The following is a 52,562-nucleotide window of genomic DNA, read 5'->3' on the forward strand; positions in this document are numbered from 1 at the left end:
GCCCTAGCCGCACATGGGGTGCAGCCTCCTGGCCCAACCAGCCTTCTTCCCACGAGCCGACTTGGAGCCCGCGGGCGGCTGAGCCCTGGGCCGACCTCGGCCTGCGTCCCGGCTCCCGCGCGCCCCTTCCTGCTCTTGCTTCCCGCCCTCTCCTCCTGGGTTTTCGTCTCGGGAGGGCGCCCCTCCAGCCTCGGCCGCCGCTCCCCTCCGCTCGGGTTTTGCGGGTCCCCGACGGGGCGGGAGCTGATGCCGCCTGCTCGACCCAGGGCCCTGCAGGCCTTGCGGGCCCGCTTGGTCCAGGGGCTTCCTGGACGCCCGGTCGGCGGACTCGGACTCCGCTCTTCGCGTCCTCCGACGCCTCCTCCGAGCCTGTGTCCTAACCCCCCTCCGACGCCTCTTCGACTACCAGTTCCCGCGGGCCGCCTGCAGCGCCAAGACCTCCCCCAGGTGGCCTTTGGAGAATTTCAACCTCCCGCCGTCCCAGGCCTTTTCCTTTTCTTCCTCCGTCACCTCAGCCACGTCCTAGGTCGCCCGGAGCGCCGCGAGCGCCGGGAGTACACCCCTATCTTCCTCCTCACCCCCCAGGTCCCCAGCGCCCCCCGGCGAGCCTTCTTGCCCTTGGAGGGGGTCTGGGGCTCAGTCTTGGCGGAGACGCATTCATTCCCCGCCGTTTCAGGCCTTCCTCAGGACCACGGTGGCCACTTGGCAGCCTGCCTCTTCCCCCTTCATACGATTCGGAGGTGTCCTCAGCCGTGACGGACAAGACCTGGGGCAGGGCCTCTCGTCTTCCTTGTCCTTCAAACCATTTTCAACATCTCCCTGTGGGAGTTTTGATGTCTGATGAAATCCCATGGGCCACGATGGCTAGAGCTTGGGGTCCTCCACATGACCAGGCCGTCTCATTTCTAGGACTCACCTCTGGGAGAGTCACTGCCCTTGAGCGTCTCATCAGGTGTGTCCCTCTCGACAAGAGGCCACCAGGTCAGGATGCCACTCCTGGCTCCTCTGATGGTTAAGCTCATCAAATCAAAGGGCTCTTTCTCTGTCACCTCCTTGGTTTTGACCAAAAGAGTCACATGGTCAAGAACTCCATGGGGACTCTCTGCTTGATTCACATCTCTGCAGGCCTTCCTTGCAGCTGTCTGGAGTGTCCTGTGCAGCACACTGCCCTTGTCATTTATCCCCGCTCAAGTCCTCCTCTTCCATCTCTGCCATCCTGATGCCCAGGCTCTGATGGAAGAAGGGTCCTTCAAATCACTTTTTTCAGAGGTACATGGCTGCCCTCCTCAGCCCCTCTTTTGGCCTCTGGCTCTATTTCTGTGACCCTCCCCCTACTCCCCATGCTAGCCTTGCTATCTGCACCAGAAAGGGGGACCCGGCTCCTCTAATTAGGAGGGGTGTCCCCCGGGGCCCTGGCCACTGTGGCCTGTGGGGCCTTCCAATCAGCAGCTATCGTTTCATCTGCCTCAGGACTCACATGTCCTCTGCACGATCCTTGTACGGATCCTCCAGACGCCGTCCTTGTCCGGGATCTCCTTGGGAATGGTGGCATGATTAATGTCCTCCACAAACTCTACCAGGGCGCCCTTGGCCTTCTTGTCCCTCGCAGGTCTCAGTTTCTGGGCAGGAAGACCGGCTACAGGACAGCTTTGATAGCTGCCTACTCCAGGTCCTCTGGGGAGCCCCTGCACTAGTTGGGGCCTCATGGATGACGAACCACAACTCTCCCTCCTGCTCCAGCCAGGTGTGACCCACGCAACCCCTCCCAATCCTGCCAGTTTCTTCGGTCAGCATCAGAGCTGGCAGCAGGCTTTGGCTCCCAGGGCACTGGCACCCCTCCCTCTCCCATTGGCTACCTCCGGTTCCATGGCAACCGCTTTTAGGCTGTTGCCAGCGTCTGAGCATTTGTTTTGAGAAACCCAGTGAAAATGGGAAGATGCATTTTGTTGGTTCACTGGATGGGCCTCACACTGAGAACTCCATTCCCCTCACTCGGGGACCGAGTCTGGGGGGACCTGGCCTTAATGGGGTGGGGGTGATCAGTCTTCACTCGGGATAATCTGGGTCTGGAGTGAGTTTAATGGTGAGGGCCAGGAGGCGGGGTGTGGACTGAAGCCAATGCTGGGGTGGGGATGCAAGTGGGAAGTCTGGGTCCCGGCAGGACGAAGGGCCCTGAAGGTGGCCGGGTGAGACGGAGGCTGAATTGGGGTCTAGCAGCGGCCCGGGCCTGGGGCAGAGGTACAGCCGCTGTCCGGGTTTTACAGCCCTCTGGGCTGGGGGGGACCTTCTCTGTAGAGTGGAGCAGGTGGGGGACGGGACTCAGAGGTCAAGTCCCGACCATGGGAGGGGCCTCAGGCCTGCCCAGATCATCAGATGATAGTGGCCCTCAGGAGGCTGCTTGAATGGTATCTCAATACTTGCCCTATTGACACCCCAAGGGCTCCCCAGTATGATCAAGGAGACTGCACCCCATGACACCTCCGACCTGCCCCTTCAATCCCTGGGGCCTGCCGTCCTTCCTCCCCTCCCCACACTATGGTGGTGTCCCAGGCCCCAGGCTCCAGGCTGGGCCCCAGGTAACGACATTCATCCCCTCCTTCCATCTGGGTAGAATATTAGAGATAAAATCAGCGATTCCTTTCAGCCCAGCTGGTGGCCGAACTGTGGGTGTGCGCAAGCATGGTCCAACATGCAAGCCCAGACTGAGAACTTTCCTGCCATTGGGTCTGCTCCAGGGGCAGCAAGACCGCCTTTCCTGCCGCCCTGTTGGCATGAGACCTGGATCCCCAGGAATGAGCGGCAAGAAGCCTCAAGAACCTACGGCAAGTGAGAGTGCCGGGTCTGAGAAATCTGGAAGACCCTTTCCTAGTCTCCTCAAGTCCTGCCCCAGTCCTTGGAGCAGAGGTAATGTCTGGCAGGGCCTGAGAGGCCCCTATGCCCCTTCCTCTTGGGACGCTTGGAGAATGCTTTAGGGAAACTGATTACACAAAACACTGGGTTTCAAGTACAGATATCAATGTGTCCTGGGTTATACTGAAAAGGGACTTCAGTGGCTCATGTCACTATAAATTCCAGGCTGAATTAGCTTCAGGTCTGTCTGGTTCCAAGGCCTCTACTTGCATTTGTTCAGCCAAAGACTCATGACCAGCTCCCATTGGATTGGCTGGGTCACGTGCCTGCCTCTGCACCAATCACAGTGACTGCAGAGGGACTGGGAGCTTTGATTGGCCAGGTTTCAGTGAGTGACGGTTAGTGATCCCCACAGGAACCTCCTGGATCTCTCCAGGTGAGGGAGCAGATGACACAAAGAGAAATGGACATGAATCACTTAGGAGATGGGGGTGGGAGGTGTTAGGGCAATGTGTGTGGACACGGGGCTGGAAAGCAGGAGATTCTGTCCCAATGGGATGAGGAGCAGTAGTGAGACTCACTGTGCCTGGATTGGGGAGGGCCTGAAAGGGAGTACGGGATCTTTTCCTTGGCTGTGGGTATTTGTTGGAGACTCTCTGGAGTCCTGATGGGGAGAAGAGCATTCACCCATTTAGGTGCTCACTGAAGTCATTCCCGCCTGCAGACTTCAATTTATTCATTCAGTGTTCCTCTAGTGTCTGTTCTGGGGCCCACCTGTGCAGGGCACTGGCAACAGTGATGACTGAGATGGGCTCTGTCTCCTGGAGCTCAGAGCCTCCGTGATCACACACGGAAGTGAGTGCTAGAAACGAGAAGGCCGGATCCTCTGGGGAGGAGGGTCGAAATACCTGGATCTGAGTCTAGATCAGGACCCATTTCCAGAAGCAGGTGACATTGACCTGAGTCTGAAGGGAGGAGGTGACCCTCTGTGAAGTAGGGAAAGGGAGACGGTGCTTTTGAAAGGGTTGGTGTACAAAAACCTGGGTGGCAGGATGGAGAACAGGAGCCCCGAAGAGCTGCTCGGAGTGAGGTGGGGACTGAGTGGGGAAAGGGGCAAGGCCAGGTCCACGGGGAATTGTGAGCTGATTATGCCAGGGATGTGACCAAGGAGCAGAGGGCTGTTGGGTCCAGAGCTGGAAGTTTCTCTGCAGTTTAGGCGCTCTGTGATGCTGGGAGAATTAAACATCTCTGAGCCGCACTTTCTTCCTTTGTGGGATACTTTGAGCTACTGCGTTGAGTTAGGCACATGGAGGATTTCGCACACGTCCTGGGGTGCAGTAGGGCTTTAAGTAGCGGATATTGGTATTAATCCTTTTCCTTCTCAGTGCTGTCCTAAATCCCTTTTTGTATGTAGAGAAGATGCTTTAGGGATTTGCTGCGTCAGGGCGCCCTCTGGTGGGCACAGGGAGACATGGCTCACAGAAGAAAATGGACCAAAGGTTTCTAATTTAAAGATCTTTCTTCCCTCTCTCCCTCCCTGCTTCCGATCTCCCTGTTGGCTTTCCTTCCCTTCACATACATTCCCCCAGGACCTTAGCTGGACACCCAGCGGGGGTCCTGGTTTAAGGCAGGCGTCCCCCTCTCACCTTGGAGTCGTCCCCAGTCTGGGAGTCTCAGGGCGCGCCGGGTGGGCGCGGGGGGCTGGGTGGGGCTCCCTGACACACGCCTATGTACCTGACCGAGTCTCCAGCCCAGGGTCCCCACACACAGCTCCGGTTGGCGGTGGCGCCCCTTCAGCCCACGGGGTCCGAGCTCCCTGCGCCCGAGGGCAGGTCCGGGTTGAACCTGGTGAGCCCGAAGGATAACCCTAGCGGGTCCCTCGGGAAGGGCTCTGTGAGTGCATGGGCAGGCGCGACCCTCCCGACTCCTACGGGGGTGTGTGTGAAAGTGCGCGAGGGGCGTCGGTCGCTGGGTCTGGGGACCCTGCACGAGGTCTCCTTGTGGATTTGATTTTGTTCACGTGCTTATAGTTGCGGATGTGGGGGTTTCTCTTCGGGGCTAAGGCGTATGTAGTTTGTCTGTGTGTTTCACTTGTGAGGACTGGGTGGGTCTCTCCATGGGTGTAGGTGGGGCGAGTCTTGGGGTATGTGCACGTTGTGTGTGTGTGAGCGCGCGTATGTGTGTCTATGTATGTGGGCTCAGTCCAAGTGTGTGTCAGTGTTAGTTTGAGTGAACGCAAGTGTGAGTGCGTGTGAGCCACTGTGGAAGCGTTTTTGTGAGTGTGTGATCGTGCGATTGTGGCACGGGCTGACATGAGCCTGGCGCCACACCTTGAATCCAGCAAACCTCCAACACCAGCCCCTTCAGTCTGGGGGGGAGGGCCGGGGAGATAGATCTAATGTCCGAACCTGAAGTCGCGAGTGTCCGGCCTGGGACCCCCTCCCTCAACACTCTCCCCGCCTCTCAGGGATGTTCCACGTCGCAGAATCGCGGGGAGGGAATAGTGGAGGCTCTGAGCAGCCGCTGAAGGGCTGACGGTGCTACGTGAGCCGGTTGGAGTGTCTGCAGGTTGTGGCTCCCACATTGATCACCAGGCGGCGCTCCAGGGTTGCTACTTGACGCACCTGCGAAGCCGCCTCCCCAGAGCTCAAGAGCATGAGCAAAATAATTTGCTCAGATTCAGCTCCAATGTAGGGGGTTGGAGTTCGACACTAACAGCAAGAACGATAACTTATTTATAGATCTCAATACCTGCGCGCTGATTGTTTAAATGCAAGAGTAGGCGCTTTTATTGTACCCATTTTACAGGTGGGAAAACAGAGAAGGTAGATGACTTGCTCAAAGTCACCCAGAGCTGGAATATGAACCCAGGCAGTCTGACTTGACTCAAGTCAGGTCCGTGTGACTCCAGAGTCCCTGGCTGGACCCGTACCTTGCTGAATCCCCAAACTCTGGAGGGTGAGGGGATGGGAAAACTGGACATGGAGGAGTGAGGGCTGGGGAAGTGGCCAGGATGAACTGGTGCAGAATGTTAGGGACCCGAGGTGCTGGCATGGGGACTCGGTATTGGGACTCGCAGTGGTCTCTGCATAAACTGCCCCCATTGTGATCATGGTCAGGTGTGGGTGATCTGGAAGCGACTAGCCGCCGATTCATAACCTCAATAGGACTTGCTGAGGGCTGTGGGGGGTGGGGGTTGCAGGGCACCAGCATGCCACAACCTCTCCTATCTTCCTGACGATGGTAAGAGAACGTGATCCCCATTTTCAGGGACATGAATGGAGGCATGGAGAAGTTAGTTACCAGCCCGAAGTAGTAAGGGACAGGTGTGTGCTGGCTATTTTTTGCTGCATAACAAACCACCCCAGGGTTTCCCAGGTGGTTCAGGTGGTAAAGAATCTGCCTGCAATGAGGGAAACCAGGTTTGATCCCTGGGTCATAAAGATTCCCTGGAAAAGGGAATGGCAACCCACTTGCCTGGAGAATCCCATAGACAGAGGAGCCTGGCAGGCTGCAGTCCGTGGGGTTGCGAAGAGTTGGACATGACTGAGCCATTAATACACGTACATACACAAACCACCCTGAACTCAGTGACATAAAACACAAAATGTTTGATTATGTTCATGGAGTCTGTAGGTCAGCATAATGAAAAGGCACAGTGGGGATGGATTATTTTCAATTTCGCAATGTCTGGTGCCTTAGCTGGGGTGACTCTAATGACTAAGGTCTGGAATCAGCTGGAAGCTTCAATCAATCATGTTTGGTGCCCCATCTTGGATGATCTGAAGACTGCGCTTACCTGGAGATGTTGACTTGAACACATACACTGGTCTCTCTATGTGAGTTGGGCTTCCTCACAGCATGGCAATTATGCTTCAAGTGGGAATGTCCTGGGAAGGAGGTCTCAAGAGCAAATATTCCAAGAGAACTGGACGAAAGCCTTATAATTGACCTTAGGAGACACAGCATCTCTTCTGTCACAACTGTTGAGGCAGTCACAAGCTTGTCCAGTGTCAGATTCAAGAAAAGGGAATGGGGACTGACCCCATTCCTAGATGAGGATCAAAGAATTTGTTGCCTTGCTTTAAAACTGTCATCAGGTGCTCGCTTTGGCAGCACATATACTAAAACTGTCATCAGTGTCTCTTCTTGGAGGAGTAGACAGGGAAAAGGTAAAATGTGATGAATGACCATGTTGCAACCCTGCTCAGCAGGTAGAATTACAGACAAGATATATAACTGGTATTGCTCTAAGACACTCACTTTACTACCAGTGCTAAGAAAGTAGGTAACATTAGGGAGTTCGGGATTGACCTGTAGACACTGCTATATTTAAATTGGATAACTGGGACTTCCCTGGCGACCCAACGGTTAAGACCCAGAGCTTCCATTGCAGGAGGCACAGGTTCAAGTCCTGGTCTGGGAACTAAGATTCCACATGCCACGCAGCATGGCAAAAATAAAATAAAATAGATAAGCACTACTGTATAACACAGGGAACTCTGCTCAATATTATGTAACAACCTAAATGGGGAAAGAATTTGAAAAAGAATATATATTAATCACTTTGCTGTATACCTGAAACTATCACATTATTAATCAACTATATTCCAAAATAAAATTAAAAATTTAAAGAAGTGAGAAACAAATGGAGATAGATACCATACAAGGAACTGTGCAAATATAGCATAAACGCCCCCAAACAGCAATGCACATTTTGCAAGAACACATGAAAATAAAAAGACAGACATGAAAACGTACAAAACGAAAAGAGTTGTTCAGGTTGATGGAGGAATGGGAGATGGGGGTGAGGATCAGATGTCATTTTAAAGACATGGAAGCAGGTGGAGTTAACAGTTCCTTGGATCTAGATGTTCTGGAAGGCATGCCACTGGCCACTGAGATCCAGGCACAAGACAGTGAAATGAATTTTGCTTTGAGGATCTGCTGTTGTGGTTTCCCTGGTAACCACTGGAGGGAGAGATTGAAGAAAGAAGAGCAGAAAGACTGGAGTGGGGACAAAGAAGCAGTGAACTTCATTCCCGTGATTCAATTATAACCTGCAGGAGAAATACCCCCAGTCACCTTTTTCTTATCTGAGGGCCCTAGGGTTCCTTGTGTTGTAATCTCCAACTCAGTGGTTCTGGAATTGCTTGGTCTCAAGATGTCTTACATTATTGAAAAATTCATCAAGGATCCCAAAGAGTTTTTGATTCTGTGGGTTCAATCTGTCTATATTCACCATTGGAAGAATGTCAACTGAGCAATTAGAAGTATTTACTTATGAACTTGTTTAAAAATAGCACTAGCAAACATACATTTTGTGTTCACCCAAATACCATATGTATAGCTGTATTTTCCAAAACAAAAACAAATTGAGAAGAGTGGCATTGTTTTTATCTTTTGGGAAGTCTCTTTCCTGTCTGACTGAACCAAAACTGGTTTCTCATACCAGGTTCTGCATTTGTGCAGCTGCAAAATCTCATGTCATGTTGCCTCTGAAAAATTCCGCTGAACACTCGTGAGAGAATGAAAGTGAAAAAGACAGATAATGTTTGAGCAGTATTATGAAAATGGTGTCAGCCCATGGATCCCCTGAAAGGTCCTTGCGGATTCCCCAGGGGTCCCACGGCCACACTTTGAGACCCTCTCCTCCGACAGTGCTGCTGTTGTAGTTCCATCGCTGACTCCTATCCGACTCTTTGAGACCCCAGGGACCGCAGCATGCCGGCCTTCCCTGTCCTCCGCCATCTCCCAGTTTGCTCAAACTCATGTCCATTGAGTTGGTGATGCTATCTAACCATCTCATCCTCAGCATCCACTAGTAGTCCTTCTTAACAAGCAGCACAGTGTTTGTCCTCAAACACAGGGCGTGGGAAGAATTTTGCAGAACATTTAATAAGCTCTCTCTCTCTTTTTTGTTTTTCAGCTTGGAGGCAGGGGCTAGGCCAGTCGTGGGTCCCATCTCTGTCCAACAGAGCATCCTAATTCCAGGACAGATATCCAGAGAGGGGCTAGGCAGGATAGATTGGGGTTCTGGCTGGTCATTGCTCTCTGATTTTCTACTTGGCTTCTGGCATCATGTTCCCGCTCAGCTCTGGCTCACTCTGATCAGGAGAGAAATGAGGGAGAATTCCATCTGCGCCCAGAAAATGGAACAAAGTTCCATTGCACCTGTCTTTCGGGAATAAATGTGGGCTTAAGTACGAAGAGAAACTGGAATTATGCAAGAAGGATGGCGGGGGCCTTAGAATAGAAGCTGCCGTAGTCAGTGGTGATGAAAAGCACTTTTAAAATGGTGCTGTGTGTTTGTATGTTACATGGAGTTAGGTTCTGAGCTGAGGTCACTGTGAACTGATTTTTTGGTATAGGTGTGAATGCCTGGAGGGATCCCCAAAAGTAGGGGAAGATGTGAATCAGTTCACAGTTCATGACTGTTCCTGGCAGCCTACACACAGGCTTCCCAAATGGGGCGCTGCATGCTTCAGGTGCCCATATCACGTTTGCAAACTGCCCTCCGGAGGTCAAACTGCTGTTAATAGAAACTCCTGAAATACACTTCAGGGACTTGCCTCTGAATCTTACTCTGTTTCTATTTTTCAGCCCTGCCCCCACCACCTGACAACCATTGGTTTGTCTGTATCTATAACTCTGTTTCTGTTTTGTTATGTTTGTTCATTTGTTTGTTTTCAGATTCCACATATAAGTAAAATAATATAGTGTTTGTTTCTCTCTGACTTATTTTGCTCAGCAAAATACCATCTAGGATCATCAGTGTTATCCCAAACGGCAAGATTTTTAACTTTTTAAAATGAGTCTTTAAATAATAAATTCCATTATATTTAGTGGAATATTACTCAACCATATATATATATATATATAAAACCCTCTTTATATATAAATACATGTGTAAATACTATATATATTATAATATACAATAAAGACGAAGGAATCTTGTTTATCCATTTTATCCATTCATCTATTAATGGGCACTTAAGTTGCTCTCATGTCTTGGCTATTAAATAACGAATAATATAAATAAATGAAAATCTATTCCTAAAATTCATTTCCCCTGTTTTTTATGTATTGAAGGTAGCCATTAGCAAACTTACATATTACACATGTGGCTTGCCTTGGGGGCTTGCATTATATTTCTTTCAGACCACACTGCTCTAGAGAGAAGAGTGATATCCATTTGGTGAAAAGGAAAAGGGAGAAGCAGGGAAAGTGAAAGCTAGGGGGCAGCTAGGAGAGTGAGTAAGCAGTTTGGCTTGTCCTAGGACCAGTTGCTATGGTAACCTTGCAATAAACTCTCTTCCTACATTAAAAACAAAACAAAAATGAAGTGTTTTGGTTTCTCTTTTAAAATTTTCCTTCTTTATTTATATATTTGTTTGACAATTAAATGTATATATTTATATTAAATGATTGCATAAAGGGTCAAGGAAGAATGAATCCCCATCGACATCTTTCAGGCAGCACCAGCTCTGGGCCAACCTCTGTTCCAAGGGCTTTCGTGGGTCATCCCGTTTAATCCCCTTAAGGATCCTATGAAAGTGAAAAGTGAAAGTGTTAGTCACTCAGTCATGTCTGACCCTTTGCCACCCCATGGAGTGTAGCCTGCCAGGTTCCTCTGTCCATGGGATTTCCCAGGCAAGAATATTGGAGTGGGTTGCCATTCCATTCTCCAGGGTGTCTTTCCAACCCAGGGATCAAACCCGGCTCTCCCAGGTTGCAGGCAGATTCTTTAACATCTGAGCCACCAGGGAAAGCAAGGATGATGAAGTGGAAGTGTGTTCGCGGTAGCTATGACACTCACCCATCCCAGCCTGTGGACCCAGTCAGGATCAAGGTCTTCTTCCGGAAGTGATGTCTGATCTCACTGCTGATCACATCCACACACGAACCATATGCAAAAGCACACAGTTAATAGTAGGGATATGGTTATGGCTGCAGAAACATCTGTAAGAACGAGGCCTCACTGAGCAAGGCCGGACCCCATCAGCGAGGGAGGATGCCAGCACCTCGCAGCCGAGGCCTGTGCCGATTCCCACTGAGTCAGGCCCGAAAACTCTGAGCGTGTCTTGCACCCTAAGGGTGAGTCCTGGTTCCACCGTGGGCGGCCAAAGACTCTTGATCCACGCTCTGTAGCCTGAACCCCACCTGTACACGGTGGAGGGGTGGAAGCGTGTACCCCTGAAGGAGATCGCGGGTCTCCCTAACTGCTGTCTCGCCCCCTGTGAATGTGGCCTTTGGGAAGGCTCATCATAGATGGTGATCCCAACCCCCAGAGTCTTCCTTTGCTTTGGCTCGTCTAGAGCTGGATCCCTTCAGACCCAGCAACTGCGACCCAGGCTGCAGCCCTGGCGTTGCCATGGTGACGCGGCCCAGCTGGGAGCAGGGGCGAGCCTGTGTGCGCAGGCGCACGGCCGAGCAGCCGCCTCCGCGCAGAACTGCAGAGACTGAGCTAAGCGCGCAAGGCCAGACGTGGCCCCGGCGCGGCTAGGGGGACGCGCCTCTCCCCGTGGCTCTAGGAGCAGACCCAACTGGCCCGGGCGCCACCGTGTCACCCCGCCTCGGTCAGGCACAAGGGGCGGAGCGGAGGGGTCGGTGGCACCCCTGGATTTGCCACGCAAACTCCCTGTGGGTGCTAGGACCCCCAGGAGGAGGGGGCCTCGGGAAGGGCCGCCGGGTCAGTCCCCCGAGAGCAGCAGGAGCCCGAACCTGGCCACATTCATCTGAACCTGAACTCCAGGCCCTGCGGCGCTGTTCCAGGGTGGCATTTGTCCAGGGCCCCGCAGCCCACGTGCGCCTCGGGTTCCCTCCTGCTCCGCGATCAGCGCCAGAGGCGGTACCGTGGCCACGGGCCTCTGGGGGGACTGGTGCAGGGGGCTGGCCCTGGACGTTCACGGGGCCTCCCAGAGGATGTGGAGCCGGCGGCCATCCAAGCGGTCCTGCAGCCGGTCTTCCTGCCCCAGGGCACGTTCGGGCTGAGAAACGCCAGGGCCATGAGGGTCGAGAAGGCCAAAGCCATCTCGAGATGGAGTTTGTGGAGAACATTAATCACAGCGCCATCCCCGGGGAGATCCGGGCAAGGACGGCGTCTAGAGGGTTCTGTGCGAGGAAAGCGCGGGGGACACGAGGGTCCTGAGGCAGCTGAGACGGTCGCTGCTGGATGAACTCCCCTCCCCCCGAGGCGGCAGTGGCCAGGGTCTCTGGGGACAGGTCCACCCCTCCCGCTTCGGAGACCCAGGCTCGGGGATCGGAGCCGACGGTCAGGGAGGCTGACCTCAATCCTGGTGCAGCCAAAGATGCTAGAACGTCCGGTCATCGAGATCGCGGAAACGGAGCCAGAGGTAGCAGGTGGACCCACCCGGCGGGCAAGAAGAGGGACAGTGGAGGGCGGCCATCCACACCCGGGAAGCGGGAGTCGAAGACTTCAGAGGAGAGCCGGGGGCTCGCGCTCCAGGAGATGGACCGGGAGGACCTAAGCGGGGATGGGGGTCATAGCATGCTGCAGGCCGCCGCGGAGGAGTTCATTAGGTAGTGGGCCTTCCAGAGCCAAGGAGATGACGGGCAAGGTCTTCCATGAGTTCTTGGCCCTGGCAACGGTGACGGCCAAAGCCCCAAAAAAAGAAGAAGGAGAAAAATTCCCCCTTCGGGCGGGGGTCGACTTATCGGCCATACTGGCAGTGGGAGACGCGTCTGATGAGGAGACTGCGGACAGCGACGCCTCCCAAAGCGAGTCCCAGGAAAACGGGGATCAAGAAAAAGAGAGGGTGGACCATCCTGAGTTTGTGGCCCTTGTGGCTCATACAGACCCCTCTGCCCAGGACGAGATGTTGAAGCTTCTCTGATGGAGTAGTTGGGTTGAAGGACAAGGAAGACAAGAGGCCCTGCTCGAGGTCTTGCCCGTCACGGCCGAGGACACCTCCGGAACCGCGTGAAGGTGCAGGAGGCAGGCTGCCGGGTGGCCGCCGTGGTCCTAAGGAAGGCCAAAACCACACTTGCTGGAATAAATGCGTCTCCCCACCAAGACTGAGCCCCAGACCCCCTCCAAGGGCAAGAAGGCTCCCCGGGGGGCGCTGGCGAGCTGCGGGGTGAGGGGGAAGATAGGGGTGTACTCCCGGCGCTCGCGGCGCTCCGGGCGACCTAGGACGTGGCTGAGGTGACGGAGGAAGAAAAGGAAAAGGCCTGGGAGGGCGGGAGGTTGAAACTCTCCAAAGGCCACCTGGGGGAGGTCTTGGCGCTGCAGGCGGCCCGCGGGAACTGGTCGAAGAGGCGTCGGAGCGGGGTTAGGACACAGGCTCGGAGGAGGCGTCGGAGGACGCGGAGAGCGGAGTCTGAGTCCGCCGACCGGGCGTCCAGGAAGCCCCTGGACCAAGCGGGCCCGCACGGCCTGCAGGGCCCTGGGTCGAGCAGGCAGCGTCAGCTCCCGCCCCTTCGGGGACCCGCAAAACCCGAGCGGAGGGGAGCGGCGGCCGAGGCTGGAGGGGCGCCCTCCCGAGACGAAAACCCAGGAGGAGAGGGCGGGAAGCAAGAGCAGGAAGGGGCGCGCGGGAGCCGGGACGCAGGCCGAGGTCGGCCCAGGGCTCAGCCGCCCGCGGGCTCCAAGTCGGCTCGTGGGAAGAAGACTGGTTGGGGCAGGAGGCTGCACCCCATGTGCGGCTAGGGCCGCCCCGAGGGCCGAGGCTGCAGCTGCCGGTGGGGCCCCAGCTCGGCGCTCCCTCCGTCCTCCCCGCCGAGGTGGCAGCTCTGGCCGAACCATGCATTCCCGGCTCAGTTGTGCGCGCCTCCCACCGCTCGCTGTCTGGTCCTTTCAGTCCCTCCTTTGCAGGTGGCGCGAGCGATCCTGATGCAAGAAGAATGTAACGTGTAATGACGCCCGCGGAGGCAGCAGCCCCAGGTGACCGGACGGTCTCAGTGCCCACCCAGCCGTCTTGGTTTTGCGTCTCCTGGCTCAGCACAGGGGCGAGTGTGTCCGCGGACACCGGGGGAGACCAGCAGGGCCGGGGCGTTCTTTCTTGTTCTCCGTGGAGCCCCGATCCCTTCCAGACTCATTCTTCTGGCCAGCGTCTGTGAGCCTCAGTTCCCTCATTCCAGTCTGATGGGGGCTGGCCTGTGTGATGGAGGTTCCAGCCGGGCAAGAGGAGTGTCAGGGTGCAGCTGAGCCAGGAGGCTGAACCTCCTGCTGGGGGAGGAGAGGATTCCTGGAAGAGAGAAGCCTGAGAGGCAGGGGGGTGTGCTCCTGGGGAAGGAGAGAAGAGGTAGGGGAGGGGAAGGGAGGGATGGGGAGCAGGGGACTAGGAGCAGGGGAGGAGGGGAAGGAGGAGAGGGAAAGTCCCTGCCCATCTGAAGTGCAGCTGGTACAAGCGCACCAGCTTCTCAGGGCCAAGGCCTCCTGCTGGTGTCCACAGGCTGAATCTGACACTTGACCTGCAGTGTTTTCAAACAATGGGACTTCTTAGCAACACTTTAGATTTAGGACAATTCACATACGGTGTGTTGGCTTTTCTCTGCAGTACCAAGCAGGGCACCTCCTACAGGACTGTGGCTCCCCCTAGATATCCCACCAGCTCTCCCCTACCCACCTCCCGTGGGGTGACAGTCCCCTGGGCGCTGGAAGGAAGGGGTGAGGAGGACGGATGCCCGGTGGAAGCGCACTCAGGAGGCAGAACATCCCGTGCAAAAGCCCCAAGCCACTGTAGAGATTGCGGTTTATTCATGTGTAACCCTTGAGGCCTCGGGAGCCAGGATTCCCTGCTGGGCATAGAGACCATGTCTCCAAACAGGCCACCTGCCTTCACAGGGTTGGCCGTCTAAATACATTCCACGTTACTGGAGTTGTGAACTCTGCCGAGGTCCCTGGGGTCGGAGCGTGCAGACATGCCAGGAGCGTGTCCCCTTCCCGGTCCTGGGACCCCTAGGAGGAAGCTGTCCCTCCCCTCGGTCGGCTCAAACGGAGTGAGGGGCGTCCTGAGATTTTCGGGAATGTCATCCGGTCCTGGAACAGCCCGGAGGGAAAAGCCAGAAACCGATAAGCCTTTCCCACTGTTAAGTTCTCCAGGGCCCGGAGCCCACGAGGCCCCGCCTTCCTTATTGAAGGCCCCGCCCACACAGCACGCTCCGCCCCGCTGAGAACTAGGCCTGCGGAGGAAGCGTCAACCCAGGGGAGCGCGGTCGTGGCCTGTTTATCCACTAGGAGGCGCTCAAAGACCAATGGCTTAAATCGTGAGCGCAGTGACCCTTCTTGGGGTCCACCGCCTTGAAGTTCCGCCTGTTTTCTCAATGCCAGGCAGCCCAAAACGGACTTTCCAGTAAAGCTGCAAAGTAAGGTCCTGAGACCAACTGCACCCACATCTGGGAACTTCTTAACAATGCATATTCTCAGGCCCACCCCAGACCTACAGACCTACTGAATGATGTCTAAGAAGTCCAGACCAGGACTGCAGCCTGTCGGGAAGACCCAGCTGGGCTTTAGCCCTATCTCCAAGAATTTCCCTTTTTCCCGCCTCTATCGAGACAGGGGCATGGTTATTTGCTGTCTGTTTCCCCCCGGGTTAGGGAGACACAGACAATACAGAGAGAAGTCCCCCAGCTCCCAGGGTGTGTAGCAACCCGATGATAAGCTCACTGTGGCAACTTGACACACTGCTCACTGCTGCTGCTGCTGCTAAGTCACTTCAGTCGTGTCCGACTCTGTGTGACCCCATAGACGGAAGCCCACAAGGCTCTGCCGTCCCTGAGATTCTCCAGGCAAGAACACTGGAGTGGGTTGCCATTTCCTTCTCCAATGTGTGAAAGTGAAAAGTGAAAGTGAAGTCGCTCAGTCGCATCCGACCCTTAGCGACCCCATGGACTTCAGCCCACCAGGCTCCTCCATCCATGGGATTTTCTAGGCAAGAGTACTGGAGTGGCTTGCCATTGCCTTCTCCGACACTGCTCACTACCACACCACAATCCAGTTCTTTGGTCTGTTCCTATTCCAGTGATTTTTTCCCAATGTATCCAGTGACCAAGCTGCCCCAGATTCTTGGGCCGCACAGCGTGCTCTAATTCACAGCTCTGATGTGAAGGGCCCCTGAACCTGCCCTTTGGACATGTTTCCCACATTATTCTTCTGGACATGGTAACCAAGAATGGATGAAGCATGTAAACTGCAGGGCCTGGACCCCAAGCCTGCAGAACCAGGGGTGTGGGAATGGCAGGAAAAGTGACTTAAACATGGGTAGGCATCACGGGCGGTGGGAGTAAAGGGAACACAAGGCTGTGACAAAATCACCCCGGAGCATTTTTCAGTTGCCAAGCTAGAGCCAAGAAATAAGTTGGTAAATATTTTTATTTGCATGTTGACCTGCGCCCTCTTTTCCAGTTCCAGGAGGCAATGAGTGAAAGTGTACAGGCAAAAGAGGGAAGAAAAAGGGGAAGAGGAAGGGATTTCTCCTTTGCCTCGCTCCCTTTTCCAGGCTGAGCACCTCGAGCTGCAAGTTAAAATCATGGAGGATGCAACTCCATTGTATGGGTGTCTTTCATTACATTCCTTGGGTTACTATAAAGAGTCTGTATTTTATAAAAATATCAATGCAAACGGAATCCCCTGGCAGTCCAGTGGTTAGGACTCGGCGCTTTCACCACTGGGGAGACCTGGGTTCAATCCCTGGTCAGGAAACTAAGATCCCACAAGCCATGTGGAAAAAAAGAAAAAGAAAAAAAAATGCATAGAAAATACAATTTTAATAAGAAAGGAGCATTCGGTAGACATGAGAGGCACTGCCAGGCCCTCACTCTACCTCCGTTTTCAATGTGGAGAGTTAGAGACATGTCATGAGTGGCCCACACTGTGGCAGGCGCTGAGGTCCTCCACGGCCCCCTGCCCTCACCTCACAGCTGGTCCTCTTGCTCTCCATGCTCTGCCTCTGCTCTGGCCTCCGCCCGCAGGACCCTGAGGCTCCTGGCCTCGCCTGCCCTGGGGACTCTCTTGGGTAGCGTGGGTAACCGGGGAGTGTGCCAGAAGGCTCTCCTGCGCTTCCGAAACCATGAAAAGCGTCCGGGGGTCTGGAACCTCACTGTCTTGACCGGTTTCCGGGTCCGAGCTCCTGCAGTGTCCCCTGTGGCCCTTCCGGCAGCTGAGGATTCAGCCTCCTGGACAGCCGGGGTCTCTACCCTCTGATTACAGGCAGCTTCTGCCCTCTGGACCGATCCAGCTTCTTCCCCATCAGGTATGGCCTCTGCTCCCTGGACAACCGGGGCCTCTGCCCTCAAATCCTCTGCAGCTTCTGCCCTCTGGTCAGCCAGGGCCTCTGCCCTCTGATTGTCTGGGGCCTCTACCTCTTGGACAGGTATGGCCTCTGCTCCCTGGACAGCCAGGGCATCTGCTCTCTGATTATCCACAGCCTCTGCCTCCTGGACAGCTATGGGACCTGCTCTCTGATTACCTACAGCCTCCCCCCTCTGATTACCTACAGCCTCCCCCCTCTGATTGTTTACAGCTTCCACCCTCTGCTCATCTGCAGCCTCTCCCCACTGAGCTCTTGATGCTGTTTCCTCCCTCCTGCGACGTCTGAAGGAAGCCCAGTTGATCTGGGGCCTCCATCGCCTTGGGGGGGTCTCAGGCACCCGCCCATCTCGTGCATTTCCCACATTACACCCCAGGCTGGCGCTGCCTGGCACCAATGCACTGTCCCTCTCCACCCTGGTAGAGGCCTGCCTGGCCTCGCCCGCCCCAGGGCTGGACTTCGGTGCCCAGCCCTTCACCCTCCGCTTCAGCTTCCCCCAGGACACCTGGCTGACACACTCCCGCCACCTGTCCGCTTTGGACTGCTGGGGCCCCGGGCTGTCGTCAAACATGGGCACGGGCAGGTTCACCCGGCGGCGGGGAGGCGGCGCGCTGGCTTTCTTCTCCCCTCTCCGGAGGAAGGCCTCCACCAGTTCCTCATCATCCTCGCTCTCCAGGTCGCTCCCGAGGAACTTGCTGCCTAGGTAACTGACGGGCATTTTGCGCACCTTCCTGCCATGGCCGGCGCCTTTGCGGCCCTTGTCAGCCTTGTTCCTGGAGGTCTCGAAGTCGCTGAACTCGCTGTCACTGGCGTTACTGCTGTCATAAGTGCCCACGACCAGCCGGGGGGGTGGGGTCACCATCTGCTGGACTCTCCTTCTCACTCGGGGCTCCTTAGGCTTTCTGGGGGGCTGGGGTGGATGCGGGGTGCTCTTCTCGATGATGCGGGCCACGTCGTCCAGGGTGCGGCCCTCTTCTTCCAGAAACTGGATCAGCCGTTCCCGAAATTCCGCCTCCTTGGTGGCTGGTTTGGAGATGACCCTCCAGACGCCTCCGGCCAGCCGGACCTCGCGGGGGATGAGCAGATAGTCCACGTCTTCCCCAATCTGTAGCATCCCCACCGTGGAGTCCTCCTCCCGGCGGAACACCTTGCCGATTTTCTTAAAGGTCCCCACGGGCTTCAAGGCTTCCACGAGAACGTCCAGATCCACGTCTTTGCAGACGTCAGGGACGCTCCAAAGGATGAGGCAGTCGGGGGACGGGAGGAAGCCCCAGGGGAACCAGCCCCCCACATGGCTTTTCTCAAGCGTCTTTAAGATCTCCAGGGTGAAATCTGGGCTGGGGGCAATGAGCCCAAACTACTCGTAGCCTCGAGTCTTGGGTGGGGAGGGGGGGATAGGTTGCTCTCCCCGCAGGGCTGTCCAGAGAGTCTCACCTCCCACTTTTCTCTGCAACAAGTCCGGTCTCGATCCGCTCCCCGCGAAGGATTAGTGGGAATCAATGTCCAGGATGCTTACGTGAGGCGGGGTGAGGTCAGTTCTGAGGCTCCCAGCCCACTGCAAGCTGCAGACGCGGTGTCCCGCTCCAACTGCGGGCGCACGGGCTGTCCGGTGGTTCTTCTTGTTCGACAGATGCGCCTGGAACTTGAGAGAGGACTTCGCAGACAAAGGCGGCTCACCCTTGGCTGTTCAATATGGCCGAGGCGCTCGGAGGCCACGGCGCAGCTCCCCAGGAGGGTCTCCCACTCCCAGGCAGGCTGCCACCCCAGGCCAGGCTGACCTTGCCGCGCCTCCCGCCTCCCAGCCGAGGAGCGCGCGCGCGGGCAGGAAGTTCCTCCTCGCCGGCCCCCGGGATGGGGCCCACCTTCCCCCTTCTCATCTTACACTCCGGGACTCGGGAAGACTGACAGGGGGGCTGTCCACTCCCTTCGGGACGCCCTCATTGCCCTCCCCCACAGGGGTGTGGCCGCGCCCCGGGCCTCTGTGAGGCCCAGTCTTCCGAGCCGATCGCCCCGCAGCGAAGCGAAGCCCACGTCAGCAGCTTTCCCCGGGAAAGGCGGCCGTTCCCAAACCTGCCATCCCAAACGTGCGGGTTCCAGCCAAGCCCGGAAGGTGGGCGTGCAAATGGGGCAGTCCCTCTGAAACCCGTTGGCACTGTGCATTTACTATTTTAAAGTCACGTGACTTTTGGTATCAGCACTTCCTACCTATAGACCCAGACAGGTGGGTGGAGAACTTGGTACCAGCTCCAGGATGGAGCTTGGCACACAGTAGGTGATCTGGAATACTTTTGAGTGAATGAATGAATGGTTGGATGGGATCTCAGGCTTCACTGGACAAGAGACTGAGCAAACTCCCGGAGATAGTGAAGGACAGGGAAGCCTGGCTGTGCTGCTGTCCATGGGGTCGCAAAGAGTTGGACACGACTTAGCCACCAAACAACAACCTGATCATCAGTAGAAACTCTGTTCTTTCAGTAAAATATTAGGTAGCTATGAAAAAAAAAAAGTGACTGAGGATAGTCACCTATTATGGAGCACTGCTGCTGCTAAGTCACTTCAGTCATGTCCGACTCTGTGTGACCCCATAGAGGCAGCCCACCAGGCTCCCCCGTCCCTGGGATTCTCCAGGCAAGAACACTGGGGTGGGTTGCCATTTCCTTCTCCAATGTGTGAAAGTGAAAAGTGAAAGTGAAGTCATGGAGCACTAGCTATGTATTAATACTAGACATCACTCTATTAATACAAATTAACTCATGAAATCTTCACCAAAGCATTATGAGACAGGTAATACGATGCTCATTCCCATTTTATAGCTGAGGAAATAAAATCACTTGCTCAAGGTCACATGAGCAAGAATGATGGGAACCTGGATTTGAATCTGAAATAGTCTGACATGTGGGAATGTGTGTGGGGGGGCATGTTCACATGCATAGGCCAAATGGCATAGACGGAGCATGTTCTCTTTGGAAGTATGACTGAGTGAGTGAAAGTCACTCAGTCATGTCCGACTCTACAGTCCCTGGAATTCTCCAAACCAGAATACTGGAGTGGGTAGCCATTCCCTTCTGCAGGGGATCTTCCAAACCCAGGGATTGGACCCACGTCTCCCATATTGCAGGCAGATTCTTTACCAGCTTAGCCACAAGGGAAGCCCAAGAATATTAGAGTGGGTAGCCTATCTCTTCTCCTGCGGATCTTCCCGACCCAGGAATCAAATCAGAGTCTCCTGCATTGCAGGTGGATTCTTTACCAATTGAGCTGTCAGGGAAGCTTTGGCTGTATAAACGTTGCCAACAGTGGCTGTGTATGGGGAGGGGACGGGGGACCCCCCAGAAGTGGCAGATATATGTACTTTTCACTCTATATTCTGTTAGATGGCGTATACATATTTTTTAGCAATTGAAAATGTTCATTAAAATAAGCTAAATTAGGACTTCCCTGGTGCTTCAGTGGTTAAGACTGTGCTTCCAATGTCGGGGGCACAAGTTCGATCCTTGGTTGGGGAAGTTCCACGTGCCCTGCAGGCCAGCCAAAATAAATAAATAGTTACACTTTTGAGTATTTCAAGTTTTTTTTTTTTTAAGTTAAATTAAATAGAAGGTCCTCAGATGTGGCCACAGACCTATGGGGTCAGAATCCCTGGGACTTGGAGACCAGGATTTGCAAAGCTTCCCAGGTAACCTTGAGGCCCACAAAGCCCTATCACACGTGCCTCCTCACTGTTCATTCAACAAACAGGCTCATTGCCATCTCAGGGCCTTTGCACAAGCTGTTCCCCCGGAATCCAGAAAGTTGTGTTTCCCCCTCCTCTTGGCAATCTCCCTCTGCTCAAAGGTCATCATTTTACAGAAGTCATACTGCACTGCCCTCCCCGTCAAACTATTGGGTGACCTCTACCCTCTCCAGGGCCTTCTAGCCCAAGAATCCTTAACCCGTTCTGTGCCATGGACCCTTTTCAAGATACTGTTTTAGTGCGTAGGATTGCGTCCATGAGATTACAAAGGAGAATGATTATAAAGAAAGAGAATTGTTAAAGAAAAATCCCAGCAACAACAAAATCTGTAAACTAACCACGTTAACATAAGATAAAAATGAACACGTGTAATTTTAAGTTACCACTTGTGATTTTATTTCACTCTTGAAAGAAACACGCAAATGTTTAGGCCAAGTGGGAAGGGAGCGAAAAGGAAGGGAGAGAGGGAAAGAAGGAAGAAAAATGCTTGGGGGCGGGGATGGAGGGGGAGACGGTTAAGGTCTCAGCGAGGCCTTTGCACAGTTATTGGCTCATTCCGGTTGTTTTTTTTTCAGAGCCAGGTCTTTAGGCTTCGCTGGGTTTTCTCCTCCTCACAAACTCCATCTCGGTCGCCCCCGGGCTCAGCCCCCACCGGGCCTCCCTTTTGCACAATTTCTCGCCTCGCCGCCCAGCGGTCTCCATGGCAACGAGGTGCGCTCCGGCACTCTGGCCCCGCTTCTCAGCTAATTACTTCCCTAGACTTGATTCCCCAAATCGTCTTCCCAGAGAAGCTGTTTTGTGGAAGCTGGAAACTAAAAAATCTCTAGGACACCTCTGGTTGAGGAAAGGTGGTTTAAGAATCCAACTCTGAGAAGTCAAGTCTTCCACGTGAGAATGCCCTCGCAGATTAGGCGTCGGGTTTTGTAACCGGTAAAAATCGTGTGTGTGGTAGGGGAAGGGGTGGAGGATTATCCTAGAAATAAAACCCTCAAATGTTCTTACAAAAATTGCCAACCCCTGAGCCGTCCCGCTGTTGGGTGTTTTAGATTGCCTTCATCGCTGGCAGGCAAGATTCTTTAACCGCCCCAGAAAAAAAAATGATAATTATAGCTCCTACTTTTATTCTTGTTTAAAAGAAATAAAAAAAAATCCAAAGAGGATGGAGGAAGAAAACAAAATATGGCTCAGATTTCTCTACCCAGCTATACTTGGTAGCCACTTAAAAAAAAACAACCACAAAAGTAACACATTTAAGAAAACGCTGAAGTTACAGAAAGGTGTAAAATGAAAAATGTCTCCCTCTCCCAGCCCCAAGCCTCCAATCTCTCGCCACAAAGTAACCACAGTTAAATGCCTCTGTACTTTTCCAGAAAAACAACAACAACAACAACAAAACTGCTTGCATGGGTAGAATTTATTTACCCCCTGAGGACTTTTAATATCCTGAACTATTTCATCGCCTCACTTACTTCCTCCTGGTATCTTCTTATTCATTTATTATTTATTGTCTCAGCCTCTGAAAATTCTGGGATTTCCCTGGTAACTCAGCTGGTAAAGAATCCACCTTCAATGCAGGAGACCCCAGTTTGATTCTTCAGTTGGGAAGATCTGCTGGAGAAGGGATAGGCTACCCTCTCCAATATTCTTGGGCCTCCCTGGTGACTCACATGGTAAAGAATCCACCTGCAAAGCAGGAGACCTGGGTTTGTTCCTTGGGTTGGGAAGATCCCCTGAAGAAGGGAGCAGCTACCCACTCCAGTATTTTGGAGAATTCCACGGACTGTATGGACCGTAGGGTCAGAAAGAGTCGGACACGACTGAGTGACTTTCACTTTCACATGCGAACACTAGCCCCATGAGGGCAGGGATATTTGTCTGCTTTGTTCAGTGCTGAATTCACAGAATCTAGAACAGTGCTGATGGGAGCTCGAAATATTTGTTGAATGAATGAGTGAGGGGATTGGGCTGGACCTAGTGCTGTAAAAACTTGCTTTGTTCACTTAATAGCGTGTCTTGAACTCTTTCCATATCAAGCAGATCAATCTCAATTTTTCTCAGCAGCTTTCCCCTTTGTGTAAGCCTTCAAACCTGGACTGTAACAATACTGATAATAATTCATTTTTTTCGAGCACCTATTTTGCCCCGACCCTGTGTATTTTCTCTTTGAATCCTGCAACTCCTCTGAAACAGATATTATCCCATTTTCCAGATGAGGAAAACTGAGGCTAAAGGCAGTCACACAGCCAGGAAGTGGCAGAGCTTTGAATTACTCAGGTTTCTGAGGTTCTAGCCCCATACTATTTTATTATTATTTGCCACACTGGGTCTTCACTGCAGTGTGCAGGCTTTCCTCTCTTGTTGTGGCCCACAGGCTTCTTGGTGCGTGGATTCTCTAGCTGCGGAGGGCAGGCTTAGCTGCCTGGCAGCATGTGGGATCTTAGTTCCCTGACCAGGGATCCAACCAGTGTCACCTGCGTTGCAAGGTGGATTCTTAACCACTACACCACCAGGAAAGTCCCCTGCCCTACACTCTTAAGCTCCTTTATTTGTCCTGTTGCCTGTGGAGGGTTGGGGGTGGGGAGCAAGGTTGACAGGCAATCTCTGAAGACTTCTCTCCCAGGTGACATATGTAACCTTGGCACAGTCACTCAGTCTAGTTCAGTTGCTCAATCGTGTCTGACTCTTTGCGATCCCATGGACTGCAGCACAGCAGGCTTCCCTGTCCATCACTAACTCCCAGAGCTTGCTCAAACTCATGTCCATTGAGTCAGTGATGCGATCCAACCGTCTCATCCGCTGTCATCCCCTTCTCCTCCTGCGTTCAATCTTTCCCAGCATCAGGGTCTTTCCCAGTGAGTCAGTTCTTTGCATCAGGTGGCCAAAGTATTGTAGTCTCAGGTTCAGCATCAGTCCTTCCAATGAATATTCCGGACTGATTTCCTTTAGGATGGACTGGTTTGATCTCCTTGCTGTCCAAGGGACTCTTGCCACAGTCCCCATGGGAACTCAGTCCAAGGGACTCTTGGCACAGTCACTAGATTTGTACTAAATGCACATAAATCAGATCCCTGTCTAGAATGAACAAGATATAAATTATCCACACTTTTGAACCAGATGCCACTGGGTTAACTGACAGCACATAGTAGGTCCTCAACAAATACAGCAGGAAGTAGCCTTGTGGTCCACACTCTGCCCACATAATTGGATCACTCCCACCTCCTACCCTCCCTAATCCCAAATCTAAAGACTTTTGGAGAGTACAGAAGCAAAGCTGGCCGTTAGAGCCACCATATATTTAAAGAAAGATTCATTCATTCATGTGGTGTATTTCTCTAAAGTAGTGATTCTCAAATCTGGTTGCACACTATAATCGCTGGGGAGAGTTTTAGAATTTAGTTTTAAATTCCTGAGTCTGACCTATTGGATCAGAAAGTCTTGAGGTGGGGGGTCGGGTAGTGCATTAAAAAATTTCTCCAGGGACTTCCTGTGGAAGGGAATCTCTCCAGACTGGCTAAGACTTTGCACTCCCAATGCAGGGGACCTGTGTTTGATCCCTGGTCATGGAACTAGATCCCACATGCTGCAACTAAGACCTGGCACAGTCAAATAAATAATAAATATATATATTTTAAATGTCTATTTTTTAAAAAGTTTTCCCAAATGACTCTGATAGAGGTGATGGCTGGTGGGGCTGGGCAGAGGTAGGAGAGGAACTGAATGTCCCCATAGGAATTTGACCAACTGGAAGTACCACAGTACCAGCAAAAAGCCAGACTGGAAATTGGGGTTTGTCCAATGTTAGCAATGGAGACAAGCCCTTTAGAGTGGTGGAGGTGGGGAGACCTCTCAGGTTGAAAAATATCTACCCAATGATTTTACACCCTAATCCCTGGAATTTGAAAATGTTGCTTTATTTGGAAAAAGGGTCTTTGCCGAAGTCAGTAAAGATTTGAGATGAGATTGCCATGGATTGTCTGGGTAGACCCTAACTGCCATCTGGAATGTCCTTATAAGAGAGAAGCAGGACTTCCCTAGAGGTTCAGTGGTTAAGAATCTGCCTGCCAGTGCAGGGGACATGGGTTCAGTCCCTGGGCCAGGAAGATTCCACATGCCACAGGGCAACTAAGCCCATGCACCACGACTCCTGAGCCCATGTACTACATGGGGTAATTACTGAAGCCTGAACGCCTGGAGGCCATGCTCGGAAACAAGAGAAGCCATTGAAACAGAAGCCTGAGCACCGCAACTGGAGAGTAGCCCCTACTCACTGCAGCACGAGAAAGCCTGCACACAGCAATGAAGACCTAGCACAGCCAAAAAGAAAAAGAAAAGAAAGAAGCAAAGGAAGAGGATGCAGACATGGAAACGAGGTACAGAATCAGAGGAGGCGATGTGAAGATGGAGGCAGAGATCAGAGTGATGGGGCCCTAGCCCAGGAACACCTAGAGTCACCAGAAGCTGGAAGAACTAGGGAAGCCTTCTTCGTAGTGTCTGGAGAGCGCACAGCTTTGCAGATACCTTGATTTTGGACTTTTGGCTGGCAGGACTGTGAGAGAATAAGTCACAGTTGTTCTGAGCCAGCTGGTCTGTGGTCATTTTTTACAGCAGCCACAGGACAGGAACCCAGACCCCCTAGTGTAGCTACTAATTCCTCAGACTCCAATGGAGAAAACTTTAAATTAAAGCCTTCAACTTTTATTCCTTGACCTTGTCTCTGCAGAATAGTTATTGCTGAAGTGAAAGAATTCTTGCGCTGTGTTCTGACCCCCAGCAGGTTGTTTTGGGTGATGGGAACCTTGGAAATGTTTTAAAATGCCTCCCTTCCCGGCCTGCAGAATTTCTGTCTGCTGCCTGCCCCTGGTTGCCAGCCTCATACCAGGGCGATCCAGTGGTTAGACCTCCCTTCTCTCAGGAGGCAAGTAAACCTTCAGCATTTATATATCTTTCATTGAACTTTCTCGCAAAGTTGTCTCCCCCTTACTGACCACTCAATCTTACAGACAACATCTTTTTGAGTCTTCATGATCACCCTCAGCAATAGGTACTATTTTTATCAACCCATTTCACAGATGGGAACAACTGAGGCATGGAAATGAGATACTTCTCACGCAGCCCACCTCCAGACCACCCCACTGTTTATTTCATTGTCAGCTTTACTGAAAGTATACTTTACATCTTATACAACACATTCTTTTTAAAATATTCCCTGTGGTAAGTTTTAGAGTAATGATCACCACCATCAAGATACAGAACCCTAAAAAAAACCAACCCCCTCCAAAATATATAGAACCCCCCCAAAACCTTCCTTGCACTTTTTGTGGCAGTCCCCTTTTGCCTACCCCCAACCACTGATCTGATTTCTGTCCTTCAAGTGCTGCTTTTGCTAGAATTTTATATCAAAAGAATCATATAGCCTGTGCCCTTTTTGTCTGGCTTCTTTCACTTAACATCGTGATTTTGAGATTCATTTGGAGATCAATCCTGGATGTTCATTGGAGGGACTGATGCTAAAGCTGAAACTGCAATACTTTGGCCACCTCATGCGACGAGTTGACTCACTGGAAAAGACTCTGATGCTGGGAAAGGTTGGGGGCGGGAGGAGAAGGGGACGACGGAGAATGAGATGGCTGGATGGCATCACCGACTCTGTGGACATGAGTTTGAGTGTACTCCGGGAGTTGGTGATGGACAGGGAGGCCTGGCGTGCTGTGATTCATGGGGTCGCGGAGAGTCGGACACGACTGAGCGACTGAACTGAACTGAACTGAACTGTGTTGCTGTGTGTATCTGTAGTTTATTTCTTTTTGTTAGTATGTGTGATTACTCCACAGTTTATCTGATTATTGTCAGTGGAGATCTGGGTCCTAGCAGTTTTAGGATTAAAGTGTGTTAGTCTCTCAGTCAGCTAGTGACTATATCGGAGAAGGCAATGGCAAGCCACTCCAGTACTGTTGCCTAGAAAATCCCATGGATGGAGGAGCCTGGTAGGCTGCAGTCCGTGGGGTCGCTAAGGGTCAGACACGACTGAGCGACTTCACTTTCACTTTTCACTTTCACACATTGGAGAAGGAAATGGCAACCCACTCCAGTGTTCTTGCCTGGAGAATCCCAGGGACAGGGGATCCTGGTGGGCTTCTGTCTATGGGGTCACACAGAGTCGGACACGACTGAAGTGACGCAGTAGCAGCAGCAGCAGTCTCTCAGTTGTGTCTGACTCTTTGCGACCCACTATACTGTAACCCGCCAGGCTCCTCTGTCCTTGAGATTCTCCAGGCAGGAATACTGGAGTGGGTTGCCATTTCCTACTCCAGGGTTTATGATTAAAGCTGCTATGACTATTTCAGAGCCTCTGTTTTTCACTGCAGGTTGTATAATCTCTGGTTGTGAAGAATCTGTAGCATGGGTACCATTAGCCCCGCTTTACAGATGAAGAAACTCAGGCCCAGAGCAGTGACGTCAGCTCCCTGAAGGCACACAGCTAAACGGGGCAGAGTCAAGAGTTGAACCCAAGCCTGTGTAGCTCCAAATGCTTTGCCTCTTTGACTGTTGGGTGCTCTGTTGATGCCAGACACAGTTGGGTACTATATCTTGAAGCTCAGAACCTTGGTGGATTCACCAGCCTGCCCCTCGGCATCCCACATTCCAAAGCAGCCTTTTGTCGACACACAGAGAACATACTGTCTCCTGAAGGAGCCTGGTACATATTTGTCAAGTTCTGGAGCTAGAGATCTGATACCAGGTTGACGTGTTCTTTAATGCAAAACGCCAACTGACACTGGACCCAGGATCCCAGTGGCCCACGTGGAACAGCTTCCCCCCATCGGTCACTGCTAAATCATTTACACATATGAACAAATTTACTCCTCCTATTTAAACCTGGTGAAATAGGTTACTATTATCCCCATTTTACAGATAAGCAAGCCGAGTCACTGGTGGTTAAGTGGCTTGCCCAGGCTCACGCTTTGCGAAGTGGAGGAGCCAGGATTTGAGCCTAGGCCATCTGTTCAACACTCCTCCTCACCTTCAAACCTCCGCACACCAGACATGCTCCTTTAACTGGCAGGCTGCCTAGTGAGGAAACCAGTTAAGAGGAATTTCAGAGTTAGTTCCACCATGTACTTGCAGAGAGATTTATCTGTGTTGTGTCAAGGCTTTGGATCAGGAGATATGGACCTGTAAGTCCCATAGCTCAAGGGATGGGAGGATACAACGAATTAATGAAGATGAAGGACTCTGCCCAGTGCCCGCAACACAGGATAGCGGTTACTGTTTTTATTCAAGAGAAATTTTTTCACCTTTCCTATCAGCCACTGGAGGCCCGTGAGACAGGAGGAAGCTGTGTGTTTTGTGTTCTGTTGGCCATGAGATCTGATAACACCCCTTTCCAAAAACAGTGTGGCGGCTTCCTTGGGGGCTAGGTGGTAAAGAATCCACGTGCCAATGCAGGAGACACAGGTTCGATCCCTGGTCTGGCAAGATTCCACACACCAGGATCAGCTAAGCCCTGCCCCACATGTAGAGCCAGTGCTGTAGGTCCCAGGAGCCGAAACCACCTAGCCCATGCACCCTGCGGCCTGTGCTCCGCAACAAGAGAAGCTGCCACAGTAAGAAGACTACACACCGCAACTAGAGAGTAACCCCTGCTAGAGAAAAGCCCACACAGCAACGAAGACCCAGCACAGCCAAAAATAAATAACATTATTTTTAAGATAAAAACAATGCAGCCCTGGAAAACTTCGGGCACCCCACCTAAGTGGTTTTCAAAGCATTTTTTTTAGCAGTCAGATTACTTCTCCAAATTAAATCTACCTTGGATCCCCCGAACACATCGAAGAACAGGCTATGATTGCATTGGATGCTCGTGCTCAGTCACTAAGTCATGCCTGACTCTTTGCAATCCCATGGACTGTAGCCCACTAGGCTCCTCTGTCAATGGGATTTCCCCCAGGCAAGAATACTGGAGTGGGTTACCATTTTCTTTTCCAGGGGATCTTCCCAACCCAGGGATTGAACCCATGTCTCTTTTGTCTCCTGCACAGGCAGGCAGATTCTTTACCACTGAGCCACCTGCGAAGCCATTTATTTTATAAGTTCATATTCGTATGATATAGCATCAACCACAAAGAACAATGAATTTTAATTGAACCCACGTTTGAAAACAGAGGTTTACAAAGGCCAATTGCAACCTTCCATCAGCTAGCACATCCAATTTACTTAGGGTTTTCAGTGTGTCAGCCATGTCTGGACCCACACTGATAAGTAGCTTCAAATGGCAACAGTTTTATGCAACAGTTTGCATTACAATCTCAGGATACTCTTCAATTGGTCTAGAAAAACTTGAAAGAGAAGTGGTAGGAGTTTGGGGTTTTATGAGCAGCCTTGAACAGACATCATGTTGTGTCTACAAACATGAATGTTGTATGGGAAACACCCCAAGCCCACAAGAAGCACAAATGCAGTCTTAATACTTCAATATGATGAGAAGAAATGTCACACTGGTCTTTATTGCTATACAATGAATGTGCCTTGATGGGAAAATAACATACACCACAAATGAATGTGCCTGAGGGTTGTGTAGCCTTTATTCTGTAAACTCTGAGGGAACAAGAGACAAAATAGCACCATGTTCTGTGAGTGAGTATGCACAGGTTGGCAATGTACAAGGAATACAAGGATTAATTGTTGTTCAATCAAGTCTTGTCCGACCCTTTGCAACCCTATGGGCTGCAGCACGCCAGGCTTTCCTGTCCTTCACCATCTCCAGGAGTTTGCTCAAACTCATGACCATTGACTAGATGATTCCTTGGTGGCTCAGATGGTAAAGAATCTGCCTGCAATGCAGGAGACCTGGGTTCAATTCCTGAGTCAGGAAGATTGCCTAGAGAAGGGAATGGCAACCTACCCCAGTATTCTGGCCTGGAGAATCCCCTGGACAGAGGAGTGGGTTACAGTCCACGGGGTGGCAAAGAGTCTGACACGACTGAGCAACAAAGATCAGTAGAGAGCTAGAAACTCTTAGACCACAGACGCTCTTGCAGGTTGTTCAGATATACCTGTGAGGATGGCAGGAACGGCTTTATCCCAACCGTTGCCCAAAGCAAATGCTTCCAAGGCTGATGGTAGACAGCCAGCTTGCAGAACGGACAGAAATCAGAGTCTTGCAGGCTTTAGATCATGTCAAAGCAAGTGAACTCTGAAACGTCCTCTGTCTTGACAGCTGCTGTAAATGCAAGGTCTTAACAGGAGTTTCTGACTGCCTGAGAGTGGGTGGCTTGCCTGCATCCTGGCTGCCAAGGTGGGGGCATGAGGAAAGGACTTCCACCTCTTGGCTCTGGGAGGGGGGCAAAATGGAGGTAGCCTTGCGGAAATAAGAAAGGGGATTGGATGCTGGAATTCACAGACATGACTGACACCCACCATCATAATACATTGAGTGACAGGGGAGGGGGGCCGTCTCCACTCTCACAATTTGGCAGGTAAGGATCTGAGTCTGTCTCTGTAAATTGCATTGTAAAAATTATTTATTTATTTGTGGCTGTGCTGGGTCTTCGTTGCTGTGTGGGCTTTTCTCTAGTTGTAGAGACGGGGGCTACTCTCTAGCTGCAGTGTGCGGGCTTCCCATTATGGTAGCTTCTCTTGCTGTGACGCACGGGCTCTAGGGCACTCAGACTTCAGTAGTTGTGGCACATGGGCTCAGCAGTTGCAGCTCCCAGGCTCTAGAGCACAGGCTCACTCAATACTCTGACCCAGAGCACACAGGCCCAGCTGCTCTGCATGGCATGCGGGATCTTCCCGGACCAGGGATCAAACCTGTGTCTCCTGCACTGGCAGGCGGGTTCCCCAGCAGCATTTTAAAAAAGAAATTGAGCTAACATCTTTGCAGACCCTTGAACTAATGGAAGTCTGCAAACTTCTAAGTCAGATGTCCTGACAGGAGCTCTGTCTATCCACAGACACTTGCCTTTTACTTGATTGTTTTTCATTGCAGTTTTCCCTTACCATTATGGGGGACTCAGCTTACAGACTTGGGGACTATCCATTAATGTCGTAATTGTTTTTTTGCCATGCAGGCACGTGTGATCTTAGTTCCCCAACCAGGGATCGAGCCCATACTCCCTGTAATGGGAGGGTGGAGTCTTAACCACTGGACCACCAGGGAAGTCTTTAAATTGATCATTCTTGAAGGTAACCTCTTATTACTAGTTTTGCACCATTCGCTGGAAGCCTTGTCTTTTGTTCTTTAGAGAGTGGAGCACAGGTAGAGCTTCTGGGATTTAATTTGGGGAGAACCATATCCTCACCCCAGATTTCCCAGGTGGCGCTAGTGGTAAAGAACCCACCTGCCAATGCAGGAAACGTAAGAGACACGGGTTCCATCCATGGGCAGGGAAGATCCCCTAGAGATGGGCACGGCAATCCACTTCAGTATTCTTGCCTGGAGAATCCCATGGACAGAGGAGTCTGGTGGGCTACAGTCCATGGGGTCGCAGAGTCGGACAGGACTGAGTGACTTAAGAACATGCACATACCCTCACCCCAAGCGCCACTCAGAGCAGAAAGGTCCCACCACTGATCAATCCTGTAAGGGAGACCCAGCCTGTAGAAGACAGTGAGTTTTTTTCGAGTCACATGCAGAGCAGTGAGGTTTCCATACCTGCAAGGAGGCAGCTCACATTCTCTGCCATGGTGTCTGCTTGCCTTGTGCAAAAGAGTGGCCCATTGTGGACAAGTTTGTACCAGCTGTATATCAGAGGTGAAAGTGAAAGTCGCTCAGTTGTGTCCGACTCTTTTCGATTCCATGGACTACACAGCAGGCTCTGTATTGGAGTGGGTAGCCTTTCCCGTCTCCAAGGGATCTTCCCAACCCAGGGATCGAACTCAGGTCCCCCGCGTTGCAGGCGGATTCTTCACCAACTGAGCTATCAGGGAAGCCCAGTCCTTATAAAAGACAAAACAAAACAAAAAAAATGGCTCTAGACTTTGCAATGGGGGGATTTCCAGAGTCCAAAGCTGAGGGGGTCTGGGCCTCCTCCCCACAATACCCACCCAGCAAGAGGGTTTGTCCCCACCATCAGGCCGCTATGAATGGCAAAGGGGATCGTGGCCTTGCTCCCGAGCACGGATCTCCCTGAAACGTTCTTCCTGCTTGGCTATTCCTCAACTCTGCCAAGAGACCTTCTGCAAAACCCTGGAATTCCGAACCCTATTTCCTCTACCACTTCTCGAAAACATCTGTTTACGCAGGCGCCAGAAGCAGCCCACAGTCTCCATAGCAACCCTCTGACCTGCTGCTAGGCTCCAACTGCGACTGCGCAACTGGTACCGCGGCATCTCCGGGTTGTTACACCCTGTGGATCTTCGGGACTCATCCTCACTCAGAAGTTACCCTCACCCCACTCAAATAATACCTACATGCATATTCAGGTATCACTCCCACAGCTATGCCCTTTTCCAGATCTTTCAGACCCAGGGAATGAACTCAGGTCTCCTGCATTTGCAGGCAGATTCTTTACCTTCTGAGCCACCAGGGAAGCCCCAAATGTGCAAAACTACTCAAATATTACCCATTCGAGTTTATGTACTCACTCATATGCAAGTGACCCATGAGTGACCCACACACTCAAGTGACCCATGCTCACTCACATGTATTCAACTAGTCAAACAAATGAGACATTACCCACATGTACTCAAATATTTAATATGAAGGCTGCAAGGGCAAGGTTTGGGTCTCTTTTGTTTCCTGATGTATCCACAGTGCCTGGAATAGTGCCTGGTGATGCTTTCAAACTGTGATGCTGGAGAAGACTCTTGAGAGTCCGTTGGACAGCAAGAATTTCAAACCAGTCATTCCTGAAGGAAATCAACCCTGAATATTCATTGGAAGGACTGATGCTGAAGCTGAAGCTCCAATACTTTGGCCACCTGATGTGAAGAGTCAACTCACTGGAAAAGACCCTGATTCTGGGAAGGATTGAGGGCAGGAGGAGAAGGGGGTGACAGAGGATGAGATGGTTGGATGGCATCACCAATGGACATGAGTTTAAGCAAACTCTGGGAGATAGCAAAGGACAGGGAAGCCTGGTGTACTGCCGTCCATGGGGTTGCAAAGAGTCGGACACAACTTAGCCACTGAACAACAACAACACTGTAGGTGTCCAGGAAATATTTGTTGAGTGAATGAATGATTCATACTCAACCAGATATTATCCACATCTGTTCACATGGTACCCACACTCACTCAGATGTTCCCAAGTAACTCAAACATTAACCACTCACTAGGAGGGTTGTGAGGAGAAGGCAATGGCACCCCACTCCAGTACTCTTGCCTGGAAAATCCCATGGATGGAGAAGCCTGGTAGGCTGCAGTCAATGGGGCCACTAAGAGTCAGACACGACTGAGCGACTTCACTTTCACTTTTCATTTCATGCATTGGAAAAGGCAATGGCAACCCACTCCCGTGTTCTTGCATGGGGAATCCCAGGGACAGGGGAACCTGGTGGGCTGCCGTCTATGGGGTCGGACAGGGTCGGTCACGACTGAAGCAACTTAGCACCAGCAGCAGCAGGAGGGGAGTGAAGGTAAAACCTTCTGTTGGATACGCTCAGTTCTGTATCCCCAGCTCCTAGAACAGTTCCTGGGACATGGTAGGTGTGCAATACACACCTGTAGAGTGAATGAATGGACGGACTAGTGATCCCCACTCAACTAGATGTTAACCACACCCACTCAGATGTCACCCACAAGTTCACTCAGATAAAAATACCCACCTTCACTTACACTAGTCAGATGTTACCCATTCTTACTCAAAAGCTACCCCCTCTCTTGAATGATACCCATCCTCACCGCATCATCCACACTACTCACATTCCCCAGATTTACTTAGAGGGTACCCACCTTCCCAAGTCGCTCCCCACACCCACTCAGCTGATGCCCAGCCTCACTCAGCCACCCCCACGCCCACCCCAGGTCACCTCACAGCTCCTTGTCGGATGCGTGGTGCAGTTGACGGGTTTTCTTGTGCTTCCCCTTGCCTTTCTTGCCATCTCCAGCCTTGTTCTCCTTCTCTGGGGAGTCCAGAGGTGGCACTTCAACCACCTACACATAGCACTTCCTGGCAGGAAGCTCTCTCGGGCCCATCACTGTTGGACGCGGTTCCTGTCTCAGGACCCCGGATACATCCTCCACTGTCCTGCCCTGGCTCTGCAGGAAGAGGGTTGCCTTGGTCAGGAACTGCTTCTGGGGCATGTAGACCACGCTCCATGTTCTACCATTAAGCCGGGGATCACGGTCTAAAGGTGGCTGCCCTAGAGCTCCCTTCTTCCACAAAGGCCTTCCCAGCCACTTCAAAGTTTTAGGGTGGGGGCGGGGGGCTTATGATCTCTTCAAACTTCTCATGATTGCAGTCTTGCGGGATACCCCGGATCATCAGGGACTTGTAACTGTTCACCTCAAGGGCTTGGCACCCATGCGCCAACAGTGCAATGTCCTTGCCCCCAAACAGCATCTTGCGCAGCTCTCTGAGGGGCAAGTATGCCTGCTGGTGCATACCTGAGCTGCCTCGGGAATCAAAAAAATTATCCATGATGCCACGCTCAAAGGTGAAGGGAGAGGCCTCAGAGGGCCCAGTTTGTCCACCTTGGTCAGAGATGCCCTTGGCCCTGCCCACAGGGCTGCAGGTGTCCAACCTTCTATAATCTTCCTCCGAGGGGGTGCTTGGGAATTCCTTAGGGACTTAAACAGTGTGAAGCAGGGGGTGGGTGTCTGCCAGCCTTCTGGGGGATCCTGAGTCCTAGGCCAGGCTGCACCGTGGAGGGTCTGAAGATGCTGCTCCCTCGTTCTTGGCGGTGGTCATCAAAGGTCTTACAGGCTCTGGCACTCTTAGCAGATCTGGGACTGCGGATCGTTCCGGGACTGCTGACACTGGGGTATCGTGGGTGGGTGTCCAGCAGGCAGGAAGGCTCATTCTTTGCCACTGGCCCAAAGGCTGCCCTCACTTCCCTGTGGCCTGGCCGAGACATGGATGAGGCCGCTCGCTGCACTAGCTCCTGCAGAGACGTCACCGCCTCCTGCTCCGAGGCCCAGCCGTCTCCATGGCAACCGTTAGAGCGTTGCCTCCGCCATTCACTTTGCCCAATTCAGTTCAGTTCAGTACAGTCGCTCAGTGGTGTCTGACTCTTTGCGACCCCATGAATCACAGCATGCCAGGCCTCCCTGTCCATCACCAACTCCCGGAGTTCACCCAAACTCATGTCCATCGAGTCAGTGATGCCATCCAGCCATCTCGTCCTCTGTCGTCTCCTTCTTCTCCCGCCCCCAATCCTTCCCAGCATCAGAGTCTTTTCCAGTGAGTCAACTCGTCACATGAGGTGGCCAAAGTATTGGAGTTTCAGCTTTAGCATCAGTCCTTCCAATGAACACCCAGGACTGATCTCCTTTAGAATGGACTGGTTGGATCTCCTTGCAGTCCAAGGGACTCTCAAGAGTCTTCTCCAACACCACAGTTCAAAAGCATCAATTCTTTGGTGCTCAGCTTTCTTCACAGTCCAACTCTCACATCCATACATGACCACGGGAAAAACCATAGCCTTGACTAGACGGACCTTTGTTGGCAAAGTAATGTCTCTGCTTTTTAATATGCTATCTAGGTTGGTCATAACTTTCCTTCCAAGGAGTAAGCGTCTTTTAATTTCATGGCTGCAATCACCATCCTCAGTGATTTTGGAGCCCAGAAAAATAAAGTCTGACACTGTTTCCCCATCTATTTCCCATGAAGTGATGGGACCAGATGCCATGATCTTAGTTTTCTGAATGTTGAGCTTTAAGGCAACTTTTTTACTCTCCTCTTTCACTTTCATCAAGATTCTGCCCAGTCGCGTAGAAATCAGAGTCCAAGGCGCTCATTCAGGGATGAGGGGGTCAGCCACCTGCCTTCAGAAGTACACTCTTTTCTCCCTTGAGAAAATGACTGATTCAAGGAATCGTGGGACAGGGAATATACAAGATGATCTTGTACCATTTTGGGGATCAGAAAGTAAGGAAATACTCAAAAAATGATGAAAACAGGTGAAAGGGTATAGAGCCAGCTCCTATGGGTCAAATCTGGACGTTTTGAGCATCAAGGTGATAAATGAGGGAAACAGATCATAGCCCCTTGAATAAAATAGGGACCTATGAATCTGTGTGGATATAAATAAATGGATAAATGGAAAGTTTGGTGGAAGAATGTGGGCTCTTACTTTTTCTTGTACAAAGCATGAATCAAGGAGAACAAAAATATCTCCCCCCGTCCCCCTCCCCCGTCCTGGGCCAAAAGTAGCTTATGTGATCTTCCCAGACTGGGGATTGAACCTATGCTCTCTGCCACGGGAATACAGAGTTTTTACAACTGTACCACCAGGAAGTCCAGGAACAAGTGTGTTCAACTAAAAAGATCCTGCCTGTCACAGTGAAGATCTCTCATTTGCAACGAAGATCCTGCCTGCCCCAACTAAGGCTCAATGCAGCCAAATATATAATTTTTTTTTTAAAAAAGAAGAATTCTAAGAGTTCTCAACACAAGGAGAGAGATTTTTTTTTCTTTTTCTTTTCCTTCTTTTCTTTTTATTGAGAAGAGGTGGATATTGGCTGCAATCACTTCACAATACAGGTAAGTCAAACCTATATGCTGTACACCTTAAACTTGTTCAGTGTGTGTTAGTCACTCAGTCGTATCCGACTCTTTGTGACCCCGTGGACTGTAGCCCACCAGGCTCCTCTGTCCATGAAGTCTCCAGGCAAGAATACTGGAGTGGGTTGCCATGCCCTCCTCCAGGGGGTCTTCCCGACCCAAGGATCAAATCCAGGTCTCCCAATTGCAGGCAGATTCTTTGCCATCTGAGGGAAAAAATCTCAGGGAAAGAATCCGTTGCCACAAGGGAAATCCAAAACTTATACAGTGATGTACATAAATTATTTTTCAATAAAACTGAGGGGAAAAGAGACTTGTAATAAAGATATTTCTAATAAACTCCTTGCAAAAAACTTTTTTTGCCATGAATTTATGAATCCTTGGGGCACCAATGCATATCTCTGGGTTTACGCACATTCCAAGTTGAGAGGGAGGGGACGGAATGGTTCATTTATTGGATCCACCAATATTGCCTGAGAAGTCTCCCTGTTCCAGGCTCCAGGCGATGTGTTGGGCATACTTGAGTGAATGAAACAAACTCTGCTTTTAGGAGCTTAATCCAGTGGTTATGACTGGCCAGGCCAGCCTGTTTACAGCCAGGGAGAGAAACACTATAATTATCATGAATATAATATTCTGACCCTTGGTGTGGGGTGTAGAATACAGAGTATAATAATTGGGACATGTTTTGCTGAGGTTTAAAGAAAGAACTAAATAAAATATTCTGGGGAAGTCTGAGCAACTGATCCTATCTGGACTCACCCGGGAAGGCTTCCTGGAGGAGGTGACACTGGAAGGGATCTTGAAGAACACATATAATAACCATAACAACAGTATTGTTTTTAAAAGGTGTCATCACCGTAACTTACATAGGGTATGCTGCGTGCCAGATAACATTCTAAGCCCTGCATCTGACATTTAATTTTTTAACCACTTTTTAAAAAATTGAAATACAGTTTATTTACAATGTTGTGTATGGTATAGCCATAACATGGAATATTATTCAGCCAAAGGAAGGAATGGAATTCTAATACATGCTTTAACATTGATAAGCCTTGAAGACAGTATGCTAAGTCAAAGAAGCCAGACACAAAACACCACGTGTATATGATTCCATTTATATAAAATCTCCAGGACTTCCCTGGTGGTCCAGTGGTTAAGACTCTGTGCTCCCAATGTGGGTTCACGGGTTCAGTCCTTGGTCAGAGAAGATCCTGCATGCTATGCAGTAAAAAAAAAAAAAAATTCTCCAAAATAAGTAAAGCTATAGATATATAAAATTGATTAGCAGGTGCCAGGGATTGAGGGAGGGGGGAATGAGGAGTGACTGCTTAATCAGTATCAGATTTCCTTTGGGGGTGATGACAATTCTTGGACTAGATGGAAGTGATGTTTGCACAACATTATGACCATACTAAATGTCACTCATGTGCACTTTAAAATGGTTACTTTTAAGGCTTCCCTAGTAGCTCAGTGGTGAAGAGTCCTCCTGCTAGTGCAGGAGAAGCAGGTTTGATCCCTGGTCCAGGAGGATCCCACATGCTGCAAAGCAACTAAGCCCATGCACCACAACACTAAGCCTGTGCTCTGGAGCCCAGAACCACAACTACTGAGCCCTAGAGCCCCTGCTCTGCAACAAGAGAAGTAACTGCAATGAGAAACCCACACACCACATGAAGAATAGTCCCTCCTCGCTGTGACTAGGGAATAGTCCTCGCAGCAACGAAGACTCAGCACAGCCACAAATAAATAAATACATAAAAGTATTTTTAAAATAAATAAAAGTAATACATGCTTAACAATGAAAGTGAAAGGGCTTCTCTGGTGGCTCAGATGATAAAGTATTAGCCTGCAACACAGGAGACCCAGGTTCGATCCCTGGGTTGGGAAGATCCCCTGGAGAAGGGAATTGCAACCCACTCCACTATTCTTGCCTGGAGAATCCCACGGACAGAGGAGCCTGGCAGACTACAGTCCATGGGGTTGCAAAGAGTCGGACATGATTGAGCAGCTAACACTTCCATACTTTATTCCTGCTTAATAATGGTTAATTTTATATCACATGAATTGTACCTCAATTAAAAAAAATTTTTAAATGAGTCTATCTTTGGCTCAAATGTTTAGAATGTTGGTGGGTCTATTCACTACGATGGGGAAACTCTAGGGAGAAATGAGCTATGAGGTCAGGAATTCCGTTTGGGGGGGTTGGTTCTTAAATTTGATATGCCTAGCAGACATCCAAACAGAGTTAGACATACAAGCCTGGAGTGCAGGGAAGAGACGGGGCGGGGATATAAATTTAGAAGTCATTGGCACATGGGAGGAATTTTAAGCTGAGGAGCAGGGTGAGATCATCTAGAGAGAGAGTGTGGAGAAAGGAGAGAAAAGGGTGGATCAATGTCAGGCGGAAGAGGAGAAATTGAGAGAAAGGACTAAGGATTGTGCCCGAAGGGAGGGGGGAGGAGAACCCCAAGAGTGTGTATTTGAAGAACAAAGAAAGGAGTAGCAAAAGACTGGAATTGGCCCAAATATCCATTTATAGGGGTTTCCCTGGTGGCTTAGTCGGTAAAATATTCTGTTTGCAATGCAGAAGACCCAGGTTCGATCCCTGGGTCGGGAAGATCCCCTGGAGAAGGGCATGGCAACCCACTTCCGTATTGTTGCCTGGAGAATTTCATGGACAGAGAAGCCTGGTGGGCTACAGTTCTTGGAGTCGCAAGAGTTGACTTAAAGACTAAACCACAACCACCACCACCACCATCCATTTATAGACTGTTTAGCAAATCATTTTAAGCCACTTCAGTCGTGTCCGACTCTGTGTGACCCCATAGACGGCAGCCCACCAGGCTCCCCCGTCTCTGGGATTCTCCAGGCAAGAACACTGGAGTGGGGTGCCATTTCCTTCTCCAATGCTTGCAGGCATGCTAAGTCGCTTCAGTCGTGTCTGACTCCATGTGATCCTATGGACAGCAGCCCACCAGGCGTCTCTGTCCAGGATTCTCTAGGCAAGAATACTGGAGTGGGTTGCCATCATGGTACATCCATATAATTGGAGACACACACGTGTAAAAGAAAAGCAGGAGAGAGTTCTCTTTGCTGGTATGGCAAGATTCCCTTTCTAGGAAATAATGCACTGAAATCCTCAAGATGTATGCTTACATAATAAAGCAAGGTGTGTGTGTTTAAAGCTAAGGGAGGAATTACAAAGAGGAAAGTAATGATTCATGCCAGAGCAACCTAGCAGATGCCACTTTAATCCAGTAATCAAAGCAAACATCCCCAGTGGTGGAATATACTGAAATCAGGTGCCCTTGCAATGACAGACCAAGGAGGACATGTCCAGGGAATCACTTCTGGAGAATTCCTGCCAAAAACTCATCTGATCGCCAGGAGACACCAGACCAACCCACACACAGGGTCATTACACAAAAAAGGCCAGCCCTCTTCAACGTGTCAAGGTCACAAACATCCAGGAAAGATGGGAAGGGCTCCGGAGTGAAGGAGGTGAGAAAGACAATTGAGTGCAACTTCCGGTCTCACATGACACCCCAGGCTGGAAAAATACAGTTGCTGGAAAGGATATGACTAGGACGATTGATGAGACTGAATATGGACTTTGGATTGGATAAGCGTGTGGTGCTAATGTTGAACTTCCTGAATTGTTAAAAATTATTTTTTTTCTTTATCATTATTTATTAAGCACCAGCTTAATCCTGCAGACATTTCAAATCACCAGTCAACAACTCATTTTTCCCCACCCATCCCACCCCAAATTCTTGATAAAGAGCTCTTCAAATAAAGACACACACTCTTCTCTCCTCTGTATAAAACTTTAGGAAATAAAGGCAAAGAACTGCATACATCTTGCTGTAAATGCTGCCCACGGCTGTGGAGACAGTGTCTGCCCAAGGCTGCCTTTATTGTCCAGGTCCTTGAAAGACTCTTGTTCATGAATTGTCCCTTCACAAAGCAAGTCCACCACTTGCTGGGTTTATCATTCTGAGAGTCAAAAACTTTCTCACAAAGTCTCAGTCCAGTCTCTTGCCTCAGCTGTTGTAAGTAGGCCCTCATCACTTCATTTTACTGTTTGTTTGCAGGTTTGGCGTAAATGGCATTAAGTGGAAAACCAGGCTCTCCGGGAATGGGAAAACTAGTGATTCCCGGTGTATACATTTCTCGCCTTGGCTTTTAGAATTGCACTTTTGGAGTTTCTTTAGACACTCAGAAAGGTAGAGTTATATATATCAAGGTCCCATTGGCTCCATTCTTAATTTCATAGTTTTTGAAGAAGACATTGGCCTTAAAGTAATAGATAGCTTCATCCACAATATCTGTCTCCTTTGTCTCTCTACCGGCAGGTCCTTTGAACTGACTTCTGATGGGCAACAGTGCCATGTCTCCAGTGAGTTTGGTGTCAGGGTCCATGAAGGAAGAGCAGTTAGCTGGCATCTTGGAAGTGCCCGGGTCTCAACCCCAATGAAGAGAATCTGGTTAGAGCTCGGTGGTTCTGGTCTGGTCAAAAAAATAGTTTTTAATTTAGGTCTTACTCTCTTTTATTTCATTTATTTTTATTTTTAGTCTTTGCTGGGTGGCATGTGAGATCTTAGCTCGCGGACCAAGGATCAAACTTGTAGCCCCTGCACTGGGAGTGTGAAATATTAACCACGGGACCACCAGGGAAGCCCTGAATTTCTTGATTTTTTATAACTCCCATGGTTCTGTGAGAAAAAGTCCCTCTTATTTTTAGGGAAGGAACACTGACAGACTGAGAGGTAAAGAAACATAACATATGCAACTTATTCTCAAAAGGTTCTGAAAAAAATACCTTATATAGAGAAAAGGATAAGGGATGGAGTGTGTCAGTTTCCTAGGGCTGCCGTATCAAAATGCTACAATCAGGATAGCTTAAAACAATAGAAATATTTTCATTCACTTTTCTGAGACCGAAAGTCTGAAATCAATAGGGCCATGCTTCTGCAGCTTCTAGGGGAAGTCATTCTTGCCTCCTTCCCTCTTCCTAGCTTTTGGTGATTTTTTAATTTATATATTTTTATTTTACTATTTATTTAGGCTGCACTGGGTCTTTGTCAAGGTGAATCGGATTTCTCGAGCTGGGGCGCTCCAGGGCTTCTCTAGTTGCGGTGACGCCAGTTCAAATTCTGGATCGGGAAGGTCCCCTGGAGGAGAGCATGGCAACCCCTGCCAGGATTCTAGCTTGGAGATCCCCAAGGACAGAGGAGCTTGGCGGGCTACGGTCCAAAGAGTCAGACATGACTGAAGTGACTTAACACGCTGCCGGCAAGTGGATCTTAGTTCCCTAGCCAAGGACTGAACCTGCAGCCCTTGCGTTGGAAGGCAGACTCTTAACCACTGGACCACCAGGGAAGTCTGCTTCCAGTGGTTTGCTGACAAGCCTTGGCTTTCTCTGGCTTACAACTGCACAACTCCCACTTCTCCCTCCGTCACGTGTGCCTCATTCTTGATTCACGTGACTGTCTTCTTACAGGACACCAGTCACATGGAATTTGGAGTCCGTTCTACTCCAATAAGACTTCATCTCAACTGATTCTGTCTGCAACCACTCTTTCCAAATAAGTTCACATTCTGAGCGACTGGGGATTATGACTTCAAGACTTCAATATATCATTTTGAGGGGAGGGACACATCTCCTAATAGAAAAAGGGAGGGCTGGGGAGAAAGAGAGAAAGAGGGAATGATGATTTATACATGGCAGAAAATTACAGGGATGCAGTTCTTAGTCCCAGTTTGCACCTCAACTGTAAGCTTGAAATTATTTCAAAGTAAGAATTTAACCAGCGCAGAGAGGACAGGATTTCAGGGAAGGGGAGAACGGCCAGATAAGGGCAGAGAAGCAGCTGTTTTGTTGACTTTACACAACGGAAGCCCCTGCACCTTGGTAAAAGTCACCCCGTTTGAGAAGTGGGGACAAGAATCAGATACAGAGGGTTGGAAGAGTGAGTGAAAGGTGTATTTGTCCAAATCCAAGGATGGTGGTTCTTTGAAGGTGTTTAAAACAGGGGAGGGACTTCCCTGGTGGTCCAGTGGTTAAGACACTGTACTTATGCTTCGAGGGGAGCAGGTTTGATTCTTGGTCAGGCAGCTAAGATCTCATGTGTCTCTGGGCATGCCAAAAAAAAAAATTTTTTTTAAAGGAAAGAGGTGGTAGCTGGAGGTGGGGGTCAGGAAAGGAGTCTAAAAAAACAAGAAATGATGCAAGAGAGATTGTTAAACAGGTTAGCATAAGATGGAACCTTCCCAGAGTAGGGGAGATGGGACCCCATTGCAGAGAAGGGACTGGCTTTTGGTGGAAGTGTAGCCATTTCCTCCAAGAACAGAAGAGAAAGACAAGTAAATGCTGGCAAAGGCGAATTTCAGGCTGAGAATCTACAGAAGCAAATTTTAATTTAATTTTTAAATAAAAATTTATATAGTGTTCACACACCAGACCCTGTCCTAAGCAATTTGCAAATATGACTCGTTTTATTTGCAGAAAAAATCCTCAGAGAAAGGCATGGGTATAATTTCATCCCCATCTTGCAGATGAGAACACGGAGGCCCAGAGAGGGGAAGTGTCTCCCCCAGGGTCACACAGCTGGCAAGAGGCAAGTCTTCCTGGAGTTGGGCTACAGAATGCGGACTCAAACCCTACCCTATAATACCTCTGCCTGTCTTGCCTCTGTTCTTAAACAAAGGAAGATGCGCGCTCAGCAGTTGGGGATTCGGGCTCGGTGGGGGCACTTGGAGGTTCGAGGTCAGCGGAGAATCACCAGCCACAGTCTTGGAGAGGAAAACTTACTAGAAAAACAGGAGGGTTACGTGTCTGAGGTTTGTGGTCCCGGGTTTTCTGTGAAATCGAGGAGGCTGGCTGTGGGAGTTCTCCCTGCCTCGTGGCAGGCCATGGCATTTGGACGAGGTGCAGGGTGGGGAGAGGGCCCTTCCCCAGGCCCCAGCCCATCTGCAAATCCTCCCTGCGCTCTGGAATCTGGCGCCGTCTGGCCGGTTGGTCCTTCCAACCCGCCCACTTGGTGCCGTTGGAGCTGAGCTCTGAACGAGCACGTCCCCAGGCTGAGGGCGAGGGAAGGGCGGGGAAGGGTGTTCACAGGCCGAGGTCCAAAGGAAACAAGTTCCACTCCAGGAGCGGGAGCCCACTGGCTGGGGGTGGGGAGCTGTGGGGACGGAGGGAATGCGGGGCGCAGAATTTGGAAGCTTCGCTTTGAACCGCGGGGACTGGGTAGGGGTGGGGGTGGGGGGACAGTGGGGACAGGAGCGGGGGATGGAGCTGTGGCAGGTCCCCGCCCACGGTTCTGGCGAGTAAAACAGGCCCGGGACTCTGGAGTCAGCCAGATGGGAGTTTGAATGTCAGTGCTGCGAGTTACATCCAAGTTTCTGGATGTAACTTGAGGCTCTGTGGAGGGCTGAATACTGTCCCCCAACTCCAGCTGCTATGCTGATCCTGCAAGTGTGTCATTTCCCGTGGCAAAGGACTTCACAGATGTGACCAAGTTAAGGATCTTGAGATGGAGAGAGGAACCTAGATTATCCAGATGGATACCCAACAGAATCGAGAAGATTCCTTGTAAAGAAAAGAGCGAGGCAGGAGGGTCAGAGTCAGAGAAGGAAGGAAGCCAAGTTCCAAGTGATGCAAGAAAGGGCCCTGGGCCAAGGAGTGCACTAGAAAAGGCAGGAAAGTGATTGGTGCCTGGAGCTCCATAAGTAACACAGCCCTGCTGACCTGCACAGACTTCTCACCTGCAGGACTTAAGACAATGAATGTGTGCTGTTTTAAGCTGCTGAGTTTGTGGTGATTTATTGTTGTTGTTGTTCAGTGTCCAACTCTTTGCCACCCCATGGACTACAGCACACCAGGCTCCTCTGTCCTCTACTGACTCCTGGAGTTTGCTCCAATTCATGTCCATTGAATTGGTGATGCTGCCTAACCGTCTCATTCTCTGCCACCTCCTTCCTTCTCCTTTTGCCTTCAATGTTTCCCAGCATCAGGGTCTTTTCCAGTGAGCCGGCTCTTTGCATCAGGTGGCCAAAGTACTGGAGCTTTCGCTTCAGCATCAGTCCTTTGAATGAATTTCCAGTAGTTTACTACCATAGCAGAAACTTGACAGAGCAAGTTTCTTCATCTGCTAGGACCTCAATTTCTCAGTCGGTAAACTGGGGATAACTGAGTCGTCACAGCATTGTAATGAAGGGTATTTTTTTAAATAAACTTTTAAATATATACGTGTGTGTGTGTGTGTGTATGTATATGTGTTTGTGCTGTGTGCTAAGGTGCTTCAGTCGTGTCCAACTCTTTGTGACCATAAGGACTGTAGCCCACCAGGCTCCTCTGTCCTTGGGATTCTCTGGGAAGGAATATGGGAGTGGGTATCCATGCCCTTTTCCAGGGGATCTTCCTGACCCAGGGATCAAGCCCAGGTCTCCTGCTTTGCAGGTGGGTTCTTTAGCGTCTGAGCCACCAGGGAAGCCTTCATATGTTTATTCAGCTGCACCAGGTCTTAGCTGCAACACACAGGATCTTTGTTGCAGGGTTTTTAGTTGTGACCTTTGGTCCCCCTGCACTGGGAGCGTGGAATCTTAGCCACTGAACCATCAGGGACCATCTCCATTCTAGAGAAGGAGAAAAAACAAATGACTGAACTCTATGGGCAATAAGATGGTGGTAAGTGCCGGTTAGCTAACAAATCAAGAAGGGGGCATGGCAGAGCTGGGGAACTGACAGAACTGGGGGACTGGGTCAGGGAAATTTTGTAGAGAAAGTGACATTTCAGTAGAGACCTGAAAGAGGTGAGAGAGCAAGTCTTGTGGAAATCAAGAAAGAATCTTGGCAGAAGGTTTTAGCAAGTGCAAAGGCCCTGGGGCAGGAGCATGCCTGGAGTTTTCAAGAGAAAAAAGCAAGAAGGCTGGTATGGCTGGCAGTGAGAAATAGGGGAAATAGGGTCAGAGAGATGGCAGGTGGAGGAAAAGCAGATTGTCTGAGGCTTTGGGTCCAAGGCAAGATCTCTGGCTTTTAAAAAATCTTTTGGCCGTGGGATCTTAGTTCCCCAACCGGGGATCAAACCTGCATCCCCTGCATTGGAAGTGCAGAGTCTTAATCACTGGACCACCAGGGAAGTCCCAAGGAGTCTGGCTTTTATTGGGAGTGAGGTAAAGAGAGACACAATCTGACTTCAGTTTTAAAGATTCCCTCTGGCTGCTGAGTGGGGAACACACTGCAAGGAATAGATCTGTGATCCCAGTCAAGCTACCATCATGGGAATAATAGTAGGGTTTGTTGGAGCAATAAACGAGGCTGTGTTTGTAGAGCAGGTGCCTGGCACATATGTTAGACTCTGATTATTACTGTTGCATTATGATTGTTGTTGCTGTTATTTCTCCCTTGTCACAGAAGATTTCAGAGTCACAGCTTATCATGGATTGTCCCCCAGGCTGTAAATCCTAGTCCCCAGAGAGAGGAATCATCCTTACCCCTCACAGGACCTTCTCTTTCCTTCTCTCACACTCCCTTATTCATCACAGTCATGACACTGGACTCCAGTGGTTCCTATGGTAACCCAACAATTGTTCCCTTTGTTCCCTGCCCCTTTCTTCACTACCCACTTCTGGTTTTGAGGCTGAAAGTCAGGGACTCATTTTTCGAGCATTCTTGACTTCTACTCACAGTCATGTGACACCATTATGGCCAAAGAGATGAAAGCAGGAGTCAGCTGGGAAGCTTCTGGTAAACCTTGGTGTCCCTGATAACAAGAATCTTCCTACCTTGATTGTAGATGTGATGGTCAGAGTTGTGGCAGCCATCCTGTGGTCATGAGGCAACAGTCATGACCATGAAAGTCAACACTCTAAGGGATTATGAGGCAGAAAGACCAAGAACCTGGGACATCAGATGTCATTGGACCAATACCTGAAACTACCTTCTTCCGGATTTTGTGTTATGTGAGAAAAATAAGTACCTATTTATTGATATCATCATTTCCTAGTATTTACCATCAAACACATTCTTTACTGAAGAGAAACTGGCCCAGAGAGCCATGGGCTGAAGCTCAGCACTACCCAGACAGTTGTTGGAGGTGCTAGGACAGAAGTACAGGAGGGGGTGGGCTCTCAGGCCTTAAGACCAGAGAGAACAGACTCAATTCTTCTTTGGAAAAAAAGAGAACTTGAGGAATGTGAGCTTAGAATGTGCCAGAAGCTTCTCCGGAAAAACAAAAATTGGTCTCAGATTGAAAAGAATAAAGCCAACAGGCAGAGACATGCAGAAAGGACAGCGTCAGAGACAGAACCATTTACATTCCCAATTGTCCTAAAAGTGCCAACAAACAAACAATAAAACCACCCTGCTCTGCCCACACTGTATTTCCAAGAGCCAATTCAGCTTTTTAGAAACAGAGGCCTGGGTTGGGAGGGAGCTTTAAGAAAGAGGGAAAATATGTACACTTATGGCTGATTCACTTCCTTGTGATTTTCCTCAAGGTGTTCTCAAAGAACTCCAAGAACCCGAGTTCCTTCCACCTTCTGGCTCCCCCATGTTCAACACTTGGCTTCTGAGGCTCTGGGGGTCATCTCTGTCCCAGCTGGCTTGAAAGAGGAACAGATTTAGAAAGTCGTGGGCAGGAGGTTTAAATGCCCTTCCACTCAGGTCCCGTGACTTAGAACTCAGTCATGTGGTCACACTTAAATCAGAGGAGGCAAGGAAAGTGTCTTCCAGAGGTGTGCACAGCAAAAGAAGGAATTGGTTTTGCAGAACTACTAGGAATCTGTGTCATGCGGCACAATCCTAAAACAATAATATAAAACACAGTTACAGATAACGTAATCATGATGATGATGCGGTGAAGTGGGATGTTGGTCTAGCTAGCATCCGTTTTAGAACCACTGCCTTCATGTTCCTCAGGAAATCAGGCCTCTCTCCATCTCCTCCCTGTTATTCCCACGGCATGAACTCTACATCTCGTCGCAGGGTCAGCACACGACCCACTCAGTCAAGAACAGCTCAACCTGGGACTTTTCCTAGAGTGACTCAGAGAGGGGTCTCTCTTTCCTCCTTCCCCTGGATGAATCTGGGAGGACAGAAGCCCAGAGTTGCTGGAACTGTGCTGTGAATACAGCCAACACTCAAAAAAACTCTAGAGATAGAGGGAGACCGATTCTCTGAGGCCGTTGCTCAGTGCCTGGATTCTGCCATGCCTGAAGTCAAACTATCCGTGAATTATGTTAACCAAAAAAATCCCTTTGTAGTGAAAGTCACTCAGTCGTGTCCAACTCTTTGTGACCCCATGGACTATACAGTCCATGGAATTCTCTAGGCCAGAATACTGGAGTGGGTAGCCTTTCCCTTCTCCAGGGGATCTTCCCAACCCAGGTCTCCCAAGTTGCAGGTGGATTCTTTACCAGCTGAGCCACAAGGGAAGCCCAAGAATACTGGAGTGGGTAACCTATCCCTTCTCCAGTAGATCTTCCCAACCCAGGAATTGAACCAGGGTCTCCTTCATTGCAGGTGGATTCTTTACCAACCGAAAAGTCCCTCTGTAAGAAAATTTTATTTTCTGTAAGCCAGTTGGAACTGTGGTTCTGTTATTTGCAATGGACTGATGTCCATTTAATTCCCAGGTGGCTCAGCAGTAAAGAATCTGCCTGACAATTCAGGAGACTTGGGTTCCATCCCTGGGTTGGGAAGATCCCCTAGGGAGAAAGAAATGGCAACCCACTCCAGTATTCTTGCCTGGGAAATCCTGTGGACAGAGGAGCCTGGTGGGCTACAGTCCATGAGGTCACAAAAAAGTAGGACACGACCGAGCAACTGAGCAGGCACACATGCAATAAAACTACTGACACTCTCAGTATTACTCTAATTATAATAATAAAACGTTAAAGAGACTTCCCTGACGGTCCAGTGGTTAAGAATTCACCTTCCAATGCAGGGGACTTGAGTTCATTTCCTGGTCAGAGAACTAAAATTCTACATCTGCGTGCATGCTAAATCGCTTCAGTCTTGTCCAACTCTGTGCGACCCCATGGACTGTAGCCTGCCAGGTTCCTCTGTCCATGGCATTCTCCAGGCGAGAATACTGGAGTGGGTTGCCATGCCCTCCTCCAGGGGATCTTCCTGATGCAGGGATGGAACCTGTGTCTGTTAATGTCTCTTACACTGGCAGGCGGGTTCCTTACCACTAGTGCCGCCTGGAAAGCCCCAAGATCCCACATACCGAGGACAACTAAGCCCAGGCGCCACAAGAGAGTCCACGTGCTGCAACTACTGAGCCTGTGGGCTCTCGCGCCTTGGAGTCACAAAGACTCAACACAACCTAAATAAACAAATAATTAAATAAATGTCAGAAAAAAAGTAGATGGATTCTGGGTCCATCTGGAAAGCGGAACTGCTAATATTTCTTAACAGATCCTGTGTGATATACAAGCGTACACGAAGATGGTTGTCTGGCTACTTCTGCTGTTACCACATATATGCAAACACACACATGTATCACACCAACACAAATGCATACAGTTGAACACACATATGCTCACATATACATGTGTACATATCCAACCATGTGTATACATACGAATATTCATAAATGCATATGCATCTATACACACACACACAAAATGTATACATACACTCACACACATGGACATACAACGTATGGACATAGACTCATGTACGTACACCTCAGTACACAAGGCACACACAGAGAGAGATGTCCTGGGGTATTCATAAATGTTTCTTCTCTTTTAGAAGGAAAAATGAGAACATGTTATGGTCTTTGGCTTCAGCGGAGGCAGAGGAGAAGGGTGATGGGGTGGGTGCTTTCTAGTTTCAATTTTGCACTGCTTGAATATCTAACACTGTGCTTACCTTATTTTTAAATGTCCACAGGGGCTATTTCAGCAGTGGGTTAATGGGTCATTTCTCAGTTTCTTCTTTATATGGTTCCTTATTAAATAAAAACCAAACCACCACAACCTAAAAATAAAATGTGTTGGAAGCCAAGACCATATTATTGGCAGCAGCCACAGTGATTCTCTTTTCTTCTTTTTTTCCCTCTTCCTTTTTCTGCATCTGATTGCTCTTGTAAATCTGTCACTGAATAAAACACTTTCAGCCATATTGGAACAGCCCAGTACCGGCGCACCCGAGCCTGTGAGATTGTTTAATCCAGCAGCTGCCACCTCTCACATTCCTCAGGCTCCAAAAACCGACAAGAGCATCTGCTAAGGATTTATTCAGCCTTGTGACCTAAGAATTTGGTAACAAATGCCTGGGTAACAAGTTTGAGCACAATGGTTTTCTATTCTAGATGGCTTCAGGTTGGCAAGTTCAGAGTATCTCACTTGTGAGTTTCTCATTTGTGGTAAGAAACGACGAGTTTCACAATTCTGCTCAGAAACTAAAAAAAAAAAACAAACAAACAACCACTCACCCCACTGTACCATTTTGACTCCTTCTGGATCTGCTGCTACTGCTAAGTCACTTCAGTCGTGTCCAACTCTGTGTGACCCCATAGACGGAAGCCCACCAGGCTCCCCCGTCCCTGGGATTCTCCAGGCAAGAACACTGGAGTGGGTTGCCATTTCCTTCTCCCCTTCTGGATCTGCATTACCAATATTAGAAATGACAAGAGTTTCACAATTTGATCAGAAATTAAAAAAAAAAAAAAATTCCCCCACCACACCACTTCGAATCCTTCTGGATCTGTATAACAGAGATTAGGACTGACAGCTGTTTAAAAATTGTTAACAACAACAAGAAAGAAAATTGTTACCAGAGCTGGGACATTGCTGAAAAGCAAGTTGAGACCAGCTCATTTAACAACCATGAAAATGTTAAAAATAATAATAATAATGCAACAATGAATAAGTTTTGGAAATGGAAGAAGGAAGAAAAAACACATCAATGGAATGATTTCCAATCTATGCAGTCAGTCAGCTTTTTAGACTTCTTGATTCTTTGATGTATCCAAGCTTTAAAATTCAAATGTATCAAGTTTCCCCCTCATAGTTTCTGAGTTCTGTTTTTCTGCTTAGAAAAAGACTCCGCCAACTTCTAAGTGCATGTTTTGTTTGGTTTTGTTTTCTTTTAAGTGCATGCTTTGATTCACCATTTTTTTTTTCCTGTGGAGTGCTTGATGACTTCCTGGTTTGCCTTTCAATTTTGGATCCATCTGGATTTCAGTGAAAGGAACACAGAAATCTAGTTTTTACCCCCTCAGTCTCCAAAGAAATGTTTGGACACGTGATCCTTATCTTGCCTGCTGAATTGCAACACTGCCTTCTTCAAAACTGAAAATCTGGTACTTGTGGGCCCCAAGTGGTTAGGATGATTATCCATTGATGACGCATTTTATTATCTGATAGGGCTTAATCTTGCCTCCACCAGGCATTTTGCTTCTTCAAAACTTATCTGTTACTCTCGTATGATAACAATTTTCGACAGTTTAGCAAGCATATGTCAATTTTCAGGTGAATGGTGGGGTTCATTTTAGAGTCAGTAAGAATCTCAGCAGTTCACATTGCTTAGCCTGAATGTCAAAGTCACCGGGTGGGTGTGGGGAGGCACCCAGCTCTTGTCCCCCACAGCATGCGATCACGAGTCAGTTGTTACACATTCACTGGCTCTTATAGAATTATTACTCAGGGATTGGAACCTTCTCCAGGACGGCCGTGCCCGAGGTTTACTTGTTATGGAGTTGAGCGTGACAAGGCATGTGCTTTGTGGAAATAGTTGGTGGAGTTTTGCAGGCACGGACCTGCTCAGACCAAAAGTGTTTAAAAACTAACCAGCTTCCACAGGGATACACCTTCCAAGACAAAGAGGCTTTATAAGAAGTGCAAATATTTGTCCATAAAATGGTAGGAAATGCTGCCAATAACAACAGAAAAAAATCTGGTTAATTTAGCAATATCTGTAAATGTGGTTTGGGGGTAATTTCACTTTTTTTTTTTTTAAGTACAGTGTTACCTTTCTCTGAGCTATCACCATGACAGCCGGGACCCTGGACACATACAGTAAGTCCCCTGCATATGAACAAGCTCCATTCTGAGACTGAGTTCATAAGTCCAACAAAGATAGTCCAGGTACCCGACTAACACAATCTACTGTATAGTACTATACTATAATAGGTTTATAATACTTTTGCACAAATGATGCATAAAAAAGCACAAAAATTAAGAAAACATTTTTTAATCTTGCAGCACAGTACCTTGAAAAGTACAATAGTACAGTCCAGCAGCTGGCATACAGATGCTAGCATTGAATGAAGAAGCAACAAGAGTTACTGGCTGGAGGAGGGAGGCGGGGTGGGAGATGGTGGAGCTGAAGGGTCGTCAGCAAGAGGAGATGGAGGGCAAGGTGCAGTTTCACACACACCAGACGTTGATGGGACACACGCTGGGACCTGCATCTTTGAAAGTTTGCAATGTGAAGGTTTGTATACAGGGAACTCACTGTATTCTAAAAACCTGATTGCTCAGTACAGTGGGGCTCAGTTTTGTGTGCTCCCCACACCACCCCAATTCCATTTCGGTCCAACCAACCACACCCCCGAATTTCTCCATAAACTTCCTGCCCACAAGGTTCCATCCTTTGAGGGTGTGATGGATTCTGTGTGTTCGAGGTCAGTGCCATTTTCTACTACGTGAAGATGAGCACTTTTCGAGTGGGCAAATGTGTGATGCTGGTGGAACTCACAGTTGTTTACACCCCGTTGTGGCTTTATACACAGGTTCTGGAACCTTCTTTCCACCAGATCTTCCTTAATACCAACTGCAGTTTCCTCACCTGCATGAACCAGCCTCAGTTCCGGGCTATTTCCGGGAAGGTGAAACTCTGAGAAAATGACCCAGTGTGATGCTAAAAAGTTTGTAGGAAGTGAAAATGTTAGTTGCTCAGTTGTGTCCGACTCTTAGTGACCCCTTGGACTGTAGCTTGCCAGGCTCCTCTGTCCATGGGATTCACCAGGCAAGAACACTGGAGTGGGTTTCCATGCCCTCCTCCAGGGGATCTTC

The 52,562-nt window shown here is 49.9% G+C and overlaps 3 protein-coding genes and 1 pseudogene across 6 annotated transcripts; all 4 read right to left on the reverse strand.

The window, feature by feature from the left end:
• Positions 1 to 10,215: 10,215 nt before the first annotated feature.
• Positions 10,216 to 15,768, reverse strand: LOC129547296 (uncharacterized). Of its 4 annotated transcripts, XM_088830034.1 has the most exons (5): positions 13,082 to 15,768; positions 12,140 to 12,835; positions 11,575 to 11,840; positions 10,670 to 10,735; positions 10,216 to 10,398 (listed from the first exon to the last, which is right to left on the reverse strand). In XM_088830034.1, exons 1-2 carry the CDS (start codon positions 13,616 to 13,618, stop codon positions 12,662 to 12,664), a joined length of 711 nt encoding a protein of 236 aa, XP_088686160.1. In that variant the 5' UTR covers positions 13,619 to 15,768; the 3' UTR covers positions 10,216 to 10,398; positions 10,670 to 10,735; positions 11,575 to 11,840; positions 12,140 to 12,661. The 4 variants fall into 4 exon arrangements, with proteins under 4 accessions (XP_088686160.1, XP_088686161.1, XP_088686158.1 ...); XM_088830035.1 differs by lacking the exon at positions 11,575 to 11,840 and having other exon boundaries at positions 10,670 to 10,812; XM_088830032.1 differs by having other exon boundaries at positions 11,575 to 12,835.
• A 797-nt stretch (positions 15,769 to 16,565) lies between these two features.
• On the reverse strand, positions 16,566 to 19,258 carry CCDC8 (coiled-coil domain containing 8 subunit of 3M complex). The gene has a single exon (XM_055411799.2). It carries the CDS (start codon positions 18,238 to 18,240, stop codon positions 16,732 to 16,734), a length of 1,509 nt encoding a protein of 502 aa, XP_055267774.2. The 5' UTR covers positions 18,241 to 19,258; the 3' UTR covers positions 16,566 to 16,731.
• A 14,574-nt stretch (positions 19,259 to 33,832) lies between these two features.
• Positions 33,833 to 34,364, reverse strand: PNMA8C (PNMA family member 8C). Its single transcript, XM_055411801.1, is given in 2 exon segments — positions 33,833 to 34,148; positions 34,150 to 34,364. Coding segments are annotated over 2 exon segments (531 nt in total).
• Positions 34,365 to 34,649: 285 nt separating this feature from the next.
• Positions 34,650 to 40,976, reverse strand: LOC129547297 (actin-related protein 2/3 complex subunit 3 pseudogene; annotated as a pseudogene).
• Positions 40,977 to 52,562: the final 11,586 nt, after the last annotated feature.

Source organism: Moschus berezovskii, chromosome 22, assembly GCF_049115385.1.
Source record: "Moschus berezovskii isolate FMDL1 chromosome 22, NW_MosBer_1.0, whole genome shotgun sequence".
NCBI classification, from domain to species: Eukaryota; Metazoa; Chordata; class Mammalia; order Artiodactyla; family Moschidae; genus Moschus; species Moschus berezovskii.

Bases quoted from the DNA above. Each gene is read 5' to 3' on its own strand.
- LOC129547296 (XM_088830035.1), bottom strand. From the start codon at position 13,618: ATGGTTCGGCCAGAGCTGCCACCTCGGCGGGGAGGACGGAGGGAGCGC. The intron at 12,836-13,081 runs GTGGCCTTTGGA...GGCCTTCCTTAG, and splicing joins AGCGCCAAGACCTCCCCCAG to GACCACGGCGGCCACCCGGC.
- CCDC8 (XM_055411799.2), bottom strand. From the start codon at position 18,240: ATGCTACAGATTGGGGAAGACGTGGACTATCTGCTCATCCCCCGCGAG.